Source organism: Macaca nemestrina, chromosome 15 (assembly GCF_043159975.1).
Source record: "Macaca nemestrina isolate mMacNem1 chromosome 15, mMacNem.hap1, whole genome shotgun sequence".
In the NCBI taxonomy this organism is placed as follows: domain Eukaryota; kingdom Metazoa; phylum Chordata; class Mammalia; order Primates; family Cercopithecidae; genus Macaca; species Macaca nemestrina.
Window position 1 is genome coordinate 38,340,658 of NC_092139.1, and position 72,089 is coordinate 38,412,746.

Sequence of the window (72,089 nt, forward strand, 5' to 3'; positions counted from 1 at the left end):
CTCTTATTCTTTTATAATTTTATACTGGAATTTCTAGAACACTATCAAAGTATAAAAATGATAGAAGGCCTCTGTCCTATTTCTCACTTTAATTGGAATGCCTGTAGTATTTTTATTATTAAATATCAGTTTGGCTGTTTGAGATGATAATGATGTCTGAGGAGACTTTTCTTCAGTATACTAAATAAAGATCCTTCCTGTTAGTGTATTCAGAAATGACCGTTCAATTTTTTCAAATGTTGTTTTGTATCTGTGAAGATAATCGTATGCTTTTCTCCTTTTCTATTCTGACATGATGAACCATACTAATGGATTTCCTATTATTCAAATATCCTTGCACTTTCGGAATGCCAATTTGAATTATTCCTGAATGAGCATCTGAGTCTGAAGTACTGCATCTATTCACAAGTGAGATTGGTTTCTAAATTTTGTGATGTCATCTTGGCTGTGTTTTAGCATCAGTGCTCCTCTAGTTTCACAAAACAAATTGGGAGATTCACAGCATTTTTATGCATCTGGAAACAAGTTACGCAGAATAAGAATTGCCTATCCCTTTAGAACAACACTGACCCATAGAACTTTCTGAGGTGACAGAAATGCTCTACATCTGTCTTCTCCAATATGGCAACCACTAGCCATATGTGATTACTGAGCACTTCAAAAGTGGCTAGTGAAATTGAAGAAGAGAATTTTACATTTTCTTTAATTTTAGTTAATGCAATAACCTATGAAACCATGTCTCCGACACCTTTCTTGTAATTTCCTAACAACTGTTTCCATTTCTCCTATGGTTATTATTCTTTCTTTTCTTTTCTTTCTTTTCTTTTTCAGACAAGGTCTTGCTCTGTTGCCCAGGCTGGAGTGCAGTGGCATGATCTTGGATCACTGCAACCTCCACCTCCCAGGCTCAAGCAATCCTCCCACCTCAGCCTCCAGAGTAGCTGGGACTACAGGTGTGTACCACGCCTGGCTACTTTTTGTATTTTTAGTAAAATGAGGTTTCACCATGTTGCCCAGGCTGGTCTCAGACTCCTGGGCTCAAGTGATCTGCTCACCTTGGCCTCCCAAAGTGCTGAGATTATAGATGTGAGCCACCGTGACCGGCCTCTGTTTCTTTTGAAACAATTTTGGCAGTTGATAATTGTCTTAGAGAAAAAATGTCCTCTGAATTTTCAAATTCTTAAGCTTAGAGTTGTGTACCATTTTTCTTACATGGTTTTAATCTCATTCTCCATAATATCCTCTTTCTTATTATTAATGTTATATAATTGCATTTTCTCAAGTAAGCTTATCAGAGGCTTGTCTCTCTTGTGGAATTTCAAACTTAAATGCCTACATTGCCAGGCAACTAAGCATTTGATTTTGAGATCCTCAAAAAGTTCCCCTGCTCCTTCTGAAGGCCAATCCCTATACCTACCTACCCCTGGATCCCACCCCTACCCACCTTCTCAGGAGCCTCATGTGATTACAGAGCCCCTTCCCCTTGCTGTACCTCCAACCTTTCTCCTTGTCTATTGAATTCTTCCACTAGCATTTAAACATGACCTAATCTCTAGATTTCCCCTCTTTTTCCAGTTACTCCCTAGTCTCCCTTCTAGTTCCTTCTGCATCATGACTGTATTAGTTATCTATTGCTCCATAACAAATTACCTCAAAATTCAGCACTTTAAAGCAATAAATATTGATGATCTCTCCAGGAATCCAAGAGTGGCTTAGCTGAATGGGTCTGGCTCAGGGCATCTCACAATGTCAGCTGAGGCTAGAGTCATCTGAAGGCTTGCCATGGTGGGAGGTCAGAGGGCTCAGTTCCTCCACATATGGGCCTCTCCAAAGAGCTAGTCATGACATGGTGACTTCATTCCTCCAGAAAAAGTAATCCAAGAGAAAGAACCACCAAGACAAAGCTAGAGCATCTTTACAACCTAATCTCAAAAGTGATAGACTATTGCTTCTGCCATATGCTGTTAGTCACGCAGACCTACCCTGATCCAATGTGAATACCTGCAGGTGGGGACCTTGGGAGCCATCTTGGAGGGTGGGCACATTTTAAAAATTATTTTCCCTGGTGCTAGGTTTTTCTTCAGGTCAAGAAAAGTTTCTTCTATTTTACCCCCTGATTTCTCTGAATATTGCATCCCATTGCTATCACCAATTATCTGATGTTGGGCCTCCTTCCTCTCTTCTCAATGTCTACTATTTTTTCCTGTCTTGCATTTCATCCTGTACCTTTTTCTCTCTATTCTGGGAAGCTTTCTCAAGTTTTCTCTCCACATCACTAATTTAATTTTAAATAGGTTTTATTCAGCTTTATTATTTTTTGAAGATTTAAATTCTATGACTAAACTCTGCTTATTTTTTAACTGCTATTTAAGATAGCTCATCAGCCACCTACTTTGTCACTTCTGCTGTATTATCATTCACCATTAGTCTCATTTCAAGATCATATCTTAAAGATATTGAGAATACATCATAGACATTTTCTAAAACTTGCTCCTTCTTTATAAAAATCTTTTTTATATCAATAGCTTTAGGGGTATAAGTGGTTTGGGTTACATGGATGAATTTTATAACAGTGAAGTCTAGAATTTTAGTGCGCTTGTCATCTGAGTAGTGTACATTGTACCCAATAGGTAGTTTTTCATCCCTCACCCCCTGACCCTCCCTACTTCTGAGTCTCCAATGTCCATTATACCATTCTGCATGGCTTTGCATACCCAAAGCTTAGCGTCCACTTATCAGTGAAAACATGCAGTATTTGGTTTTCAATTCCTGAGTTACTTCATTTAGAATAATGGCTTCCAGTTCCATCCAAGTTGCTGCAAAAGACATTATTTTCTTCCTTTTTAAGGCTGAATTATATTCCATGGTGCGCATATATATATATATATTTTATATATATTACATATATGCACACACAAATATATATGTAACATTTTCTTTATCTGCTCATCAGTTGATGGGCACTTTGATTGATTCCATATCTTTGCAATTGTGAATTGTGCTGCCATAAACACATATGCAGATGTCTTTTTGACATAAGGACTTACTTTCCTTGGGTAGATACCCAGTGGTCGGATGGCTGGATCAAATGGTAGATCTACTTTTACTTGTTTGAGAAATATCCATACTGTTTTCCACAGAGGTTGTATTCATTTACATTCCCACCAGCAGCGTATAAGTTTTCTTTTCTCCCCACATCAACACCAACATCTTTTTTTGTTTGTTTGTTTGTTTGTTTTTACTTTTTAATAATGACCATACTGGCTGGGGTAAGGTAGTGTCTCATCGTGGTTTTAATTTGCATTTCCAACATGATTAGTGATGTAGGGCATTTTTTCTTATATTTTTTGGCCATTTTTATATTTTCTTTTGAGAAATATCTATTCATGTCCTTTGCCCACCTTTTAATGGGATTATCTGGTGAGGTTTTTGCTGATTTGTTTGATTCCTTGTAGACTTTGGATATTGGTACTTTGTCAGATGCATAATTTGCAAATGTTTTCTCCCATTTTATAGATTGTCTGTTTACTCTGATGATTATTTCTTTTGCTGTGCAGAAGTTTTGTAGTTTAATTAGGTCCCATTTATTTATTTTTGTTTTTGTTGTATTTACTTTTGGGGTCTTAGCCATAAATTCTTTACCTAGGCTAATCTTCTTCTTGAATAAACTTTTTTTCCAAATAATTCTGCCCTTCTATATCTCAATTCTCCATCTCTTAACTATAAATTATTTTCTTAGCTGCCATATCAGTATTTTCTTTTTACTAATTTTTGAACAAAGTCAATCTAATCCAGGTGTTTAGGATGCAGATAAGTAAAACGTTGTTCCTCACTGTGAGCCTCTCTGTTATTAGTATCTTCCTCTCACTTCTTAGGGCCAGTTGATATAAACTTGCAATTCTAGTTGTACAATCCAACAACAACCTGGCAAGGGAGAAGAGGGAAGAAGATTCATGCACTCCCCTGCAAGGGGGCTTTATTTTTGCTCTTCTCTGTTGGGCAAAACCACTATCCCATGAATTAACTGTTTCTAACTTACTGTGTAGCTTTGTAGTGAAGAGTTTGGTCCTGCCCCAATTGACATCTGGCCTTTGCCTTAGGCTTCTAGGAGGTAAGCTATGCCAAATCTAATAGGAGTGCCTTTGTTTAAGGATGGGGCTGGCCACACTGGGTTAAAGGCTTAGGATAGAAGCTGGCCATGACAGAAAGCCCAAACATGTAACTTAGAAAGGGGACTTTGGAGCATGAAGTATCAATTGACCTGAAGACGAAGTTCAACAAGGCAATCAATTGATCAATCATGAGCACATAACAAAACCCCAAATAAGAACTCTAAATACTGAAACTTTGGTGAGCTTCTCTGATTAGCAATACTTTTTGAGCATTGTCACATATCAATACCAGAAGGGTGACATGTCCTGATTCCATGGAGAAGGAACAGAAGCCTCATGTCTGGAGCACTCCCAGACTCTGCCCTATGTATCTCTTCCTTTGGCTGATTTTATTATTTATCTAGTTAGTTAGTTTACTTAATTAGTTGAACAGTCTTCCTCTGTCACCCAAGCTGGAGTGCAGTGGCACAATCATAGCTCACTGTAGCCTCAAATTCCTGGGCTCAAGTGACCGTCATGCCTCAGCCTCCCAAAGCAATGGGATTACAGGTGACAGTCACTGTACCTAGCTTTTTGGCTGATTTTAATCTGTATCCTTTCCCTTAATAAGCCATAACTGTGAGTGTAATAGCTTTCAGCGAGTCCTGTGAGACTTTCTAGTGAATTATCAAACCTAAAAGTGTTTTGGGGGAGCTCTCAAACTTATAGTTGGCATCACAACAGAGTGTTCTCGGGTGGAAACTGTGTCCTCAAAGTTTGCAGTTTGGCTAATGTCAGGTACTGAACTATGCCAAGGTCCAGCCAAGACCATACACTACCTCTTTCCTAAGGCTGCTGTTTTATGTTGGCTAAAGTCAACCCTGTAAATGCTGGGCAAAAGGCAATCTAAGTATTGAAATTCTCCCACGTGCCCCTAGCTCCCCTACCTCATACCTCATCACTTAAGTCAGAGGGTCCCAACTGGGTCCCATCTACTTACTAAGAGAGACTAGAAAGCCTACTATCAACTTCTTCTTCAGTGTCATCCTGTATATGCCACACATTCAGTGCACACTCCTTGAAATCCCTGACATGGATTATTTTTCTCCACTTATCATATTCAGTTGGTCTATTTTTTTTTTTTTTTTTTTTCGAGATGAAGTCTCATTCTATCACCCAGGCTAGAGTGCAATGGCACATCTTAGCTTGCTGCAACATCTGCTTCCTGGGTTCAAGTGATTCTTCTGCCTCAGCCTCCCAAGTAGCTGGGATTACAGGTGCGCCCCCATGCCTGGCTAATTTTTGTATTTTTAGTAGAGAGGGGGTTTTGCCATGTTGGCCAGGCTGTTCTTGAACTCCTGACCTCAGGTGATCCACCAGCTTCAGCTTCCCAAAGTGCTGGGATTACAGGCGTGAGCCACCACGCCCATCCCTGAGTTGGTCATTTTAAGAGGTGCCATGGATTGTGAGGTGGTGAGAAGGGAGTCAGTTGGTGGAGTAAGTTATATTGCTGTCTTAACAGGAATAGAGGAAATAGATCTAAAACAAGATTTGAGCTAACGTAACATGAATATTTTGTCGGGGAGGGAAACCATTGGAAAAGTATGTATTTATTTTAATCTTTACCCAATCTATCTCTCCTTGCCATACCTGCCTGATATGGTTTAAGTATATCCCTCAAGAAGTTCAGGTGTTGGGAACTTAATTCTGGAATGTAGCAGTGTTGGGAGGGGGTGCCTAATGGGAAGTGTTTGGGTCATGGGGTCCACCCTCATGAAGGGATTAATGCAGTTCTTAAGAGGCTGGGTTAGTTCTCCAGAGAGCAGGTTGTTATAAAGTGGGTCAGCCCACTTCATTTCTTTTCTTTTCACAGGCACTGGTTTCACCTTCCACTTTTCCACCATGCTGTGAAAGCCATGAGGTTCTCACCAGATGTGGCCACCCGATCTTGGACTTCCCAGCCTCTAGAACTGTAAACAAAATAAATCTCTTTTCTTTATAAATTATGCAGTCTTGAGTATTCTGTTCTAGAATCAGAAAACCAACTAAGACAGTGCCCTCCACCTTCATTGAAATATTAAGTTAGCCACTCCCAATCTTGTTTCTTGCCTTTATAAAGTTCTAGCTTTAATTGTGAGCTCACCATAGAGACCAGAGTTATGAACAATAGAAAATATCATATCCATGACAACCAGGAAGCCTAAGGCAGTGGCTGATTTCAACCATCTGGTTCTAACCTCCTTCTTTCTCTTTTCCTCGTGGGCTTCCCTTACTTATCTAAAGGGCAGACACTGCTACACAGACAGGCAGGAAAATGTCCACAGTGTCTGCTGGAAGAGGTAATCCAAGTATCTGCATGTGGTAGATACCATGTGAACAATTGAGAAGAGAGGAAACAACTACTGCTAAATATATTAGAAAGGCTTCCTGGTTTCCTCATTTAAGCTCAGCCTTCAGGATGGCAAGTGAGTTTTGTTGGAGGAGGTCATACAAGTAAGCATTCTAGGAAGAACATTACCAGTGTGCAAAAGGTGCAGAGAAGGGAGAAAGGAAAACTATGCTTATAAAATGATGATGGACTCACAATGGATTTGTTTAGGGGAGTGAGGGAGATAAGAACAAAAAATGGCTTAGCATCACATTGTGGAAATTTTTGAATGGCCAACTGAAGAGTCTAGACTTTTTTCAGAATCTTTTGCTTTTTAGTATAGTACTTGGAATACTTTGTCTCCTTGAATTACATGCTTACCTCTCCTGAATGGCACAGATGATCTTTTTTGTGCCACATCATTTAACACAGTGCCTTGCCTACTGATGGTCCAAAAACAGTTGTTGATTTCTATCGAAAGTGCTGACTAGGTAATGAGAAGTCGTTACTACCTAACTATATAAGAGAAGCCAGAACCTATAACAGATCCTACTGCCTTTTCACCATCTCTCCTTTCTCTACTTTTCAGGCTTAAATTTTGTGATTCACGTGTATAATCACTCACTTACATACACCCTCAACTCTCTAGTCCTCACTCACCTGGCTAAATCCCAACCCTGGTTTAACCCAACTCTTACCTGCTGATTAACATTTCAGTGCTTACATGAGAGGAGGCAGAAGACAGAGCCCTTGCCTAAACAAACAGGTTAGGGCTTGGGGACTAACTCACTCATCACCCATTGGGGTTCAACCTGAGGAGCAGACACACAAATTTCTCTAGTCTTATGGTAAACAGTTTTTCATCCATTCAAGCACCTTTACAAAAAACACACAAACAAGCTCCTAGATGTAAAGAGCCACTAAGTCATCATACCTGTGTATACCAGAAAAAGCTGGACAACTTGAAGATAATAAACTCTTCTTGGAACCATCAGAGACTGAGGTCACAGGGCAAACCACTATCTTGAGCTCTGGAGAGACAGATGCATCCACAGAGCTATTGCCCCTGAGATCTACTTACCTGGAATAAAAGCCATTAGAATCAGTAAGCTGGTGGGAACACTTAAATTACTACTCTGGTGAATTGCAGGAGGCTGAATGCAGATTTGTATGAGAGTGAGAAACTCTGGTGAGGGTCTGCAGCCATGAGAGGGGCTCAACACTCACATGGATTGTCACTCCAGAAACCCCACTAGGTTCCCATGGGGATAATCTGAGAAAGAACCCCTTCTAATCAAGATGGGCGAAGAGAAGAGTAGGCATCTTAAAACCTGCCCAGACTTTCATTCCTAGCACAGGCTTAGTCCCCGGGGATAAAGAACACATGGCCCGCAGAGAAACAGGATTACAGTGAACTTCTCATGAGAAACCATGCAAGCAAGAACAAAGTGCAGCAAAACCCTTAAAGGGTTAAAAGAAATTACCAATCTAAAATTTTATATCCAGAGAAATTATCCTTCAGAAAAGGAGAAGAAATAAACACTTTCTCAGACAAAAACTGAGGGAATTCATTATCAGCATGGAATGTTAAAGTTCTTCAGGCAGAAAGAAAATTATTTAGGTCAGAAACCTTGATCTACATAAAGAAAGGAACACCATCAAAGGCTAAACAAAGATAATACACAATTGTTTAAAATTCTTAATTGTTCTAAAGGAAAACTTGAAAATGGTAATTAACAGTATATTGCATGCTTGGACTTCCCAGCCTCCAGAACTGCAAGCTATTAGATATTTAAAAATACCTAATGTGGATAAGTGAAATAAATGATAGTAATGTCACAAGAAATGGGAAAAAGAAATTGGGGATGCTGTATTATGAGGTACATATACTAGATATGAAGTGGTATAGTAAGTATTATTTGAATGTGGGCTTAGGTTATTTTTAAGTGCATATTGTAAAAACTCGAAAACAACCACTAAAAAGTTTTTAATAGTATAAGTGATACTCCAAGATAAAAGATAAAATGGAATCATACAAAATAATTAAAACAAGAGAACACAGACGGAGTGAAAAGAAACAAAAAACAAATGAAAACAAAAATAGTTATGAAGATGGTAGCTTTTCATCCAACTATATCCATAATCACTTTAAATACGATGTAAATACTCCAGTTAAAACACAGAGATAATCAAGCTGAATTAAATTTAAAAAAGAAAAAAACAAGACCTAACCATATTATAGAAACCACTTTAGACATAAAGGCCCAGGTAGAAAGTGAGGAGATGTACCACTAACATAAAGATAAATATATAGGTCAATGGAATAGAATTGAGAGTCCAGAAATAAACCCTCATATTTATGGTCAATCAGTTTTCAAAAAAAAAGTAAAACAATTCGGTGGGGAAAATTGGCTTTTTAATAAGTGGTACGTACTTGGGCAACTGGATATACACATGCTAAAGAATGATTTGGACCCCTACATCAAACCATACACGAAAAAATAACTGAAAATGGATCATAGGCCTAACCTCAAGAGCTAAATTATATAAAATTTCTAGAAGAATATATTGGAGAAATCTTTGTGACATCGGGTTAGGCACTGGTTGTCTGGATACAACACAAAATACACACACACACACACACACAGAAAAAATAGGTAAGTTGACTTCATCAAAATTTAAAACTTTTGTGCTTTAAAGGACATCATCAAAAAAGTAAAAAGACAACCCACAGAGTGTGAGAAAATATTTGAAAATCATATATCTGATAAGGGGCTGGTATTCAGAATATATAAATAAATCTTACAACTCAACAACAAAAATATAAAAAACTCAATCAAAAGTGGGCAAAGCATTTGAATAGACATTTCTCCAAAGAAGAAATACAAATGGCCAACAAAGGAAAAGACACTCAACATCATAAGTCACTAGGGAAATACAAATGAAAACTACAATGATTGTCACTTCACATCCACTAGGAGTACTGAAATTAAAAAGACAGACAATAACAAGTGCTTGTGAGGCCATGGATAAATTGAATCCTCACACATTGCTGATCCTAATGTGAAATGGTACAGTCACTGTGGAAAACAGTCCTGCAGTTCCTCAAAATGTTAAACATGGAGTTATACGATCCAGCACTCGCACTTTGAAGTATAATGAAAGAGAAATAAAAACACATGCCTACACAAAAACTTGTACATGAATATTCATAACAGCATTATTAATATTAGCCAAAAAGTGAAAACATGTCCATGAGCTGGAGAATAAATAAGATGTGGGTATCCATACAATGGAATATTATCCAGCAATAATAAAGAACGAAGTGGGCCAGGCACAGTGGCTCATGCCTGTAATAACAGCACTTTGGGAGGCCGAGGTTGAGCCCAGGAGTTTGAGACCAGCCTAGGCAATATGGTGAAAACTTGTCTCTACAAAAATACACAAGCTAACTGGGCATGGTGACACATGCCTTTATTTCCAGCTACTCAGGAGGCTGAGGCTGGAGGATCACCTGAGCCTGGGAGGCAGAGGCTGCAGTGAGCCAAGATCATGCCACTGCACTCCACGCTAGGCGACAGAACAAGATCCTATTTCAAAAAAAAAAAAAAAAAAATGGGAAGTGCTGAGACATGCTAACTAAAACCTGCCCAGAATATCATTCGCCTGCAGTGATGCCTAGTAGAGATGGGGTTTCACTGTGGTCTCGATCTCCTGACCTCATGATCCGCTTGCCTTGGCCTCCCAAAGTGCTGGGATTACAGGCGTGAGCCACCGCACCTGGCCCAAGTTTCTTTTGAAGTCTTATAGTGACTACTGTTGGAGACAATAGATGAGAAATGTTTCCTAATCAGATCTTTAAAAGGCACTAGACTCTTAATTAATCTCTTTAGGATTGGGAGGGCCTGGAAGAAAAAGATCTAGCTTTGCAAATAGAGATTCTTTACAGATACACATTTTCCCCCACAAAGGACAGCTTTGCAGGGCCATTTCAAGAAACATGTTTTGGGATAAAATATTTTTATTTTCTTTCTTGCCTCATAATGTTATGCCAGAGTCAGTTTGGAAAGTAAGTCACGATATATAGGGTTAAATAAACCCCATCTGATGAAAATTTATAGTTTGTAGGGCATGACACCCCAGACCTCTTAGATAGAAACTTGGGCAAGATAAAAAATCAAAGCTTAGTCCTCACCCGTCACAAAAGACTACACAGTGGATGATTTGATTTCTATTAAATGTCTATAATAGGCAAATCCACAGAGACAGAGGCAGGTTAGCGGTTGCCTGGGGATGGGGTGGAGCAAGCGACAGCATGAATAAGGAATGGCTGTTCATGTGCAAGGGGTTTCTTCCTGGGGTGGTGAAGTGTTCTCAAATTAAATGTGGTGATAGCTTCACAACTCTATGAATATACTAAAGCCACTGAGATAGACACTGTAAAGGGGCAAATCTTATAGTGCGTGAAATATACCTCAGTAAAACTGTGTTTAAAAGTGAGGGGTAACTATATTAATAAAACCATGGGTGTCCAATTTCTGACTTCCCTGGGCCACATTGGAAGAAGAATTGCCTTGAGCCACACATAAAATACACTAACACTAACAATAACTGAGGAGCTAAAAGAAAACTACACACACAAAAAGTTTCATAATGTTTTAAGAATGTTTATGAATTTGTGTTGAGCCTCATTCAAAGCCATCCTGGGCTGGTCTCGAACTCCTGAGCTCAAGCAATCCTCCAGCCTCGTCCTCCCAAGGTGCTGGGATGACAGGTGTGAGCCACTGCGTCTGGCCACCTGGACTTCTATGGAGTGCAGGAGTCCATGGTAATGACCCGAACTTAGCATTTCATCAGACTTGGTGATGAAGCCAGGAGACAGGGCAAGCACTGGGCCCTGAGAGACAGCTCCCCATGGTGAGGGCAGAGCAGGAATGTACTCAGCAGGAGGGTGCATGCTGCAGGGAGCAGTGACTCCTGTCACTGTGAGGCTATGCCGGGAAAGCCTCTGCAAATCAGCCCCATGGGGCACCACACACCCTGGGGGAGAGATCCATGTTGTAAAACCAAAGGGTTGTATCCCCAAGGCCCAAATCTCACAGTGCTCCAGGAAAGCTGGCTAGTACAACCAAAATAATGGAATCAGTAGAGGCCCAGGTGGCTCTGATGGGGGACCAATTTTGGTGACAAAAAGAAAATAACATTTAAAAAAATATTTATAGATGTAGTGCATTTTTGTTACGTGGATAAGTTGCATAGCGATGAAACCTGGACTTTTAGTGTAACCATCACCCAAATAATGTAAATGGTACCCAATATGTACTTTTTCATCCCTCATCCCCCTTCCACCCTCCCACCTTGTGGAATCTCCAGTGTCTATTATTCCACTCTGTATGTCCATGTGTGCACATTGTTTAGCTCCCACTTACAAGTGAGAATGTGGTATTTGACTCTCTCTTTCTGAGTTATTTTAGGTAAGATCATGGCCTCCAGTTCCATCCATGTTGGTGCAAAAGACATTATTTCATTCTTTTTTATGGCTGAGTAGTATTCCATGGTTACGTATGCCACATTTTCTTTACCCAATCATCAGTTGATGGACACTTAGATTAATTCCATGACTTTGTTGTAAATAATGCTGCAATAAACATACGAGTGCAGATATCTTTGTAACATAATGATTTATTTTCCTTTGGGTAGATACCCAGTAGTGGGAATGCTAGGTCAAATGGTAGCTCTAGTTTTAGTTCTTTGGGAAATCTCCATACTGTTTTCCATGGAGGCTGTACCAATTTACATTTCCACCAATAGCGTATGTGTTCCCTTTTCTCTGCATCCTCACCAACACCTGTTGCTTTTTGACTTTTTAATAATACATTGACCTAGGAAAAGAATTTATGACAAAGACCTCAAAAGCAATGCAACAGACAGGGTGCAGAGGCTTATGCCTGTAATCTCAGCACTTTGGGAGGCAGAGGTGGGTGGATCACTTGAGGCCAGGAGTTCAAGACCAGCCTGGTCAATGTGGTGAAACCTCGTCTCTACTAAAAATACAAAAATTAGCCGGGCATGGTGGCACGCATCTGTAGTCCCAGCTACTTGGGAGGCTGAGGCATTGAGGTGAAATTTTTCCCTTGACCCCCTTCATGGGCAGGAACTGGAGTGGCTCATCTCACCCTGCAGTCCACGGATGGCTGTGTTAACAACTCAGTGAAGGGTCAGGGTGACAGCCTCCTGCACTTGCCCTTTTTGACAATCAAGTTCTTGTTTGGTGTCCAGGAATAATCAGGTCATATGAACTATTTGACAGGTAGTATGTGAAGGATTTTATTGGGCAGTAAAAGTGGCTGTCAGCGGGATGGGGAATTGGAAGGGGGATGGTGCAGGAAGGTGATCTTTCCCTGAAGCCACACTGTCTGAAGTTAGCTGTGTCTATCCATAGTCACCGACGCTCAGCCGCATGTATCCCTGATACTCAGCAGCTTGCATCCCCGACCACTTGCATCAGCCACTTATGTTGTTCTTTCAGCTGAAGTCTTTTTATGGGTACAGCATAGGGGTGTGGCAGGCTAAAAAGGCAATCATTTGGGCAGAAAAATGGGGTCAGCTGTTTTCACTTAGGGCTGAGGTTCCAGGCTTGAGGGTGGAGTTTAGCTGGGAACCCAGACCTGCAGGGTCAGCTGCTTTCACTCAGGGCCAAGGTTCCAGGCTTGAGCGTGGGGTTTAGCTGGGAACCCAGCCATTCTGTATCAGCAGGAGAATCACTTGAACCTAGGAGGCGGAGGCTGCAGTAAGCCAAGATGAAGCCACTGCACTCCAGCCTGGGCAACAGAACAAGACTCTTTCTCAAAAAAGAGCTCCTCCTGGAGGGAGGAGCTGCGGTGCTGGAACTCTGGAAACAACTCTTTCCATGTGTATTAGCATCTGTGTATCAGGGCTGGTCCCAGCAGATCTGTCCTGTGACTCTCTTTCCCCTGTGGCCTCCCCTCCCTAGGAGGCAGATGGGGTTCCCAGCCAGCTCCTGGGCCCTCGTGTTCGCCTGTGCTGCCACGCTATCCTAACTGGTCAGGCCTGTGGTTTGAGCTCAAGCAGCCACATGCTCCCAGGGTTCTTGGATGTCGCTAAAACCCCTCACTTCTTTTACATCATTCAATTGGGCTGCATTCACAGACTGTTTCCCAATTTCTCCTCTAAACAGATATGAGTTTCTTATAATACCATTTCCAGAATGAGAGAGGCTCTCCCTTGGGCACTGACATGGAGGATCAACTTGCAAAGTTCTCCCAGATAAAGAGAAAAATGATGAAGTGATGAAAAAATGGGAGAGAAGATGACAGATATAAAAGTATAGAGACCAGAGATCAAAACCCAAGAACAGAGGGTGTTCCTGAGTAAGAAGCAAGAACCATTAGACTAGAACAAATAACCAAAGGCATAATTAAGAAAAACCGAAACTGCCGTTGCAAAATTATAACTGAAACAGTGGCAGAGATCTGAGCTAACCCACTCCATCTTGCTTCTAACCTCCAAGCTGTCCTTGCTCATTCCTGGGTATAGGCTGAGCTAACTTTCGGAGGAATTTTAGTTTATAGTTTATTGTTTGAAACAAAGATAACAGCCCTTTGAAAACAAACCCCCTTCTTGCCTGGGGACTAGACTGCCACGTATTGCAGGACTAACAAATTAGTCAAAAAAATAGAAATTATGGTTTAAGAGTCATGCAGCTGGAGACAGATTCTGACCCTCCCCAAACTGCTCCTGGGGATAATATCACTATTGTAAAACCTAAGATCGGTGCTTAGGATATTTTGCAGTTCCTGCGCTTGGTGAATCAGCTGGCACCACCCAGACTGATAACTGGCTCATCTGATCTTGTGGTAGGAACTGACTCAGTGCAAGAAGACATCTTCGACTTCCTATGATTTTATCTCTGACCCAACCAAGGAGCACTCCTAACTCATTGCCCCCCACCACCAAATTATCCTTAAAAACTCTGACCCTGGAATACTTGAGGAGACTGATTTGAGAAATAATAAAACTCGGGTCTCCCACACAGCCAGTTCTGCGTGAATTACTCTTTCCCTATCGCAATTCCCCTATCATGATGAATCATCTCTGTCTAGGCAGTGAGCAAGGTGAACCCTGCTGGGCAGTTACAAAACTGTCTCAAGAATGAAAAGATTAAATCTGAATGTTTAAATTCAAAGAACTCTTTATGTTGCAGGAAACGTCTGTGAAAAAAAGAGCTCCGTACCCAGGACATCCTGGCAGAATTCTACTTACTTTATTAAAAAGAAAATCAACTTTTCCATTATGAAAAGAATAAAGAATATACAAATATATTCTAAGAAAATACAGATTAGCAAAAGGAAGGAATAAAAATCATCCATTGCCCTACCACCCAGGAAAATGCTCTGTTAATGTTTTGGTACATTTCTTTTAGTCCTATTAATATACATATTATTTTTTACATAATTGCAATTTATACAATATACAAAAATTTAAATTTTCTATCATTTAAAAACACTTGTAAAATTATGAAATTAATACATGCTAATGAAGAAAAGGTTTAAAATTGGAGGCAAAATATGAAGAAAAAAGTTACCCGGAATCCACTTACCCAGAATTAACCACAGTTAATAGTGGGGTACATTTCTTCATAGCCTTTCTATCTACACTTTTGTACATAATCTAATCTAATTCTTTTTTTTTTTTTTTTTTTTTGAGACAGAGTTTCACTCTTGTTGTGTAGGCTGGAGTGCAATGGCACAATCTCAGCTCACTACAACCTCTGCCTCCCCGGTTCAAGCAATTCTCCTGCCTCAGCCTGCCCAGTAGCTGGGATTACAGGCATGTGCCAACACTCCCGGCTAATTTTTGTATTTTTAGTAGAGACAGGGTTTTACCATGTTGGCCAGGCTGGTCTCGAACTCCTGACATCAGGTGATCCACTGCCTCGGCCTCCCAAAGTGCTGGGATTACAGGCATGAGCCACTGCGCCCAGCTAATCTGATCTAATTCTTAAACATTGTTAACATGGAACATTTCAGAGACTCCAGACAGTAAATGATATGAAGGCTTATGGAGGGGATAAAAGGTTAGCCACAAGGTGATTTAAGTCTTTCATATTAAATAAAGCCTAAATACTCAGATAATTCAAATGAGTTTCAAACATGCAAAAACCCATACAAAGCATGTAGTAACTCTTCTATTAATCCCTGAGGTTTAAATGGCTTAGCCACGATAAGCAGCACTGGAATGTGACAGCACACACTTGTTTAAGTTCCGTGAAGTAGTGAAACTTTCGTGACAAGCCTGTCTTCTGGTTCTAGGAGAGCCATACAAGTAGGAAAGCAGGAAGCAGAAGGGCCAGGCCTCATTACTACCACAGACCCCACATCATCCCATTAGAATTTGGACTTTGGGGTCCAAGCTGAATAAGTTCTTTTGTACCGCAACAGTTTCATGGGAGAAGAGAGGCAAGAGCGGTACTCAAAGGGAAATGCATCGCCTTAAATGCTCTCATTGTGACATGAGAAGAAATGGAAAAATTAACCCAGCACTCAACACAATAACATAAAGAAGACTGAAAGAAGAATGTAATAAAAATAGCAACTAATGATGGAGAAAATGAAAAATCTGTAAATTGATCAATCCACCCAAGAGTCGGTTTCTGGGCTGTGGGTCAATTCACCAGAAAACTATTTGCTGACAGTCAAATGCTCCCTCTGCCTTTGCACACTAGGGCCATCTTCTCATTGTGTCCTCAACATGGCCTTTCCTGGGTGCACACATGTGGAAAGAGAGTTCTCTGTCTTCCTGCTCTTTTTTTTTTTCTTTTTTTTTGAGATGGAGTTTCCCTCTTGTCGCCCAGGCTGGAGTGCAGTGGCGCCATCTCAGCTCACTGCGACCTCCGCCTCCTGGGTTCAAGCAATTCTCCAGCCTCTGCCTCCCAAGTAGCTGGGATTACAGGCACCTGCCACCACACCCAGCTAATTTTTGTATTTTTAGTAGAGACGGGCTTTGGCCCTGTTGGCCAGGCTGATCTTGGATTCCTGACCTCGTGATCCGCCCACCTCAGCCTCCCAAAGTGCTATGATTACAGGCGTGAGCCACCACACCTGGCCTATCTTCCTCTTCTTATAAGGGCACTAATCCCATCAGGGATTCTAGTTACTTCCCAAAGTCCCCACCTCCAAATACCATCATATCGGGGGTTAGGGCTTCAACATATGAAGGGGCGGCGATCGGGGGCAGTGGAGGGAGAACACAAACATTTGGTCCATAGAAGATACAATTCTAAAAGACTGAATTTATCATTTGATGAATTGACCGGGCCTGCATGGGTGCATTTTTAAAATAAGCTAGGAAGGGGGAAAGCCTTCTTAAGCCTGAACATGAAACCTGGAAGCCACAAAGGACATGATAAATGAAGGTGACTAACAATTTTAAATGTATTAATTTTTTTTTTCTTTGGGACAGTCTCGCTCTGTCACCCAGGCTGGAGTGTAGTGGCACAATCTCGGCTCACTGCAACCTCTCCCTCTGGGGTTCAAGCAATTATCCCACCTCAGCCTCCTGAGTAGCTGGTACTAAGGGTGCGTGCCACCACACCCAGTTAACTTTTTTTTTATTTGTAGTAGGGAGGGGTTTTGCCATGTTGCCCAGGCTAGTCTGAAACTCCTGATCTCAAGTGATCTGCCCTCCTCGGCCTCCCAAAGTGCTGGGATTTACAGGCATTAAGCGCCTGGCCACAATTTTAAATTTCTACATTGTAAAGGTATGTTTGTGCTTGTGTGTGTGTGTGTCTTAAACGAAATCAAAAGAAAATATCTGTAATACATGAAAAAGACCAAAATTAATTTCCCACTTATCAAAAAATTTGCATAAATCAGTAATGAGAAAAACCACCTTATTAAAAAATTAGAGAAGTATGTGAACAGACTTATTACAGGGCAAAAAATACAAATGACCAATACACCTGAAAAGATGTCCAACCATCCAATAATGTAAATTTGAATCACTAAATATAACTTTTTAATGTATCCAAGTGCCAAAATGTAAAAGATTGATAATAAGTTATGTTGGCAACAGCATGGAGAACACATGTGTTCCAATACCAGGAATGCAAATGGGTGTCCTTTTTTGTTGGGAAATCTGGCAATATCTGTGAAAATTTTAAGTGTGCCCACTTATGGAATGTGTCTTACAGAAATCACTTGCACAGGCCGGGCGCGGTGGCTCAAGCCTGTAATCCCAGCACTTTGGGAGGCCGAGACGGGCGGATCACGAGGTCAGGAGATCGAGACCATCCTGGCTAACACGGTGAAACCCCGTCTCTACTAAAAAATACAAAAAACTAGCCGGGCGAGGTGGCGGGCGCCTCTACTCCCAGCTACTCGGGAGGCTGAGGCAGGAGAATGGCGTGAACCCGGGAGGCGGAGCTTGCAGTGAGCTGAGATCCAGCCACTGCACTCCAGCCTGGGCGACAGAGCGAGACTCCATCTCAAAAAAAAAAAAAAAAAAAAAAAGAAAGAAATCACTTGCACAAGGAGGCAAAGATAACGTACAAATATAATGTATATAGAAGCATAAATTCTTGATGTTGGAAAGGAACCTGTGGGGTACCCAGTCCAAGCTTTGAGGTCCACTCCAGTGCCAGGATGCCCTGGGCTACATCCCTGATACTCTCTGCCTGGGTGTCCCTTAGATCTCCCTGGTCGGTGACTATATAATCTAGTAACATACAGGCCTTTCAAACCAGGAGCAGAACATCTTCAGGAACTTGTGTGAGCATCAGACACCTACTCTCCTCCGAGTGCCCAGTGGTCCTTCACTGGGAACGCTTAAGGCAGCGTTTCTCAAACTTCAATGTATAAACGAATTATCTGAGGATCTTGCCAAAATGCAAATACTGATTTTGTCTGGGATGGGCCTGAGATTCCGCCTTTCTAACCAGCTCCCAGGTGATGCGGATGCTGCTGGTCCAGGGACCACAGTCTGAGTAGCAAGGTCATAAGACGTACTCTATTTTCTACCTTTGGTCTTCTTGTTTTCAGACATGGCTTTTCCATCAAATGTGTAGGCATCAGTCCTGTGACACTCATGTCCTACAGATAGGCCCCATGACTTGGTCATGCCCCTAGCATTGACCTCATACACTCATACTCCACTCCACTGTTTTCACCATCTGTTCTCCTGTAGAGCAGGCTAGTAGGTGATGGCTGTGGCTACTGCAGACTCCTAACTCAGACACCAGACCATATGTCCTTCCTACTCAAGGTCAGTCCAGCTGCTCCTCAACATGCCAGGCAGACCCCGTCTCTGGCACCAGCACCTGTTGCTCCCTGTGCCCAGAATTCCACTCTCTCAGACATCCATGGGGCTTGCCTCTCATTTCCTTCTAGCATCTACTCAAATAGGAGAAAGTAGGGCTAGAGATGCAAATCTGGACATCACCAGCAAACAGATATTGCTTAAAACCATGAGATCAGATGAGATCACTTGGAGAGTATAGACAGAGGCAAATGGGAGCCTTGGCCGAAGTCTTGGGGCAGTGACCATGTATAGGATGAGGAGGAGGAGGAGGGAAAGGGGGAGGCAACAACAAGAGGAGTGCCAGTGGGAGACAAGGCAACCAGGAATGGGGCGCTCAAGAAGCCAAGAGAAGAGCATGGCTGGAGAAGGATGGCGTGATCAGCACTCTTGTGTAAAAGCAGCAGCTTGAACACTCATGAAAGTACCGTGGGCTGTGAGCACAGGGAGAATGGGGGAGGAGATGCAGCAAGGGCAATTTGGAGAGGTCACTAAGGTCACTGATCCCTGGAGTCGAATGCTGGGCTAGCAGTGGGGAAGCCAAAGGCCTGCCCTATTTTTGCCATTGAATCCCCAAAAGGCTGATTAATTGGTGATACCTGGTCCCTCTGGACATGAAGATGGAGGAAAAGGCTGAAGTAAGGAGTAATGGGAAAAAAAAAAACTGTTTAAGAAATTGTCAGATCCCCAGATCTCCCCAACTCTGTTTAGCCAGATCACTGACTTCCTGCCCTCCCCTGCAGAAAGCCAGAGATTCATTTCAAGAGGGTGAATACAGGATCTGGTTAGGAGATACTGAACTCAGTGGAAAGCAGGGTGTCACACTGAGAACAGGAGAACCACATGAGTGTGGGCATTGTGGATGCTGGGGCAGCCCTATCCCCTCCCCCGGCCTCGTTCTTCACGCAGTTCCCAGAACGCTAGCCACCATCCCAACAGGAAGCGGAGAGTTTTCCAGTGAAAAGGGCCCAGACGTTTGAAACTGCCAAGCCCCACCTGTGCACTCGGAGCATCCAATCAGCTGTGAAGGGCTCACCCTTCCGCGTGAGCAGATTGCCAGATGGCTGAGGAAAAAAACATACATGAAAGATAAATCCCGACAGACACAAAATAATCAACTGGAAGACACTGAAACTATACAAGGAGACGAAAATTTCAAAAAAAAAAAAAAAATCATGAACACTTTTGAGCGAAGAAATACTATCCAGGAAATGAGATAATGGAGCAATGCCTACTGAACTCTGAGTTACATTGTATGACACTTAGTTAATGTCTACCAGAGAATTGGGTTTTGGTGGGAAGAAATCCCCACACATGTTGGTGACCAGAGGTGAAGTATTGTGTAGTGAGTGTGAGTAGAAAATCTGTTTAAAGTTTGGGTGCTTTTCAAAAAATATCTCTTACAACTATATTTAGAAGGTAGAAGAAAACAAATCCAGGAAGATTGTATAGCAGATGTGATATTTGAATGTGGAGCTGGAAGTATACCAAGGATTTCACCCAGGTGGACAAAGATAAGGAGAATATTCAAAGCAGAGACAACAATTTATACAAAAAAAAAAAAAGATGAAAGGGGCCAGGCGTGGTGGCTCACACCTATAATCCCAGCACTTTGGGAGGCTGAGGTGGGCAGATAACCTGAGGTCAGGAGTTTGAGACCAGCCTGGCCAATGTGGCGAAACCCCATCTCTACTAAAAATACAAAAATTATCCCGGTGTGGTGGTGGGTGCCTGTAACCCTAGCTACTCCTCAGGAGGCTGAGGCATGAGAATTGTTTGAACCCAGGAGGTGAAGGTTGCAGTTAGCTGAGATTGTGCCACGGCCACTCCGTCCTGGGCCACAGAGTGAGACTCTGTCTCAAAAAAAAAGATGAAAGGGTAAGTGTGGTATGAGATAGCACATCAACCCAAAATTCACTGGCATTCAACACCAAATAATTGATTTTCACTCCTGCATCCTCAGGTTGCCTGGGATTGGACCAATATAAACTGAGTTTGGCAGGCTTGGATCTCAACTGCAGGTTGGATCCAGGAGTGTTTCATCCTCTTTGGACCAATAGCTATCTAAGGCAGGCTCTTTTCATGATGGAGGCAGAAGAACAAGAAGACAAGCACATTTCAAGCCTCTGGACACACTGCGTCCACTAACATGCCATTGGCCAGCATAATTTATATGGACAGGCTCAACACTAATGAGTTGGAAAAGTATATTCCTCACTCACAAAAGTTTAGACTTCATTCCTGAACAGTAAACTCTAGCCAGGTGGGGTGGTGAGCACCTGTAGTTACAGCCACTCAGGAAGCTGAGGCAGAAGGATTGCTGGACCCCAGGAGTTTGAGACCAGCTGGGCAACACAGTGAGACTACATTTCAATAAATAAATAAATAAATAAAAATAAATAATAAAAGCCAACTCTTTAAAGTGTGTTTGGGGAATAACATGAACATATGCAACTTCTGTTTTTCAGTTACTTTCTGTGTGCATTTCCCTTGTTTCCTTCTGTCCTTCCTTCCTTCCTTCCTTCCCTCCTTCCTTCTTTCCTCTCTCTTGCTCTCCCTCTTTCTCTCTTTTTCCGTTTCTCTCTTTCTCTCTTTTTGAGATGGAGTCTCACTCTGTTGCCCAGGCTGGAGTACAGTGGTGTGATCTTGGCTCACTGCAACCTCCGCCTCTTGGGTTCAAGCAATTCTCCCACCTCAGCCTCCCCAGTAGCTGGGATTACAGGCAGTCACCACCATGCCCAGCTAATTTTTGTATTTTTAGTAGAGACTGAGTTTCACCACATTGGCCAGGCTGGTCTCGAAGTCCTCCCAAAGTGCTGGGATTACAAGCATGAGCCTCCACGTCTGGCCCCCTTGTTTCTTGTATGAGATGAGCATGTGCAGCTACAAAAGGCAACACAGGAGAGGCTCAGGAAAAAAACCAAGTCTCTTGGACTCACAGGTCCTAGAGACAGGAGGCACGGCAAGCCATGAAGGGCCACATGGGAAAGACACCAGAGTGGTCAGGAGGCAAACGACAGGAGGAGAGAGCCGAGGCTAGAGCCTTCATTGGAGCTTCAGTGGGAAAAGCAGAATGGGGCAGCGTAAACAGCTTAGCATTGGTTCATTTGCATAATTTTGTTGATCTTTGGCCTACAGTAGTGATTGCTAGTTGCCCAGGACCTGGCCCTGGGATGATTATGGCAGAGGAATATTGTTTCCTGGGCTGCATGGGCCAGATAGGGGAGGTCTGGTTTAGGACTGGTTTGTTTTCATATCAGAGGCACGTTCCTGGCAGGGTCCTTTGCTATCTCTAAAACTGGCTGGCCCAGGGAGGAGCAGTCTCTCTCCAGCTAAAAAGGTTTTTCAAGATCAAAATATACAGACAACTTAAAAATACATACAGTACATCCCTTAGAAACAAGAGTGAAAGTTATTCGACCAACATCAGCCATGTGTGGCTAATGAACACTTAAAATGTGACAGGTGTGATTAAGGAATTAAATTTTAGTTTTATTTAAAATTTTTAAGGTAAATTTAAAGAGCACATATGGCTTATAGCTATGGAACATGCAGCTGTGAACACCATAGTTAAAACCACATTTTGATCTCAGGATTCCTTTTATTTAATCAGTTCTGAAACTGTAGTTTTCTACATTTATATATTTGCTCTATTGTGAATTTTAGGATTTATTTTGATGATGTACTTTTCCTCTGTGAAGTTTAGAAGTGGCCATGGGGGTCATGTGGGCCAAATTAACTCAATTCCTGGACAAAAACTACTTCCCCGACCACCCCAAGCTTCTTGCCAATGTGTGCCCTTGGGACAAGAAAAGCTAGGAGAAGCTGTGGACAAATTAAGATAAATCTAGCAATATCATTAGAAAAATAACCCAAAGTGAATCCCTCTTGTGATGGTCAACATCAGATGGTCACACAGAAATGTTATTTTCCTACGAGTAATCTTGCATTATTGTTATGTGTAATTTCCACTTACAAATTCCACAAATATTAAGCAAGTACCTCTCTACTGGGAAGGAATATAACAATTCCAACAAATAAACATAAAAGCAGTGTATACATAAGAATGCCTCTATACAATTTTTTGAGCACTAAAATCTTAGAAAGTTGAAAAATACCAAGGAAATATAGCATTCTTATTCTTTCTCATTTCTTTTGTCTGTTCTTTAGAGAAAAAAAGATGGAGCAGAAAGCAAGAAAATTGTTCAACAGAATTATTGCAACTGACATAGTTTCTTATAAACAAAGAATGCATTGAAAGAGAAAACCTTGCCTCAGCAAAGTATATTACACAATAAGAAAGAAGAATTTCAAAGATAATAAAGATAATTTCTCACAGATGTCTGATCAGAAAAAAATTCTCAACTTTCTAAACTTTTCTATCATAATTTCACATATTTCTCTGGTTCATGTATAAAGGGAACATAACTTGAGAATATTCCAAGATGAATACATCAGCATTCACATAGGTAACCAGAAACATGGGTGTTAAATCAATCACAGGAGTAGCTGGGTTCCTTATCCAGATAAGACAGTGAAAAAAGACCAAGAAACCAATAGCCAGTGACTTTAAAAATTGTTCAAATACGCTTCCTCGTCACTTTGTCTCTTGAGGTTCTTTGTAAAAGCCAGAGTTTCACAATTAACTTTACAGCAATCAAAAAACTTTAATCATTCACTAAAACAAATGCCATTTTCACTCATCAAATTGGCAATAATTAGGAAAAAAGTGATAATATCATGCTGGGAGATTCACAGCACGCTTTTGTGGGAATCTAAATTGGTACAACCACTTTGGCTGCATGCCTCAAAAGCTTAAAAACATGCCCATTTTTTCTGCACCTTCTACTCCTGACAACTTATTTAACTACAGGGATGTTCTTCCCAGCTATGTGATATACAGCCATTAAATGGCTGAATGCTATGCAACCATTCAAGTATTATTGCAGAATATATCGTGATATGGGGTGGAGGCAGAGTCTAGCTCAAAAATTATGATTGTATTTGGGTAAGGAAAAATTATATGTACACATAAAAGTAATATGAAGGGTAATAAAAGTAATATGAATATTTTATAAATATTTTAGATATTTTCTTCATTTTCTTTTATTCTTGTTTTCTTTAGTCTTATCTATATTTGCTAATATGTCTATTTGATATGTATTGCTTTCACAAGAAAAAATAACTTCAATGATCATATAAAAGGAGGGAGGGGGAGCAAGTGTTTTAAATACTGCGACATGAGGCTGTGAAAGCTCTCAGAATCAAAATAAAGTCACCTATGTTAAAAATCCCAACAAACAGAGCCAGATGAGGCCTTGAAGAGAGGGTTGTCAGGTACAAAAACTATCACAAAAGACTGCAAAAATCACAACCTTGCACAAAGTCCATCTCAACCTTACACAAAAAAATACCTCTACAAGGACATCTGCCCAGCAACTGCCTGTCCAACCTCAGACTGGTGCAACCCTTGTTATTGAAACTTGTAGTCAAGGATAATGATCCCAAAGCAGTTATGTAACCCTCCTTATTTTTCCTCTAAAAACCCTTGTCTTCCTTTACCTCCCTGAATAGGCACACAGCGTACATGCATTTCCATCGCAATGCCTATTCCCAAATAAATATCATTTTCTTTTCAAAATGTTTGTAATTTAGGTTGACGAGGCCTGGCTGCCCACTCTGTGGTAGTTGCCATCTGTTGCTTTATTATAACAAACTGCATTTAACTCAAGCCAGGCTGAGTGGCTTTCTTTATCTTGCCATTGATGCTCCCTAATACTCTAACCCAAACTTCGTATCATCTGGAATCTGGAGATCGTTTTTAGCCAAAGAAGAAACCCACGTGTTGATTTGTAACATTTCAGCACCACCACCTGCATCACCAAATAATTTAAGACTTGTGGAAATAAATTCAAATCCTCAACATCTGGAATGGTTGAGACGCACGTATAAAGAACAGACATTTATTTCTCACAGTCCTGGAGGTTGGGAAGTCCAAAATCCAGATGCTAGCATGTTTGGTGTCTGGTGAGGGCTGCTCTTTGCTTCCAAGGTGGCACCTTGATGCTGCATCTTCTAGAGGGGAGAAACAGTGTGTCCTTACATGTTAGGAGGCAGAAGGGCAAGAGGGCCAAACGCTGCTGTGTGAAGCCTCTTTTAAAAGGGCCTGAATCGCATTCACAAGGAAAGAATCCTCGTGACTGAATCACCTCTTAAGGCCTCCAATTCCTAATTCTATGACATGGGCCATTAAGTTTCAATACCTGGGCCGGGTGCAGTGGCTCACGCCTGTAATCCCAACACTTTGGGAGGCCGAGGCGGGCAGATCACCTGAGGTCAGGAGTTCAAGACAAGCCTGGACAACATAGCAAAAACACTGTCTCTACAAAAAATACAAAAATTAGCCGGGTGTGTTGGCACATGTCTATAATCCCAGCTACTTGGCTGGCCGAGGCAGGAGAGTCACTTAAACCTGGGAGGCAGAGGCTGCAGTGAGCCATGATCATGCCACTGCATTCCAGCCTGGGGAACAGAGCAAAACTCTGTATTAAAAAAAAAAAGTTTCGATGCCTGGATTTTGGAGGGGACACATTCAAACCGTAGCACCATTTTATATTATTTGTATATTAGGGTTAATACCTTGTCATCTCTGACAAACCATTTCTAAGAAGGTAGAGGTTTGCATGTGAGGCTTGAGCCATTATCCTGCACAAATTGTTACTTCCTTAAGATATGATCTAATAGACCTGGAGACCTGAATGCACTTAACACAAATGAAAGTTTCTGCCTCCTCCCTCAGCCCATTTGAGCTTCCATTTCCCTCTGACCCAGTGCTCCGTCTACCCTTTGCAGTCTCAAGATGCTTCTCCCTGGCAGAAAAATCAAAAGCAAAATATGAAAAAGTATAAGCCGGAATTTTCAGAGTAACTGTCCAGAGTGCTTCAAATGGCAGCATTTCCAATCCTGGTTTGTCTCATTTGCCTTATTCAATAAAAGAACAAGAACAAGAACAAAAGAATACTACTCCGTATGAGCTTTGACATCACCTCTGACCATTTTTACTTTCATGTTGTTAATTTTGCCATTTGACTGTTTCCATTATATGCTATTAACTTCTGTTCAGATGTCACTCACTTAAAAATCTGGGGGCATTTTCCATTGTTGTCCCAGTCAGGCAATTATAACTTAACCTAAAGCCAACCCTGCTCTCAGGTCAGCCTTGGCATAAAATCCCATTCAGAGAAATAACAATCCATCAGAAAAATGAAAACCATTAAAATCTTTGTGTGTCTCTCAAGAAAATACCACAGAATGAGTAAGCAAAGCTGAAAACAAGATAGAGAATAGAAGTTGATACTGAGTTAGAATTTTCCCTCCAAACACTTACTATTGACATGTCAATAGTAAATGTTTTGAACGCCAAGGGTTTGGAGGGAAAGAATGGCGTGGTCAGGACCGCAGGCCTGGAAGCTGACGCTGGCTGGCAACACTCAAAGTAACAAGACAAGGATCTAGCTGAGGGAGGAGGCTCAGAGGGCCTCAGGATGCTGCCATCCTAATGAAGAACAATCACACAGAGGGTGAAGGCAGTGTTCTAAGAGGATGCACTGCCCTCCTCATAGAACACTGTGTGAGGAATCCCAGCCACCCAAGGTCAGGAGTCACATGAAAGCTGCTTGAAGATGTTCCTTGCAAACCTAGCATCTGAGAATATGGACCCACAAAATACATTCATTAAGGAGAGGCCCATTTTACATAATGTACATTTACAAAGCTAATACACTTTTGACATATTTTCACACTTTTATTTCAAAAACATCTTGAATTACATGCAAACTTTCAGGAACTCGTCACCAACAAGGTCCATTCATGATGTAGTGGGAAATAACCACTGTGTAATGATAGCATAAGCAAATCAAGTTTTGATGAGAGGAAATAGGGGAAGAAAGCTGAAGAGAAAACATGCTTCCTTTATAATGCTTCTTTATTTTATTGTCCCCATCCCCAACCCACCCCCAAGGCCAAGTAAAGAACTGGGAGTAAAAAGTTAGAGCACTGAAGATAGATTTGGGACACATCTGGGTTTCTCACCTGCTAATGCAGGATCTAGTTTCTCACGAAGCAGCGTCTGCCTGTCCAAGGATTGTGGAAATACAGGTGTATGTTCCTGCATGTGTATCCATGAAGAACAAGTCCCTTTCTCCGGCTCAAGGCCCCTGGAGCCAGGCCCTCCTTCATAGGCCACCACAGTCACCACCATGCAGGTTCTGGAAGCCTCAGGATGCCCCAGGGACTTCCCACTCCCAAGCCAGGTAGTGCCCCAAGTGGAAGTGATAAAACCCTTTTTTCGCTCCTTTGTTTCCCTAGAAATCCGGCAGCTTCTAAGGTTCATGTGCTACAACTCTTTCTATTTTCAATATCCACACACATGCAGGTGTGGTAATGGATCAACTACTGCGTGCAACTGGGGCTTCACCCCACCCAGAACATTCTAGGGGACAGAGGGTGGTAGCACATTTCAGGTCATCCAGCCACAAGAGTGGGGAGTTGGAGCATTTATCCACAGACTCCATCTACCACTGGAGAGAACTGCCCTGGGACCCCTGACAGCACACACTTTGGGGGTGCTCCTGGGGGGAGTACAGCAAGTTCAGAAAAGTCCTCAGGCAGAGAAGAGAGAGGCAGGCATCAGGGTGGGAAGGTGTCAGCATTCTGGAAGCCTTAGTTACATGTGAACTCAGATGGGCCAAAGGGACACAGGACAAGGTATTGACAGCATCTGCCACAACTCTCTTGGGAGGTACACAAAACCACCTGAGTAAACATTTGTATTATTTCCTGGATATAGGAGCAATACATTTTACATAAAGATGACAATTCTTCACAAATTTGTTCTTAAGTGCAATGCCATTTCAATAAAAAATCCCAACCATAGGTATCATGGAATTTGACAAGATTACAAAATTAATCTGGAAAGAAATAAACAAGAATATCGGGCTGGGCACAGTGGCTCGTGCCTGTAATCCTAGCTCTTTCGGAGGCCGGGGAAGGTAGATCATTTGAGGTCAGGGGTTCGAGACCAGCCTGGGCAATATGGTGAAACCCAGTTTCTACTAAAACTACAAAAATTAGCTGGGCATAGTGGTGCATGCCTGCAGTCCCAGCTACTTGGGAGACTAAGGCAGAAGAATCACTTGAACCCAGAAGGTGGAGGTTGCAGTGAGATTGTGCCACTGCACTCCAGCCTGGGTGACAGAGCAAGACTCCATCTAAGAAAACAAAAAAGTCAGAAAATATTCTGAAACAAAGAGAAAGTAATGGGCGATATGAGTCCTACCAGGCATTGAAGTGCATTATAAAGCTTTTACCTACCTCATGGGTCTAATAAAGCATGAAAGGAAAAGCCTCTCCCCACGTGGTGTCCCCTCCCTTGGTTGTATCAATTTGAATCACACTGATATGCCTTATGCAGAATCTACATAAAAAGAAACCTTTTAGGCACACACCGAGGAAGGGGCTGAATGAGGGTAGCTGCTGATCGTTCACTGGTATTGGGGACAAGAAAATTACCATTGCCTCAGGAACTGCCAGTAAAGACATAGGAAGGTTCTGGCTCCCAGAAAAACAAAGTCAGAAGCCAAGCCCAGGGTGGAAACAAAGAAGATCAGAAAAAAATTAGACTATTTCATAAAAGCTATGATGCAGAGGAAGTCCAGCGGAGGAGGGCCCAAGTGTAGCACAAGTTTCCAGGTGACACTGAAATTGTATCAGGTAACTGAGACACCTCACACCTGCCTAGACAGTTAGACATGGCTAGAAAGAGAAAAGGAAATTTTTTTAGATACCAAGGAGAAAATAGGAAGAAGAGCAATATGAGTGGATGGGAGAGGTAGCCCCACATACCATTTAACTGATTTTCCGGGCAAAGCACTCAGGGTCATCTCCCAAGGAATTTATAGTCTAGTTAAAGACCAACAGGGCTCTAAATAATAATATTTTTTTTGAGATGGAGTCTTGCTCTGTCACCCAGGCTGGAGTGCAGTGGCACAGTGTTGGCTCACTGCAACCTCTGCCTCCTGGGTTCAAGTGATTCTCCTGCCTCAGCCTCCCAAGCAGCTGGGATTACAGGTGCGTACCACCATGCCCAGCTAATTTTTGTATTTTTAGTAGAGACGGGGTTTCACCATGTTGGCCAGACTGGTCTCGAACTCTTGACCTCAGGTGATCCACCAGCTTCAGCCTCCCAATGTGCTGGGATTATAGGCGTGAGCCACTGCACCCGGCCAATAATAGATTTTTAAATAATAAAGCAGTTTAGAATGGGACTGGATGATACAAGCCAGTTGCTACTGGAGCTAGAAGGAAGGCAGCTGACTTCTGATGAGAATATATGGAAGGATTTCAGAGAAAAGGACGCATCAGAGCCAGAACTCCACAGAAGAGAAGTAGGGTCAAGAAATTCAGGGCTGAGAGAACTACTTAAGTGGACCTTCAGCAAGGCAATTAAAGGAGGACAAGCGGTCCTGCAGCACTTCCGCCAGGGAAGATGCAAAGAGAAAGAGAGAGAAAGAGGCATCGTTAGAAATGTTTCGCAGAGACCTTGACGGTACACTTGAACTGCAGACATTGAAATCTAACCATTAAGGAAGCACTGAATGCTTTTAAGGGAGGAGTGACAGGAACCGCTCTGTGCAGCAACAGTGCAATCGCTTCTCCTTAAATTCATGATTCACATCTTTAGAGAAAACATTCCTCACGCCTAAGAGAAGACCACACAAACAGCCTAGCTGTTTTCTTCCTCTGTCTGAAGTGCTATGCCATGTGATGCCTCAAATTGCTACAGCCGTCATCAACAGCTTGGGTAGGGCAGAGTGGAAAGAGGGAAGAAACGAGGTCTGTGAGGACATAAATATGCCACTGAATGTACTCCGACCCGAAAAGGACCCTCCAGTATTGGAGTTCAAAACACCCTCTCTAACATCCACCTTCTCCTCCAGCTCCTGCCCACTCCTCTGCTCCCACAAGGTAAAACTCAGAAGTGTCGTCGCTACTCGCTCACCTTCCATTCCCTCTTCAATTTGCTTCTGCTCCCACCAGTCCATTGAAACTGCTCTCCTCAAGTCCCCAAAAACCTCTCTGTCACCAAATCCAGTGAGCACTCCCCTGTCTTCACATGACTTGGCCTCTCAATAGCTGGCTCTGCCTTCTCAAAACACCCTCCTCTCAGCTTCCAGGACCCTCCTACTTCACTGGCTGTCCCTTCTCAGTCTCTTCCTCTGGTTCAAAGTGTGGTCTCTGGACCAGCAGCATCAGCATCACCTAAGAACTTATTAGAAACGCAGGTTCTTGGACCCCATCCCAGACCTGCTGAATCAAATCTCTGGGCGGGGAGGGGCGAGGCAGCAATCTGTTTCAGCCAAGCCTTCCAGGTGATGCACACTAGAGATTGAGAAGGACTAATCCGAAACTGTCGGCATTCCTCATGATGAAGTCCTGATTCCTTTCTTTTCTCTGGCTACATTTTCTCCCATGATGATGTCATCTAAGCCCGTGACTGGAAATCATCTATATGCTGACAACTTCTAAATGTGTATCTTCAGCACCCATCTGGGGATTACACAGCCATCTCAAATTCAACATGTCCAAATGGAAGGAAGGAACTCCAGATGTTCCCTCTAAAATCTGGTCGCCATCCATTTTTTTCCATTTAAGAAAATAGCTCCACCATTCCCCCAGTTGTTTATTAAAAAACTTAAGTCATCCATGAGTCTTCCTTTTCCCCAACTCCTTATCTCATTAGCAATAGTACATCTAGTGGGTCTATCTCTAAATTGTCATGAATCTGTCCTCTATTACCATTATAGGCCAAGCCACAATTTCTCTCCCCAGTCCACTGCAAAAGTCTCCACCCAGGTACTGCTCACGCCCACAAAACAACCAGAGTGGACTTTTAAGAAGGTAAATCAGGCTAAGCATAGTGGCTCACGCCTGTGATCCCAGCACTTTGAGAGGCTGAGATAAGTGGATTGCTTGAGCTCAGGAGTTTGAGACCAACCTGGACAACATAGCAGGACCCTGTCTCTAAAACAAACACAAAAATTAGCCAGGCATAGTGGCTTACGCCTGTGGTCCCAGCTACTCGGGAGACCGAGGTAAGAGGATAGCTTAAGCCCAGGAGGCAGAGGTTGTAGTGAGCTGAGATCATCCCACGGCACTCCAGCCTGGGCAACAGAGTAAGACCCTGTCTAAAAAAAAACAAAAAAGAAGAAGGTAAATCATGTCGCATCATTCCCCTTCTTAAATCTTCAAGGGCTTCCTATCATATTTAATTATTAAAACCCAAACATCTGTCATGGGCTGTCAGGCCCTATGGTCACTTTCTGTATGGCTTCCTATATCCTCTCTGAGGTCTGAGGTCAGAGACTATAACTATTTAATTCACACTAGGTGCTCAATAAAGTAGAGGAAATAATTCTTCTGTTGTGATAAGATGAATTCAGAGTCTAACTTCTTTAGCTTCTCCTTACTTGCTGAGGAGGATCTACATGATGTGGACAAATCACTTTCCGCCAGGACACAGGAGATGGGAAAGGAGACTTCCAAAGAATGATTTGATGGTGCTGTGAACCTCAGCACAATCGGGCTCCGTGGGCAAACACAATAGGGTTTGACCTCCAAAGACAAACCCTACATCCCACTCCCCACTCAGTCCGGAAAATGACCTTCACTGTTTATAGTGAGATATGGGTGGTTGTGGTCATGGGAGAGGCAATGGGAGTGAGTCTGGAATGAAGAATTATGCAGGGCCATTTGAATAGCCACTTCCTGTGGGTTGTCCACTCTTGGAGTGGTTCATGAGGTCAATGAAAACTCCTAAGAATCCATAGGCCAGACCATTAACCCCATTGTGGCAGCTTTTAAAAATAGCAACAAGGTCTCTGATATTCCTCCTGTTGAGGAGTGGGCTCTGTGTCCTCTGTCCTTGAATCTGGGGGCTATAAGACTTCTTCGTTTTTTTTTTTTTTTTTTTTTTTTTTTTTGAGATAGTCTCACTCTATTGCCCAGGCTGAAGTGCAATGGTGCCATCTTGGCTCACTGCAACCTCCGCCTCCCAGGTTCTAGCGATTCTCCTGCCTCAGCCTCCTGAGTAGCTGGGATTACAGGCGCACACCACCATGCTTGGCTAATTTTTGTATTTTTAATAGAGGCAGGGTTTCACCATGTTGCCCAGGCTGATCTTGAACTCCTGACGTCAGGTGATCCACCAACCTTGGCCTCCCAAAGTGCTGGGATTACAGGCATGAGCCACTGCGCCCGGCAAGGGGGCTATATAACTATTATGTCAACAGCATACAGTGGAAGTGACGCTACATGACTTCCGAGCCCAGATGGGAAGTGGCATTGCAGCTTCTTGTTTGCTGAAACTCTCACACTTGGAGTCCTGAGCCACCATATAAGAAGTCCATCCAAGCCAAGACCACCAGGCCATGAGGAAATCAGGCCACACAGAGAAGCCACAGGTAGGCACCGCAGTCAGCACATCTGATCTTCAAGTCCTCCCAGCCCAGGTGCCACTCAGGCAAGTGCATAGGCTTCAGATGACTGCAACTCCCAGCTATCTAGGCACCCCTAGACTTAAAGTCTTCTCAACTGACACCCCAAACATAATGGGGCAGAATCAAGTTCCCGCTGTGCCTGTCCAGCTCCCTGGCTTAAACAATCTGTTGGCATAATAAAATGGTAGTTGGTTTAAACCACCTAAGTTGTGGGGTATTTGCAGCACATCAGTAATAACCAGAATAGGTCATAAGGCAATCCCCTTAGGTTCCCTAATTCTTCCCCTCCAAGAAATCCCAGGCTATTTGAGCCCTTTCCTGATGGGAGGAAAGCAGTCCACCAGAACATACGATTCTTTTGAGGAAAAGATGGGTTTTAGCGTCTTGGAATCAAGCTTCACAGAGCGCCTTCTACCAGTGGGCAGCCAGCCCCTTGCCTAGGCTGATCTGGTCACCCACTTCCAGCCCCACCCCAGCTCCATCCTCCCACCCGGTTCTGTCCTCCCTGCAGCCCCTGAGCCTCTAGGCGACTCAGAGATGCTGTGCTGCCTGCCAAGTTCATCTCCCAGTGAGCCATCTCTGAGGAAAGGAGGTAAGGCTCTGAATGCGATGTCAACCTAAGTATTACATAAGACTGATAGGTTGTAAAATGGCCTCGCTGCCTAGTGCTCATTCTAACTGGCCACAATCCAGTCCTCCCTGTTGCACTGAGTCAGCTCCCTCCAAAGGCAGCACTTTCCAGGCCTCCCGTTGCCCTTTCCCAGCAGACCTTTCAAGTGCTCACCCACACTCACATAAACATGGCCCAGGCACTGTTTACAGCAGCTCTCCTCTGTGCATTCTCCTGGCTTCTCCTGTCTCTCGCCATTTGTCCCTCCTCCCCTGCAACTTGAGTGACAGTGATTGGTCCTGAGATGCAAATACTTAATGCAAATATGTTTACAATGGAGCAATGGAGCCTCAGCTTTTTTTTTTTTCTTTCTTTTTAAGAGAGAGAGAGTGAGACAGGGTCTTGGTCTGTAGCCCTGTGGCCCAGGCTGGAGTGCAGTGGCACGATTACAGCTCACTGCAGCCTCTACCTCCTGGGCTCAAGCAACCCTCCCACCTCAGCCTCCCCAGTAGCTGAGACTACAGGCCTGTGTCACTGTTCAGAGCTAATTTTTTAAATTTTTTTTGTAGAAATGGCGTCTCACTATGTTGCCCACTTTGGTCTCAAACTCCTGAGCTCAAGCGATCTTCCTGCCTTGGCCTCTCAAAGTGCTGGGATTACAGGCCTGAGCCACTGCACCTGGCTGTCAACATTCTTAAATCTCTTTCCTTACATGCTTCCTAAACCTCTCACCCAAAACGAGGAGACTAGATGTCCTATTTTCCCCAGGGCAGGCCTGGTTTATGCCCATTCCACTCTTAAAAGTGTCCAATTTGGGTTATAATTTATAAAATCCCCCTCCCTCTAACTCCTGCCCTTCTATCACTTCATCCCTCGCCGTCCTTTAAAATGAGACAAACCTTTCTCTAAATTGTCAGCAGGAATCCTGGGCAAGAACACACCACCCTGTTTCATAGAAGATATCTCAGGTAATGTGCAAAGAGGGGTTTTTAAACGGAGTGCATTCTTCTCATTTGTTAATATCACCACCTAAATAACCTCTTGCCTAGAATAAGGAGTAGAAAGTGAATGAACGAAGGAACAGGTGATGGTCAGTATCCTTTCTACGCCTCAAAAATTAAAGAGTTTATGTGAAAATTCATAAATATTAATCTCAATCCAGAATAAGCAAAATTTTTGTTTTCCTCTTTAGAAATTTCTGGTTGCAAAAGTTCCAGAAATTTCTTCCTCATTCCCGAGACTTTCATTTTCTCGAGTTCTCTATTATGTAACGGGGAGCTGAAGCTTTGGGCCGAATTTCCAATTAAAGATGATTTTTACAGTCAATGAGCCACGTCAGGGAGCAATGGCACCCGCAGGCGGTATCAACTGATGCAAGTGTTCAAGCGAATCTCAACTCGTTTTTTCTGGTGACTCATTCCCGGCCCTGCTTGGCAGCGCTGCACCCTATTTAACTTAAACCTCGGCCGGCCGCCCGCCGTGGGCACCGAGTGTGCGCCGGGCCGCGCTACAATTGGTCCCCGCGCCGACCTCCGCCCGCGAGCGCCGCCGCCTCCCTTCCCCGCCCTGCGTCCCTCCCCCTCGGCTCCGCGCGTCGCCTGCCCTCCGCGCCAGTCGCTGACAGCCGCGGCGCCGCGAGCTTCTCCTCTCCTCACGACCGACGCAGGTAAACACCCGGGGTGGCGGAAACTCGGGCGGGGACAGGGGAGCTGCGGGGGCCGAGTGAGGACCCCGGGCCTCGGGTCCCAGGCACAAGGATGCCCGGCCGGGCAGGGTCCGAACCCCAGTGAGGAGGGGCCGGGGGCTGCCCCGCGGGCGCGTGACGCGTCTCGGGCCTGCCCGGGTGCGCTGGTCTCGGCTCGGGTGAGGCGGCTCGGCTTCACTTTTCAGGTAGGAAAGCTCCCTTTACTCCGCGTGGGGGCTGGGGGAGCTGGCGGAGCCCCGGTAGGGAAGTCGGTGGCGCCGGGGTGTCCCAGCCCCCTTGTACCCCGCGTGGGTCCGGCCCAGCGGGCGATCGCCGGCGGCCAGGGAACGCCGGAAGGGCCGCCAGCGGGCTCCGCAGGGCGCGGGGCGAGGAGGGGCGCCTGGGGGCCGCGGGGCTCGCGCTCTCCGCCCGTTGGCCGCCCCTCGGAGGCCGGGATCGGGGCCCGGGACGCCCCTCGGCAAGGCCTGGCGCTTCCGCGATGCCCAGAGGGTGCTTGGGGGGGATGGAAAGAGGGACGCCCGCCGGGGGAGTTCCGGGGCGCCTCGGTCCCTCCCGCCGCAGCCGCAGCGCTCCTCCCGGGAGGCAGCCCCGCCCTTCATCCTCGCGACCGGAGCTTCTCCGAGGGAGGCCGCAGCCGTGCAGCCGTCGCCACCGCCGCCACCGCCTGAGGAAGGGGCCCACGAGGGCGGGCGGGGGCGGGGCCTCAGGCCTCGGCGGGGGCGGGGTCCAGGGAGGCTCCACCCTCTGTTCGCCAGTGGCGGGGAGAGAGTAGCTGCAGGTCTGCGGCCTGGCCCCAGGTGCGACGGCGGACCTCAGCTTGACCAGTAGTATTCCTCCCAGACCCCTGGAGGGAGAACACTGGCCATGGGGGGCTCCAAGGAACAACCAGCCTCGAATGACTACCCTTGGGTCACTGGCCTCCCCACCTGTGCAGCAGGCGCCTTCGCGTTTCGTTATTAAACAATGGGGAGAAATCCATGTTTACTGTACTTTTTAAGGAATTTTTTGCTCTTCTCTTTGTAGTGGCTGTAGGAAATAGATTTTTTTTTAACCTCGTAATTCCACCACCGTCACATCCATCTTCTCCATCGCAAAGCCACAGCTCCCTGTTTTTGTTTCCTAGCCTCCAGATTCTCACACAACACAGTGCAGTTTCACTGCCATAATGCTGAGAGTCTTCATGGCTGCGTTATTTTCTTGTTCTTAGATCATCACGGTTTAATTAGTAGTTCCCCATAGGCAGAACATTTGAGATGTTTCCCGTTTCCTTAGGAAAAACTCCTGGTAGAAAAGGATTAAGGATTTTTACAAATATAATTGTCAAAAACATAGGAACAGGAAATTGGGTGAATATGTTAAACCTCTGAAAAAATCAACAACGCTCTTAGATCTGTAGAAGAGAGGAAAAAATCACCAGTGGGAAGAAGCAATTTTACTTACACAAGCACTGAGAAGGTCTTACAGTGAAAAAAAGCTAACCAGTAAGGGGAAAAGCAGGCAGAGAGGTAGGATGTGATTTGTATGTTATTTGTATCTAACACAAATCTTCCACACTGAAAGGAAAATATTAAGATTATAATAGATAAATGACAAAATGATGAATAATTTACACAATAAAATGCAAATTAAGCATGTTTGGGTTATCATTTTACATTTATTAAAATAACAAAAATAATTAATAGTAACAGCAACCCTTGCTGGAAGGTTGCCCAAAACTTGACATTTTCAAGTATCCGGGGAGGTGGCAGGGCTTTGAGATCACAAAGATGGTTCTACAGTCAATTTTGTGACTTTGGACAGGCTACCTAATTTCCTGATCCTCCTTTTGTCCATTCATAGAATGGAGGAAATGATAGCTACTTTCTGCATCTGTATGTATGTGTTATTTGGGGCATTTTGAACCAGTACAAACCTTTTGTAAAGCAATCTGGTGATGCATTAAGAAGTTGGAAGCTGTGACCTAGAAACCCCACTCCTGAGAATTTACCTGCAATGGAAGAAACAAACAAACAAAAAAAACAGGCACATATTCCCAGCAGAATGATCTAAAATTAGAACAGCTGGAAAACAGTCTAAATGTATAACACCAGGGCAGTAGCTAAGAAAATTATGACAGATAAACTGAAATAAACATTACATAACCATAAAAAAATCATGATTTTGGAGCCTGTGATATGTGGGGAAAAACTGGTAAGTAAAAAAGTGGGTTACTAAACTGCACCTGCTTGCTCTAACATGAACGCATATGTGAAAAATCTGAAAGAAAAAAGCACAGAAAATGGACGTTTTCATTGAAATTATAGGTGATCTTAATTTTCTTTTGATGAATATATTGCTGTCACTAAATAAGGACATTTAAAAAATAGTTCAACAGGTTTTAATTTTTTAAATGAAATGGACCCACAGTTTTCTGTGTGTAAGAGAAAGGAGAGATTGTTATATTTGCTACTTAGAATAAAAGATTTTTAGCCAACCTTGTTTCTTTTTTCAAATATTGTTCCTTTTTTTTTGTTGATTAATGATTTAGTAATTTGTATATTGGGTTTTTTTAAAGAATCAGTTCTTAGATTCATTTATCAATTCTAGTTTTTTGCTGTCGTTGTTTTTAAGGACTCCTGAATATTTTTCAAAACTGAACAATTTCAGCCATGTCTAAGCTTTCTGTCTTCCTGGAGGCACAAATCTAGTTTAGCTGAGCCACAACAGATTGTACATATCCTGCAGAACCTCTGTGGTCTTAGGAAGGTTGAAAGTCACCAACTGTCACAGAAAATGAGGGTCAGGAAAGGCTGTGATCACAAGCTCTTGATCCAGAGGCCACTTGGGTCCATCTGTGTAACTCACACCTCACTGCATCATCATTTCTTGTAAAATCAGTTTAATTTTGCAGAGAAATGGCCACAGATTTTTAGAATTATTCTGAATTATGTAAGGGAGCAGCCATTTTAAAAATAATGTAATGAAATAACAATAATAACAGTAGTTTCTGCACCACATTGACCCTGAACATGGCTCTCAACCAACCGGCCAAACCAAGGTAAAAGATTCTCTAAACTTCAGTTTTAACTTACTTTGTCCATTCTCCCTTTTCAGATCTTATTTCTTCTTCCAAGGCAACTATATCCGCTGTGAACTGCTGCATATTAAACATTCAAAACATGTCTGTGTCTAACCCAGTGATGGCTACAGCATTATAAAATAACTCCTAAGTGAATTGTGTGTGCAGCAATTCTCACGGCTGGGAGAATTTTTTTTCTCAATGTGTTAACTAGTCCTTTTTCTCCAACTGCATTCTACTTAAACTGTTACAGTATTGTGTGATCACTTTAAAGGAAGTAACCCTTCAATGAAAAGCATTATAAATGTTGAAGATTAGACCCCTGAGACCTAGCACTGAAGCCTGATCGCGGGTGCCAATTCCCTGAGAAGCTTTTCTAGATTCCCAAAGCCTGTCTCCCATCGCTAGGCACTCTCTGACTGGCTTGGGATGGGTTCCAGCAATGTTGTTTTTTAAAAGCTCCTCAGGTAATTTTGATGATGGACCAGGTTGGGAACCCCTTGCTCTATTCAGTTTGTGGCTTCTGGGTGCCAGTGAGAAACCGCTACCCCCAATATTTGTGCAAAAGTTTTTTTCAGCTTACATCAAGTTCTTTATGGACCTCAAAAAAATTAAAATATAACAAGGGAATTTACTTAGCTCAGAAAAGACAAGGGACACTATGGGTTGAAGGTGGGGGACTGTTTGACATTTGCCCCTTCCCAATGTAACTAATTAAGCTTCAAGTTGTAATGTGTTATATGGGCTGGAAGGCTTTGGTGGCTATATTTGGATCTCAGCTCCAACACCTTGGGCTGTTACAACCTTGGGATAAGTTCGTACCAGCTCTGACTCTCACTCCCCATCTATAAATGGGAATAAGATGAATGGGGTAATTTATGGATTTTTTTGTACCCTCTCTCTAGTTCCATTGTTTTGCCATTCTGCTCATGCACCAATGCCATGTGATCTTATTGTAGCTTTGCACTCTGACACCTGGCAGGTCAAGTGCACCCTGGATTATCTTCTCATTAAAAGTTTTCTTCAGTCTTTTAAGTTTGGAGTATAATTTCATAATGTCTTTTAAAATCCCTTTTGAATTCTTTTTCAAATTTATTTATTTTTTAATTTGACAGATAAGATTATATGTATTGTGTACAAAATTAGAAAGAGAGCTTTTCCTCTAAGATCCGAAACAAGATAAGAATGCTCACACACACCAGTTCTATTCAACATATAGTACTGGAAGTTCTAGCCAGGACGGTTAGACAAGAGAAAGAAATAAAGAACATCCAAATTTGAAAGGAAAAAGTTAAATTGCTCCTATTTGGAGATCACATGATTTTATACTTATAAAACCATAAAGACTCCACCAGAAAACCATTAGAACTAATAAATTTAGTAAAGTTGCAGGATACAAAATTAACATACAAAATTCAGTAGTGTTTCTATATGCCAATAGTGAACTCTCTGGAAAGAAATAAAAATAAAGTTCCATTTACAACAGCTACAAAATAAAATATTTCAGAATAAATTTAGCCAAGAAGGTGAAAGATCTCTACACTGAAAACTATAAAACACCGATGAAAGAAATTGAAGGAGACACAAATAGAAAGATAGAATGTGCTCATGGGGGAATAATTAATATTGTTAAAATGTCCATACTACCCAAAGTGGTCTACAGATTCAATAGAATCCCTATCAGAATACCAATGACATTCTTCACAGAAATAGAAAAAACAATCCTAAAATTCAGTGAAGGTGGCATCCTTGTCTCATTTCAGATCTAAGAGGAAAAGCTCTCAATTTTTCACCATTAAGTATGATGTTAGCTGTGACCTTGTCATATGTGGCCTTTATTGTGTTGAGGTACAATCCTTCTATACCTAATTCATTGAGAGTTTTTATCATGAAAGAATGTTGAATTTTGTCATATGCTTTTTCTGCGTCTATTGAAATGATAGTATGGTTATTGTCTCATTCTGTTACTGTGATGTATCACACTTATTGATTTGTGTATGTTGAACCATCCTTGCATCCCTGGGATGAGTCCCACTTTATCGTAGTAAATGATCTTTTTAATGAGCTGTTGAATTTACTTTGCTAGAATTTTGTTAAGAATTTTTGCACCTATGTTCATCAGGGATATTGGCCTATACTGCCATTTTCTTGTATATTTTTGTGGGACTTTGACATCAGGATAATGCTGGTTTCTCCTGTTATTAATTTCTAGTTTTATACCATCATGCTTAGAAAAGAAACTTGATATGATTTCAGTCTAATTAAGTTTGTTAAGACTTGTTTTATGACCTAACATATGATCTATCCTGGAGAATGTTCCATGTGCTGTTGAGAAGAATGTGTGTTCTGCAGCTGTTGGATGGAATGTCCTGTATTTGTCTGTTTAGATCCATTTGGTTTAAGTGAAGTGTAAGTCTGATGCTTCGTTATTTATTTTCTTTCTAAATCACGTGTCCAAAAATCTAAGAGATCCAAAGCAAACAAGGGGTTATAAAATTACCTTTGAATGCTGACTGAAATTATGTTTACTTTATGGATTATTTGCTGGTGACTTGGTATCTTTCAATACTGGTTTCCAGAACAAAAAAAGTTGTATGTCTTTCTCTTTTTCCAGTCTTCTTTTATGTCTCAGTAAAATTTTGTAGCTTTCCTACTATTTATTTTCAGGTTAAATCCTAGATATTTTCAATTTTTACTGCCATTGTGGATGAATGTTTTTCCCCATGAAATGTTTAACTACAACTGATTTAGGGACTCACTGAGTTTTGATTTGTTGATTTGAAAAACTACCACCCTGTTAAGCTCACATATTTATTCTAAGACATTTTTTGAGATTTTCCTGAATTTTCCAAGTAAAAAAATTATACCTAGATGAATTTATAGAACAACCTAATAGCATAAAAGCAATAGATTATTGTTCACCACATTAATGGGAATGCCTTTCCTCTTAAAATTACGATATTTTGGGCTTTGTGATTGTGACAGCATTTCTTTATGATGGAAAGAGACTATCCTTCCAGTTCTATAGAAATGTTTTAAAAATAGCTTAAATTTTCAAAAATTTAGGAATGATACTGATTTTCATTGAAAACTTTTCAACATCTGAAGAAAATCTTTTTTTCTTCCTAACCTATTAATAGAGTTCCTGATTTTCAACCAGTCTTGTATTCCTAAAATAATCCATAGTGGTCATAATGTATTCTTTTACTAAACTGTTAAAATAAGTTGGGTGCTATTTTTTTGGATTTTGGCACCTGTGTGAGAGGAGGGTGCCATAGCAGGGTGGCTAAGTGTGCCCACCTGCATACTAGCATTTGAATCTTGGCCCTTTATCCCATTGGCTCTAAATACTGCATCTCAGGTGAAGATGCCCAAATGTTTATCTCTACTGAGTTACAGATTCTTATAACAATTGCCTGAATTGATACTCCCACTTGGATGTCTCATATGTGTGGCAAAGTTTACATGTCCATACTGAAACTCTTGGTTTTCTTTCCCAAGCATGACCCTCCACCAGTTTGTCCTATTTCAGTAGATGGCATCACCGCCATCTCCCTGGTTATGGAAGCCCCAGACCCGGGCAACTCTCACTCCTCCATCCACTCAACCAGAAAGTCTTACTGGCTCTTTCTGTAAAATATGTCTCATTTATTCACAGCCTGCCAGCTGCATGGACTCCATCCCAGGCCACGCCACCATCTTCCTGCAGTAGTTTCTTAACTGGCCTCTCCATTCCCTTTCTTGTCCCACTAAATTTTCTTCTATTTAAGAAAAAATATTTTGTAGACATGGGTTTTCGCCATGTTGCCCAGGCTGGTCTCGAACTCCTGGCTCAAGCAATCCTCCTGTCTGAGCTTCCCAAAGTGCTAGGATTACAGGCTTGAGCTGAGCTTTAAAAAAAACAATTTTATGATGTTACTTCCTACTAAGACCCTTTAATGGCTCCCCACTGCTTTCAGAAGAAGATAGGTATTTCTCTCTGTGGCCCATGAGGCCCTCATGATCTGACCCTCACCACCTCCCTAGTCTCAGCAGTCCACCTGCCGCTGTCTCATAGGGCTCCACAGATTTGATCTCCTTTTTGGTTCTTAAGCCCACCAAGCTAAGTATCTTATTCCAAACTGTGTCCCCTGCCCCTAGCACAATTCTTGACCCTTAGAATTCTGACACTTAAAGTATGTATTAAGCTAATCAATAAATTATTGTGCCAGGCATGGTGGCACAATAATGTGTTGTGGGTCACCTATATATAGCTGTGGCTCACACTTATAATCCCAGCACTTTGGGAGGCTGAGGCATGCAGACTAGTTGAACCCAGGAGTTCGAGACCAGCCTGGGCAACATGGCGAGACCCCATCACTACTAAATATACAAAATAATAACCGGGCTTTGTGGTACATACCCGTGGTCCCAGCTACTCAGGAGGATCACTTAAGCCCATTGGGTGGAGGTTGCAGAGAGCTGAGATCATGCCACTATACTTTGGCCTGGGTGAGCCCCTGTCTTAAAAAAAAAAAAAAAAGGTTATGGTACTGTAAGTGTTATATTACAGTGTATAATTTTTGACAGCTTTTTTTCTCCATTTCTTCTATGGTTATTGGTCAGTTTAGTCTTCTTTTTTTTTTTTTTAAGCTGACACATACTGGTTGGGCATGGTGGCTCACACCTGTAATCTCAGCACTTTGGGAGGCCAAGGCGGGAAGATCTCTTGAGCCCAGAAGTTTGAGACAAGCCTGGGCAACATAGCAAGATCCCATCTCTACCAGAAAAGAAACAACAACAACAAAAAGAAACTGGCACATACTAGTTATTCCATAAATATTTGTTAAATGAATTAATTCTAAAGTTGATTTTTATAATTTATATCTTAACAGAAAGACAATCCATTTCGGAAATATTTTTATTCATTAAGGAAAGTTGTATATAGTAATTTATTATCCTTTTAAAGCATTCTCTAAGGCTATTTCCCCTTATAGAGATGTTTTCTTTTTTTTTTTTTTTTTTTTTTTTTGAGACGGAGTCTCGCTCTGTAGCCCAGGCTGGAGTGCAGTGGCCGGATCTCAGCTCACTGCAAGCTCCGCCTCCCGGGTTCACGCCATTCTCTGGCCTCAGCCTCCCGAGTAGCTGGGACTACAGGCGCCCGCCACCTCGCCCAGCTAGTTTTTTGTATTTCTTAGTAGAGACGGGGTTTCACCGTGTTATCCAGGATGGTCTCGATCTCCTGACCTCGTGATCCACCCGTCTCGGCCTCCCAAAGTGCTGGGATTACAGGCTTGAGCCACCGCGCCCGGCTATAGAGATGTTTTCTAGTGATGTGTGTGTGTGTGTGTTGTATTTTCAAATAACTCTTAATTTTATTTAGAAATTCCACATTTTTCTGGGTTTTATTTATTAAATTTGATTTTCATCTCTATTATTAATTTATAACTATGACAGTTTATTTTGAAGTTTTCTGTTTTCTTCTTTTTGAGTTGAATAATCATTTACTTTATTTCACTTCTTGTATTCAGTTGTATTATCCATGTTCCTCTGATAGCCATGTAGGTTCCAAATCCTCACATTTTCAACTTCCTTAAAAAAATTTTTTTTGTGCTATCCTGATAAGCGTGAATGTTATATCATTTTTGTTTCAGTTTTATTATATTCTTAATGATTTTGATTATCTTTTTCTATCCTTTTGGGTTTCTCTCTTAGGTAAATTATCGGTTATATCTTTTGGCCATTTTTTCTGTTGGAATTACTGTCTCTTACTGCTCTGTTAGAATTCCTTGCAAGTTCTAGAAATGAATCCTCTGTTGATTTTAAGTCCCTTTTACCATTGTGTATTCTTTCTATTAACTTTGTCCAGAGTCAGCTTTATCGTGTTGAATAAGAATCTTTAAATTTTAATTTTTTTTAATTTTTAAGTTCAAGGGCACAAGTGCAGGTTTGTTACATAGGTAAACTTGTGTCACGGGGGTTTGTCCTACAGATAATTTCATCACTCAGGTACTAAGCCTAGTACCCATTAGTTATTTTTCCTGATCCTCTCCGTCCTCCAACCCTCCGATAGGCCTTGGTGTGTGTTGTTCCTCTCCATGTGTCCATGTGTTCTCATCATTTAGCTCCCACTTATAAATGAGAACATGTAGAATTTGGTTTTCTGTTCCTGTGTCAGTTTGCTAAGGATAATGGCTTCCAGTTCCATCCACATCCCTGCAAAGAACATGATCTCATTCTTTTCTGGAGCTGCATAGTATTCAATGGCATATATGTACCACATTTTCATTATCCAGTCTATCATTGATGGGCATTTAGGTTGATTCCACGTCTTTGCTACTGTGGATAGTGTTGGCAATGAACATATACGTGTATGTGTCTTTGTAATAGAATGATTTATATTCCTTTGGATATATACCTAGTAATGAGATTGCTGGGTCAAATGGTATTTCCGTCTTTAGGTTTTTGAGGATGTAATCAAATTCATCAATTATTAGACTTATGGTTTGTGCTTTTTGTTTTAAAAGTTCTTCCCCCATTCCTCCTTCAGGTCACAAAGATATTTGCCAATATTTTCCTCTTCTAGCGCCATTCTTGTACCTTTCACATGTAAGTCTTGGATCCATCTAGAGTTCACTTTTGTATGTAGTTAGGGATCTAGTTTTTTTTTTCTTGTTTCCCAGAAGCATGAAACCTTCCTTCTGTATTGATTTGTGGTGCCCACGTCAGCACACATCAAGTCCCTGCTAAAGTGTATCTACGTGGGTTTCTCTCTCAACTTGCTTTTCTGTTTCCTTTGGTCTCTCCATCTATTCCTTAGTTTTACCGTCCAGTCTTCATCACTGTGGTTTTGTAGTGATTTCGTGTCTGCTTTGGCAGATTCCCTCCTCTTTACACTTTTTTTTTTTATAAGTTGACCTTGTTATTCATGGGCATTTTCTTCCCCATATAAGTTTACTGAACTTCTCAAAAAATCCACCTGGAATTTTAACTGGAATTTTATTGAAACTACCAGTACAGGCCGGGCATGGTGGCTCACGCCTGTAATCCCAGCACTTTGGGAGGCCGAGGCGGGCGGATCACCTGAGGTTGGGAGTTCAAGACCAGCCTGACCAACATGGAGAAACCCTGTCTGTACTAAAAATACAAAATGAGCCGGGTGTGGTGGTGCATGCCTGTAATCCCAGCTACTAGGGAGGCTGAGGCAGGAGAATCACTTGAACCCAGGAGGCGGAGGTTGCGGTGAGCCGAGATCATGCCATTGCACTCCAGCCTGCGCAACAAGAGCAAAACTCCATCTCAAAAAAAAAAAAAAACGAAACTACCAGTACATTTGAGGATAATGGACATCTTTATATAATACTGAGTTATTGTAATCAAGACCATGGAATGCCTCTCCATTTTTTCAGATCATCTTCTATGTTCTCTGTATTAGAGTTAAAATTTTCACCCATCGGAAGTCTTTTCTTAGTTAAATCAGTTCCTAGACACTTTACAGTTTGGTTGTTACTTTGAATATCTGTATTTTCTTCTGGTCAGTTATTAATAGTATAGAGGAATGCTGTTGATTTTAGTAGGCTGACCTTCAGTCCCATAACCTTGCACTCTAGCGTTGGTTCTCATGTTACTCCTGTTATTCTGTTGGATTTTCTATGTGCATGATCACACTAATTGCAAATACTGTCAGCCAGAGCACTTTTCTTGCCATTCTTACACCTGTTACTTCTTTGCATATGGCCTTGGACAGCACCTTGAGTCCCATGACAATGGATGTCCCTGTTGTGTTTCTGAGTGTATTCTTAGTGCTCTTCTTAGTAATAAACAGGTATTGACCATTACCATATACTTAATAGGATATCTTGAAATATGCCAGAGGACTAGGCCACTACCTGACTCATGACAGAGAGTATCTTAGATGAATAGGCCTCCAGACATGCCAGTGTCCTTTCTCATCACCCATCTCCACTCCAGAGTTGTCTGGCCCCACCCACCTTCTGTGCCTGGTTCTTCTCCTCTGAGCTTCTCTCACTATGCCATGTCCTCGCCTGTTCAGGTGTATCTAAGAGCTCATAGATCCTTAACTCTTACAGCTTTAAATAAGGCACGTTCAAAGCCCGACTCAGTGTCATTCCCTGCAGTCTCCTCTTCCTCCCATCTTGCCCATTTCAGGTAATATCTCCAGCCAGCCAGAGTCTACTGCAGGAGCTGGCACATAAAATAAATACTTATTTAACTGAATTGAAAATGTTAGCTGGCCATTGTCAAAAATACTATTTTGTACATTTATAAATATGGTTCTCTTTGCGTATCTATTATAAATATTTAATATTTAGTTTGATTATTCCTTATGCTTTATAACATGTGTTTTCCCACTCATTCATTTGTCCAGCATTTATTTTGCAAGTCTATGGGTCAAGCACTGTGTCTAGGAACACTGCTGTGAACAAAACCAAACCCCTGCCCTCAAGGAGCCTACACTCCCGTGGAGAATATGAACAATAAGCACACAATAAATAACATATATCTCAAGTAGCTGTAACTGCTCCAGAGAATAATGAAACTGGGAAAGGGGGTGGGCTAGGGGTGCTATTTTAGGTAGAGTGATGGGAAGACCCCCACTGAGCAAACTTGAGCCACATGAGTAGCTGGAAGAAAAGCCTTCTAGGCCCAGAGAACAACAAGGGCAACAGCCCTGAGACAGGACGTGCTTGTCAGGTTTGAGGGGCAGTGGGAGGCCTGAACCAGGTCACATGGGGCCCAGCCAGCATGGCCACGACCTTGTGTTTTATCCAGAGTACAAAGGAGCCTCACTGAGGGACAAGGGAAGTGGCACGATGTGACCCGCATATTAAGAGGAGAGCACTCAAAGGCAGCCAGGGGAGGAGCAGGTAGGCTGGTTGGGAGGCTGCTGAAGGAATCAGATGAGAAGTGATGGAGGCACCGAATAAGATGGTCATGTTGGAAAATGTGAGAAGCTGAGGTGCTTAGGATTGATTTTCAAGGTAGAGCTGCTGAGATTTGCTGATAGATCCAGTGTATGCTGTGAGAGAGAAAATTCAGTCACTCTAGAGCTTTGGCTGGATTTGTCACCCATTGGAGTGAATGGAGAAGGTGCTGACATAAAAGCCCCTTAGATTGAACGTTACTGACTGAGGGGATGGTGCCCTAGTTTGATTTCCTGGGGTGTGTGAGTAGCAGGGAAGCCAAGAGCTGGGCCTCATGAGATCATGGGACCTACATCAAGGAAGCAGGCCTGCAAAGAACCTGCCCCACAGACCCCCACCTAAAAGAGCCTCCAAAAACCCTAACTGGCATGACCAACTCTGCTTGTAACTTTCAAATATATTTTGATTTGCTTATGACCACCAAGGCAAAACTTCCCATTTCAATAATGTTAGTAGAAACATAAACAGAATGTTAATTTATTTATTTGATAATTCTTTTTGTGAATATTATCCAATTCAGTCATTAGCTCTGAAGGAGATGAAAAATAATTTTCTAATTTTTAAAAGAATTTGCAGCTAATTGGGTGATAGTTAAAGGTAAGGGGTTTCTGAGTTCACAAAAATGTTCTAAAATTGACAACAGTTATGGTTGCACATTTCATTAAATGTTCTAAAAACCATTGAACTGTACATGGTACATGGTGGATTATATGGTATGTGAATTATATCTGAACAAGCTAGGTATTGTTTTTTTAAAAAATAAAAATAAAAAAGGAGAAAGAGGGAAAAATATTGCAGATCATCCCAGCACTGAGGACAAGACTAACTTCAGTGTTACAGTATATGCCATTTACAGTATATGCCATTTACAGTATATGCCATTTTAGGTTTTATGGTACACAGTGATGATTTGGAGCCTATGATTTGACCTAGGGTACAGCAGGTACTATTTAGCAATCATTTTACTATTGTCATAGGTCTCTGCTCTGGGAGCTAAGTATCCAGGGTAAATGAGATCTTTAATTTGAAAAGAGATTTTTAATTTGATGAATATACATTCTCCAAAGGGTCATAAACTGTCATTCTGGATGTTTGATTTGTTTGTTGTTTTAGTACAAAAATTAGAAGAAAATAAATCACTCATAAAATATTAAATAATGAACTAAAACTCATTCATCAAGTCCATAACTTAGGGTCAGATTTGTCCTTGGAGCAGGAGAAAGAGTTGTGTTCACGCTTTTCTTACCTTTGCTTTTGTCCTAAGTGCTTCAGAGAAGTACAGGGCGGGAACAGCGTTTCACTTGAGCTGCTGATGCCATTGCTATGCACTCATTCATTATGCACCAAACATTTAGTAGTTTCAACATAAATATGGGACTCTGATATTCTCCTCTTCATTTTACAGAACAGTCATCATGGCGAACCTTGGCTGCTGGATGCTGGTTCTCTTTGTGGCCACATGGAGTGACCTGGGCCTCTGCAAGAAGCGCCCAAAGCCTGGAGGATGGAACACTGGAGGCAGCCGATACCCGGGGCAGGGCAGCCCTGGAGGCAACCGCTACCCACCCCAGGGTGGTGGTGGCTGGGGGCAGCCTCATGGTGGTGGCTGGGGGCAACCCCATGGTGGCGGCTGGGGACAGCCTCATGGTGGCGGCTGGGGACAGCCTCATGGTGGTGGCTGGGGTCAAGGAGGTGGCACCCACAATCAGTGGCACAAGCCCAGTAAGCCAAAAACCAGCATGAAGCACATGGCTGGTGCTGCAGCAGCTGGGGCAGTGGTGGGGGGCCTTGGCGGCTACATGCTGGGAAGTGCCATGAGCAGGCCCCTCATACATTTTGGCAATGACTATGAGGACCGTTACTATCGTGAAAACATGTACCGTTACCCCAACCAAGTGTACTACAGGCCTGTGGATCAGTACAGCAACCAGAACAACTTTGTGCACGACTGCGTCAATATCACAATTAAGCAGCACACAGTCACCACCACCACCAAAGGGGAGAACTTCACCGAGACCGACGTTAAGATGATGGAGCGCGTGGTTGAGCAGATGTGTATCACCCAGTACGAGAAGGAATCACAGGCCTATTATCAGAGAGGATCGAGCATGGTCCTCTTCTCCTCCCCACCTGTGATCCTCCTGATTTCTTTCCTCATCTTCCTGATAGTGGGATGAGGAAGGTCTTCCTGTTTTCACCATCTTTCTAATCTTTTTCCAGGTTGAGGGAGGGAGTATCCATCTGCAGCCCTTTTAGTGGTGGTGTCTCATTCTTGCTTCTCTCTTTGTCCCTGATAGGCTAATCAATACCCTTGGCACTGATGGGCACTGGAAAATATAGAGTAGACCTGAGATGCTAGTCAAGCCCCCTTTGATTGAGTTCATCATGGGCCGTTGCTAATGCCGGGCCAGTAAAAGTGTAACAGCAAATAACCATTGGTTAATCTGGACTTATTTTTGGACTTAGTGCAGCAGGTTGAGGCTAAAACAAATCTCAGAACAGTCTCAAATACCTTTGCCTGGATACCTCTGGCTCCTTCAGTGGCTAGAGCTCAGTATACTAATGCCCTGTCTTAGCAGAGATTTCATAGCTATTTAGAGATATTTTCCATTTTAAGAAAACCCAGCAACATTTCTGCCAAGTTTGTTAGGAGGCCGCATGATACTCATTCAAAAAAAAATCCTAGAAATTGTTAGCTCTCGGGACACTGGCTTGGCCCACTGGAGCATGAGCTCTGTATCTACGGAGAACTGGGGCAATGTTTTACTTTTCACAGTAAGGGCTACACAGCAGCTGTTCATCAAGAGTAAATATCGGTACAACACTAAACCTCTGGCTAGAGGACATATTCACAGTGAACATAACTGTAACATATTTGAAAGGCTTCTGGGACTTAAAATCTAATGTTTGGGAATGGTGCCGTTGGAGGCAACCTCCCGTTTTTGTTTAAAGGACCTATGCGTGGCATTCCTTTCTTTAAACTATAGGTAATTAAGGCAGCAGAAAAGTAAATTGCCTTCTAGACACTGAAGGCAAATCTCCTTTGTCCATTTACCTAGAAACCAGAATGATTTTGACATACCGGAGAGCTGCAGTTGTGAAAGCACCATCATCATAGAGGATGATGTAATTAAGAAAATGGTCAGTGTGCAAAGAAAAGAACTGCTTGCATTTCTTTATTTCTGTCTCATAATTGTCAAAAACCAGAATTAGGTCAAGTTCATAGCTTCTGTAATTGGCTTTTGAATCAAAGAATAGGGAGACAATCTAAAAAATATCTTACGTTGGAGATGACAGAAATATGATTGATTTGAAGTGGAAAAAGAAATTCTGTTAACATTAATTAAAGTAAAATTATTCCCTGAATTGTTTGATATTGTCACCTAGCAGATATGTATTACTTTTCTGCAATGTTATTATTGGCTTGCACTTTGTGAGTATTCTATGTAAAAATATATATGTATATAAAATATATATTGCATATGACAGATTTAGGAGTTTTGTTTAGAGCAGTTAACATCTGAACATCTGAAGTGTCTAATGCATTAACTTTTGTAAGGTACTGAATACTTAATATGTGGGAAACCCTTTTGCGTGGTCCTTAGGCTTACAATGTGCACTGAATCGTTTTGTATAAGAATCCAAAGTGGACAGCATTAACAGGTCTTTGAAATATGCATGTAATTTATATTTTCTATATTTGTAACTTTGCATGTTCTTGTTTTGTTGTATAAAAAATTTATAAATGTTTAATATCTGACTGAAATTAAAAAGGAGCGAAGATGAGCACCACCTCCCATGTCTGCAGTTGTATTTCCTGGTGCTTTCCCTGTGCTGGGAACCATTTTGGGGGTTAATCTGAGCCAAGTGGCACTTTCAGTTCTCCCTTCTCAAGTGATGGCTGATGGTTCATGCACCTCCCCCTGCTCCTGCCCTTGTCCTCACTTCCCTGTCACCTACTAGTTCATCCCTGCTGCTTTTGCATTTTCTCCACAAGTATCTATGTGGGCTTAGCCCTGGTAAACAGCAAAGGCGCTATTGCAGCAGGAGGAACAGTCTAGGAGCTTTTATCAGTCCTGGATTTAGAAATAGATTTTCTTGATTAAAATGAAAATTAACAAGCTCTAAAGAACTGTTGACCCTTGAACAACACAGGGATTAGAGTCACTTACCTGCTGCACAATCAAAAATCTGCATAGAAGTTTTTTTGGGTTTTTTTTGTTTCTTTTTTTTTTTTTTTTTTTTTTTTGTTTTTGAGAGGAGTCTTGCTCTGTCGCCCAGGCTGGAGTACAGTGGCGCAATCTTGGCTCACCGCAACCTCCGCCTCCCAGGTTCAGGCGATTCTCCTGCCTCAGCCTCCTGAGTAGCTGGGACTACAGGCACCTGCCACCATGCCTGGCTAATTTTTGTGTTTTTAGTAGAGACGGGGTTTCACCATGTTGGCCAGGCTGGTATCAAACTAGGCCTCAAGTGATCCGCTCACCTCAGCCACCCAAAGTGCTAGGATTACCAGCATGAGCCACCGCACCCGGCCTGCATAGAACGTTTAACTCCCCTAAAACTTAATTGCTAATAGACTAATTGCCTGCTGTTGGCCGGAAGCCTTACCAATAACGTAAAGAGTTGGTTAACACATATTTCGTATGTCACATATACTGTATTCTCACAATAGAGTAAGTCAGAGAAAATGTTATTGAAACAATGAGGAAGGAAAAATATTTTTACTATTCACTGACTGGAGGTGGTTCATCATAAAGGTCTTCATCCTTATCATCCTCACATTGAGGAAGGCTGAGGAGGAAGGGGAGGGGTTGGTCTTGTTGTCGTATGGGTGGCAGAGGCAGAAGAAAATCTGTGTCTCGTGGACTCAGTTCCAACCCATGGTGTTCAAGGGTCACCTGAACCTGCTTTATACACCCCAAATCAGGCCCTAAAATAGTCTCAGGTCCTGTGAGCCCTAGTGACACAGTCTCTTCAGATTCAACACCTTTGATCTGACAGGTGACTTTGATTGGTCATAATCTTCCAACTCATTTTCTACACGTTTTGACGCACCAGCGCTGTGGTGCTCTTGGTTATCCTTGGCTAAAGTTTTCTTCTGCAACTAATTTGCTAAAGGCAGGGGGTAATCAGAAGTGACAGTGGTTGAAATCACAGGCCAATATCTTAGCAAATGTTTGTGTTGTAAATGGGGGAGTGCCTCTGGTGGGGTCTTCAAGGATCACTCCAGCCTGGCTAGGGAAACTCTAGGGGAAGGGCACTTGAAATTATTGTACTCACAGGTCCTAGAGAGGGAGGCATGCCATGCCAAGCAGGGGGCTGGATTGGAGGAGTGCCCAGGGATTGGGAGCAACTCAGCATGTATGAGAGAGAAAGAGAGACAACCGCTGGGTAAGTGCCTTTACTGGAAGCCAGTGTGGAGGACACAAGCACAAGGTGGAGGGGGATCTCACTGGTGTGCTTGAATGTCACTAAGTCACAGTCAGGAGAAGACAAGAAGTGGAACTTGTGGTAGGGACCAGCCTTATTACACTGGCACTTGGTTACCTGGACAGGGTGCCCACTGCTTGTTTGTAGGATGTCAAGGCATCAGGAAAATATGAAGTTTTTAAAAATTTACAGTGCAATGTTAACCTCCTGCAGTGATCAGAGGATCAGCTTTGTATTAAAGATGAAAAGATACCAATCAACTCCTTGAAACCTCATCACCCACAAAACTACTAAAACAGAATGACAAATACAATTCTCGGCCAGGCACAGTTGCTCACGCCTGTAATCCCTGCACTTTGGGAGGCCAAGGCAGGCAGATCACTTGAGGTCAGGAGTTCAAGACCAGCCCGGTCAACATAGTAAAACTCCCGTCCCTGCTAAAGATACAAAAAATTAGCTGGGAGTGGTGGCACACACCTGTAATCCCAGCTATTCAGGAGGCTGAGGCAGGAGAATCGCTTGAAACCGGGAGACAGAAGCTGCAGTGAGCCGAGATCACGCCACTGCACTCCAGCCTGGCAATAAGAGCGAAACTCTGTCTAAAAAAAATAAAATAAAATAAACTTTTCTTTACCCCTGTCTATAATAATTTCTCAAAAAGAGTCAACTGAGGAGACTTAAAATGTTCAAAGCATAGCTATTTGTAGGACCAAAGGGAATAATATCCACCTGTATCTTTCCCAGGCCTCATGTTTTCTTTCCGTTATTTCAAACTTGTGTGAGTTATGCAAAAGGAATTTTTACTAAAAGAGAAGAGAAAAAAATTTTTAAATGACCACATAAGCATAATTGAGTTCAATCCCCCAGAAAGCGTTCTTCGGAGAAAAGCCAGGCACTGCCTTTGTTTTTCCCCCTCCCCATCTGGGGTTAAGACCAAAAGCCGTCTGTCTTTGGAGGGAAATCTGGGGCTGTACAGCTTCTCACTCTAAGGGGAGCTTTAATCCCGGCCAGAACCTGAGCTTCCCCAGGCAAAGCCTGACCTTGCTTACTGATCTAAGCATTCTGTGCTTCATTTTCACCCAAGAAAGGTGACTTCCTCCCAGCCAGGGAACTCCTCCCCTAGGACTCAGCTCATCCTGAGCTAATAACCACGTATGTCCATAATTTGTTCCATCCTTTGAGTCCCACCCATGTTCTTCAGGAAAGCTGCAGCTGGTCCACGTGCCTTGCCTGTGCTTCTGCAGAACTGCCCCTCCCTTCTCTGCCTGCAGCAGGGCTCCTGGAACTTGAATGTGCACTTGAATCTGCAGGTCGTGACTGGAGGTCTGTGTTTGCAACATGCTGCTGGGTGACGCTGTGCCGGTCCTGTGCTTGGCATTGTAGCAAGGCTCTGGGGTTTCCCCCACTGGAGTCTGCATCAGAAACCTCTGGAGGCCTTGTTAAACACAGATGGCTGAACCCTATCCCCAGAGTTTCTGGTTCCCTAGTACGAGGGTGGGGCCTGAGAATTTGCATTTCTAACAAATTCCCAGGTGATACTGATGCTGCTGGTGCAGAGAGGACACATGGAAACCACTGCTCAGCAGGAAGATGCGAAAGAAGCAGAAGCCGCCCCAACCTTGAAATACTCACAAAGCTGCTGTGGAGACCAAAAGACACCTGCCGGGGGAATAAGAGCCTGGGGATCCTGCCTGGGAGGAGGAGAGAGCTAGGAGCTCTAGGGGTGAATGCCAATGGAGGTGCAAGGAGGTGACTGACTCCTGCTGTCTGAAAATGGTGAAGCACAGCCGAGGCCTGAAGCCCACCCTTAGTGACAGATTTAGTTAAACTTGGAAATGGTGCCCAGTCAGTTGAGAACGGCACTTCTCAGACTCAGATGTACACAGGAACCACCTGAGGAGCATATGAAAATGTGGGTTCTGAGGCCATAGCTCTGAGGTGGGCTTGGAGATACTGCAGCTTTAGAAGCTTCCAGGTGATGCAATGCTGCTGGTGCAAGGACCGCTCTCTGAGAAACAAGGACCTAGAGGTCCAGGTCATCTTGGAGAGCTCTTCTAACCCTGGCCAAGAGCTTCGGGAAGCGCTGGGGCTCAGGCACCCGGCAGGGGAGTCTTCCCTTTCCTTGTTTGAACTCTCAGTGCTGCCTCTCACACACAATTCTGGACCCAGACAACAGGATTAGCGCAGGAGCTTATTTCAGAACTAAAGATAGTTGACTGCTCCTGGGGGAGGAAGGGCTCTCAGGAAGTCTCAGACGCCCTGCTGCTAAATTTTCACCCTCAGGATCCCCAATTTCCCTGAACCTTAACAGACTCGCTTGTTCTGTAGAAATTGCCTATAATTTCAAAGATAAAAGGACTAGAAAGGTAGCCTTTTCACCTATGTGGCTTCTCTTTTCTTTTGAGAGAGGATCTCGCTATATTGCCCAGGCTGGTCTCAAATTCCTGAGCTCAAGCAATCCTCCCATCTCAGCCTCCCAAGTGGCTGAGACGACAGGCACGTGCCACTGTGTCTTGCCCTATGTGGCTTCTCCAAGGTGAATATGGGCCTTGTGGGGCTCCAGGTGGCACATGTAAGGTGTGTATAGTAGTTTCATGTTCAGACTTAAAAGAAACTCAAAATTATGCTGGGGAATTCTCAGGGGCAGCCCCCTCCAAAATCAAAGACCTGTGGGGAGAAGCCCCAGCATCCTGCCCCAGTGAGCTGGGGCTGGCTCCAACAGCTGCTGCTCCTTGGTCTCTCATCTCCTGAAGCTTTGACAGGCCAGCTGGGGTAGGGGGTTAGCCTCTGAGGAATGTCCTGTCCTATGCGGCCCCAGGCAGCGCTGCTCCCTGTGCCTGAGACACTGGCTTCTCCACATAGACCCCAGACCCAGGACTGGGGCCACCGCCCTCACTGTGCACTTTACAGGGTCCTCCTCCAGGCCTCCACTCAGAGCCTACCATCCTGCTCTTCCTAAACCACATTCCAGGTGCCCAGAGTGTTGGAATTATCTGCCTCAGGGCCCCGGTTGTCCTCCTATGTGTCCGTTCTCCTACAAGTGGACCACACCGCCAGAATACACAGCTCAATGTCCAAGAGGCAGCCACGGCATCACTGTTTGGCTCTGGGGCTAAAAAGAAACTTGGACACGTAGGCTGGGAGTTCACTTCTACGAACGCGAGGCCCGCAGGAGGCACAGGATGAATTCAAGCGGGAAGAGAAGGGGCTGGGCCACGGGACAGAGACCTCCCTCTGGAGTCTTCCTCTAGGCCCTGTAAATGTTAGAGGCAGTTCTGCTCCCTAAGCTTCCAGGGGAAAAGAGTGAAGGATTTGGCAATAAAGTCCTTAGTTTTTGCAAATGTCTGCAAGTCATAAAAGTGCTTCTAAGTTCTCCACAGGTCAGGACTGGTCACGTTAGGCTCTTACACCTCTCCCACGGTCCTTCCCCGACTAGACATTGAGAGACTCCCAGTCAATTCACCACCCTAGATGGCTGCCCCTCACCTTCTTCCCAGGGCCCCACATCCAATTAGTCCAAATACACCCATGTTTTCAAGCACCTTTCTGATGAACCTCCAGAAAGTAGCCAGCACTGCAGAAGTTTCTTGTAGCACGTACTCAAATGTCTAGGATCCTACCAGCCAAAGGACAACAGTCTCCTTGCTTCCACCAGGGAATTTGCTAACACTTGCTTCTAAGATCTGACCCCTCAGAGCCACTGTGATCCATCAATCAATTCAAAAATTATAGTGGCCTGGGGCTGTGTGGGTGAGGTGGCTGCTTGGGAGGCTGAGGTGGGAGGATGGCTTAAGCCCAGGAGCTCAAGGCTGTAGCAAGCTGTGATTGCACCACTGCATTCCAGCCTGTGCAACACAGCAAGATACCATCTTTATAAAACCAAACCAGTGGCCAGGCACAGTGGCTCATGCCTGTAATCCCAGCACTTTAGGAGGCCGAGGCGGGTGGATCACGAGGTCAGGAGTTTGAGACCAACCTGGCCAATATGGTGAAACCCATCTCTACTAAAAATACAAAAATTAGCTGGGCGTGGTGGTGTGTGCCTGTAGTCCCAGCCACTCGGGAGGCTGAGGCAGAAGAATCACTTGAAGCCAGGAGGTGGAGGCTGCAGTGAGCCAGGATCGCGCCACTGCACTCCAGCCTAGGTGACAGAGTGAGACTCTGTCTCAAGAAAAAACAAAACAAAACAAAAAAAACACCAGAAAACATAGTGAACTACATTTAAATTTATTTAATCACAGTACTAAATGCTACACAGCAACTGTGTAGAATGCTACATAGCAATGAAAAGCCATGCTTTAAAAGAGCTGTGCATTACATGAGGAAGTGTGCATAATATAATTTTAATGGAAAATTAGATTGGCAGTATACTCATTTTTTATAAAACAAAAAAAAAGACAATGGCCGGGTGCAGTGGCTCATGCCTGTAATCCCAGCACTTTGGGAGGCCGAGGTGGGCAGATCACGAGGTCAGGAGATTGAGACCATCCTGGCTAACATGGTGAAACCCCGTCTCTACTAAAAATACAAAAAATTAGCTAGGTGTGGTGGCGGGCACCTGTAGTCCCAGCTACTCGGGAGGCTGAGGCAGGAGAATGGTGTGAACCCGGGAGGCAAAGCTTGCAGTGAGCCGAGATCGTACCACTGCACTCCAACCTGGGCAACAGAGCAAGACTCAGTCTCAAAAAAAAAAAAAAAAAAAAAAAAATATATATATATATATATATAGAGAGAGAGAGAGAGAGAAAGAAAGAGAGAGAGGGAGAGAGAGAGTACAAATACACAGGAAAAAAAATACCAGAAATCTGCAGGCCTTAATGTTAACAGTGGTTATTGCTGGGTGGTGGATAACAGGTGATTTTTTTATTTCCTTCTCTATTGTTTTTATATTTTCCAAAACATTTACAGTGTATCAAATTGACTGGATCAAGGGGTGTGTGTCTGAGTGTATGTCTATTCTGAGTGTGTCTATGAGGATGTTTCCGGATAAGATTGGCATTTGAATCAGTAACCTGAGTGAAGAAAATTGTTCTCACCCATGTGGATGGGCGCCACCCGATCTGCTGAGGACCTGAGTAGAACACAAAGGCAGAGGAAGGAGGAGTCCACCCCTTTTTGCCTCCTGCGTGCCTGCTTCAGCTGAGGCATCCATCTCCTCCTGCCTTTGGGCTGGGATTTACGCTACCACTCCCCTGGTTCTTAGGCCTGTGGACTCAGGCTGGAAACACACCCCCGGCTTTCCTGAGTCTCCAGCTCAAAGACAGCAGCAGGTCATGGTACTTCGCAGCCTCCATAATTGCATGAGTGAGTTCTTCCTGTATATATGTCCTTCTGGTTCTGTTTCTCTGAGAGGTCTGGCTGATACATACATGACCAAATCTTGCTTTTACAATGAGAAAAAGATTGGTAACTATTACTTTTAATTGGTAAATGGTATGCACCAAACCTAGCCAGCCTACCTTCAGGGGCGTCTCTGTAGCATTTTCTCAGACATAAGTACAGCTTTTGAGAGTGTAACATGCCAAGCTCTGTACCCAATATTTGGCATATATAACCTTATCTGATCTTCACAATGCTCTCCATTTTAGGAAGCTGACATTCAGAAACATTCATTCTGTCACTTACCCAGGGTACACAGCATGCTCCCCAAAACTATATTATGAAAACACATGACCATTGAGTTGTGATGATATTTAATAGTTTGGCATAGAGGTCCTGAGCCTGGAGTGCTATGGACACAACTCATGACCTATGTGAATGGTGCCTCCTGGACTTGTGCAGGGCACCAGCTTCAAGGGACTCTGCTGCCTCCAAGCAGTACCTGGGGGAATTGTCAGCAATCCTAAAAGCAAGCTCAACCTGCAAGGCTGCCTACCCCAGACAGACGATGCCCCCTCCAATTAAGCCATGATCCCATAGAGCTGTAGAAAATTGATCACCTCCTGCAGGAAGCCACGAGGGTGCTCGCATGGCTGGGAACTCTTTTTTCTCTAACTGTCCCAGACAATCTGCCACTTTCCTCCCTACTTCTAAAAAAAAAAGTCATTATCTAAATTTTTATCGTAGGCAAAGTTATCAGTTTTTAGTAGGCCCATCCCTTAGCTCCCTTACTTGATGCATCCTCTTCAGGAAACCTTCCAGGATCCCATCTTCATTGTCTTCCTTGCTGGTTACACCATCTGGATCAGTTTTCTAGGGCTGCCATAACCAAGTACCACAGATTGGGTGGTACAATAGAAATAGAAATAGAATTAGAATTCTATTTCTTCACAGTTCTGGAGGCTGGAAGTCCAACATCAAGGCGCCAGCAGGTGTGCTTTCTTCTGAGGCCTCTCTCCTGAGCATGTAGATGGCTCCTGCCTCTTTGTGTCTTCTCATGGTCTTCCCTCTGGGTATGTCTAAGCCCCTCTTCTTACAAGGACACGAGTCATATTGGATTAGGGCCCACCCCAATAACTTCACTTAGTGTAATTACCTCTTTAAAGACCCTATCTCCAAACACAGTCATAAGAGGTTAGGGCTTCAACATACACATTGGAGGGGTGGGGAGACACGATGCAGCCTATGACATCATCTTTCTAGAAGTGTCATAAGAGTATGTCTGTGTCACTCTCAATGCAGTTCAAAGGCACTCTCAGGACTGTGAGGGCCTTGTGAGGACCCCACATTCACACACTCCCCATGCTTCTCACAATGAAGATGCCATTGTCTGAGTTACTGTGTTCCCCTGCACAGACTGGGTCAGGGCCCACCATTCACCTTAGGATCGCCAGCAGTGCCTACCTCATAGTGCCCATGGCAGAGCAAATCGCAATGTTTCCATTCTGGATATAGCTCCTAAAGTCCAGCCACCACATCCCTAAGTCTGGCACAAAGTGAAGAGTTTCATGATCAACCAACTTGGTTTAGTTTGGCTCAGACCTAGGAAGATCCAAAACTTTACACCGGATCATGTTCCTCCCACACACAAATACACTGCAAACACACCTGGTTTGGAGTTATGCTGATTAGAAGTTAATTAACATAAAGCTGGGAGTGTTGGCTGTAATTCAGTGGGTGCTACAGGAAGACTGGCAAGGTCCCCTTCCTGCATGTTGCCCAATTCCAAATGCTGGGCGTGCCCACCACCCTGCATACAGCAGCTACCCACACATGGAATGTGTCCACTCAGGTTTCTTCATGGCCGAGACTCACCTTCCTGAGGCCCCAAGTCCAAGGTCAGGTGAAGCACCGCAGAGAGTATCAGAGGATCTCAAAGGCCCAAGTCATTCCAGCTGGGTGCCCACTGGCCTCGCCCACTGTCCGGACTCACAGACTGGAGAATCCAATGAGAAGCCTATAATTTTGATTTTCTTCTTTTCCCTGAATGACTCTGAATCTCCTTTTACCCCAATCCCTGGAAGAGGCCTTTTCTCACCAGCCAATCTGAAGACCCCTTTCTCTACACCACCTTTCAGTGAAGGAATGACAAGTGCTGGGGTTGCTATTTCTGTCACACAGATAGCAAGACATTTATTGCGGACCAGACTCATCCCAAAGGAAGGTTTCCAGTCTCCAATGAGGGTCATCCAGCACAGCTGTTTCTTGAAGAAACAGCTCTGGACCTTTGATGAACAGAAAAAAGAACGAAGGAATGATTCCACGTGTGATCAGGCCCAGATCCCCCACATAAAGTCTGTCGAAGGCCATTCTTAGCTTGAGAATTTTAAGAGTAAGATTTTACTCTGCCTCCCAAGGAAAAGGTCCATTGTGGTTCTGCTACACATTTGATTTCTTTTTTTTGAGACAGGGTCTCACTCAGTCACTCCAGCCGGGGTGCAGTGGCACAATCATAGCTCGCTGCAGCCTTGACCTCCCCCTTTTCAAGCGATCCTCCCACCTCAGCCTTCCAAGTAGCTGGGACCACAAGCATGTGTCACCATGCCAGGCTATTTTTTAAACTTTCTTTGTAGAGATGGGTCTCACCACGTTTCCCAGGTCTCGAACTCCTGGGCTCAAGTAGTCCTCCCACCTTGGCCTCCCAAAGTGCTGGGATTACAGGCAGAAGCCACCACGCCCGGCCCACATTTGATTTTGACCAGCCACATTCGAGCTGCCACATTCCCCCAGGCTGCCAGGAGGTGGAGATGAATCCAACAAACAAACCAGGATGGGCTGTTTGGCTCTGTCCCGCCAAGTTATGGAAAATGCGAGGAAAAAAACCCACCATCTTGCTCCTGACGTAATCACCCTAAAGAGTAAGTAATTGGACAACAAAAACGTTGTTTAAGTAGGCTTCTCCCAGTTCCCAAAAGTAAAACCACAACATAAAATGGCAGAGTATTTGCATCCTCCAAGGTGAGGGGCAACCTTCATTATAAAACCACACAGACCAGACAATATTATTCAGTAATAAAAAGGTATAAAGGACCGTTACATGCTACAACATGGATGAACCCTGAAAACATTACGCTGAGTGAAAGAAACCAGTCACAAAAGACCACACATGAGGAGGTTTCATTTATATAAAATGTCCAGAAAGGGCAAATCTGTAGAAGCAAACCGTGGATTAGTGGTTTCTAGGGGTAGGAGGGAGGTGGAGGATGGGAACTGACTCCTAATGGGTACAGGGTTTCTGTCTGGTGTGAGTCTGGTGTGATAAAATGTGCTGGAATTAAATGGTAGCAATCAGTGAATAACTTTCTGTCTGTACCAAATATCCCTGAGTGTACACCTTGAAGTGGTGAATCTCATGTTACGCGAATTACCCCAATGGGGCTACTTTTTTATTTTAATTTTTGTTTTTGTTTATTCATTTATTTTGAGACAGAGTCTCACCCAGGCTTGAGTGCAGTGGCGTGATCTTGGCTCACTGCAACCTCTGCCTCCCAGGTTCAAGCAATTCTTCTGTCTAAGCCTCCTGAGTAGTTCGGATTACAGGCTCGCGCCACCACCCCTGGCTAATTTTTGTATTTTTAGTAGAGATGGGTTTTCACCATGTTGGTCAGGCTGGTCTCAAACTCCTGACCTCCAGGGATCCACCAGCCTCGGCCTCCCAAAGTGTTAGGATTATAGGTGTGAGCCCCGCCTGGCTGATGATGCTTTTTTTTTTTTTTTTAAGCACAGAATTACCTACCCAAGCACAGAGGTGACGAGAGGGTAGGGGGAGGGTTAGGCAGTTGATTGAGGTTTAATCTGTTGTAATAACATTTCTGCCCGCTTGCTTTTCTCACGAGTGTTCCAGAAAACGGTATATAGAGAAGAACAAATAGCTTTAGGTCTAGCACATTTCTAGACACTTGGTCCTAAGCCTTTTTTGGTTACAAAATCGAAGTTTAAATCAATGAAGGCTGAAAAATGAAATATGAGATTCTTGACCTTTAAGAAGGTAAGAAAAGTGAAAAGGAACACAGTAATGTTTAATTATGGAGCAGCTGAGTTTAAAACCTGCTTGCCCCTGCTGTGATATGTAATACTTACAAGGCCTGCTGGTATCAAGAGCTGATGGGATCGTTACCACGAGAATAGGCCCTTTGCCCATATGCGGCAGAAATGTGGTCCACTTTATTCTATCTAAAGTACTAAAATTTCCTCAAGAAAAAACTCTGGACCATTGGTGAACTAATAAATGCTCGGGGGTCTGGGAAGTGGCTTCATGCACCTGTTTTTGTGACAAGTTTAATACTGCCTTTTCTACTAGGTTATAAAATACCTCTCATATAGACTATTCTTTTTTTTATTTTTTGTTATTTCACTTTAAGTTCTGGGATACATGTGCAGAATGTGCAGGTTTTACATAACCTACATGACAAAACCTGTCATCTAGCTTTTAAGCCCCACATGTATTTGGTATTTGTCCTAATGCTCTCCCTCCCCTTGCCCCCCATCCACAAATAGGCCCTGGTGTGTGATGTCCCCCTCCCTGTGTCCATGTGTTCTCATTGTTCAACTCCCACGTATGAATGAGAACATGTAGTGTTTGGTTTTCTGTTCCTGTGTTAGTTTGCTGAGACTGATGGCTTCCAGCTTCATTCATGTCCCTGCAAAGGACATGATCTCATTCTTTTTTATGGCTGCATAGTATTCCATGGTGTATATATGCCACATTTTCTTTATCCAGTCTACTTCTCATGTAGACTATTTCCACGCCTTTCATTCACCTGGTGGAAAGTCTATCCTTTTTCCTAAAGACGGCATTTCTCCTGACATCTCCATCTGCCCAGCTGTTCCTTCTCCACCTCACAGGAAAGTTATGCTGATGAGTAAGGACACACCCTTGTCACACACTGAGCTGTTTTGGCAAGACTAGGTGGTGTGAATACCAGGCCTTGTGACGGGGCGGGGGGCCTTGCTGGAGCATCAGTTTCTTCACTGCCCACGTTGCCTCTCTGCCTTACTCACTTGACCTACTTGCTATGTTCAGAGGCCTTGCTCGATCCTGTAAGACCCAGATGTCCCTTCTGAGTCACCGTGTGGCATTTGGCCTTGTCTTCCCTGACCTGCATTTACACCCAGTCCTCCTTCCCTGTGTGTCATCACATACCTGTGTGGCACTTCCAGATGGAGTCGGGAGAGCCGAGAAGATGGAAGCGAGGCATTGGTTCGTGTCCAGTTGGAAAACCAGCAATGTTTCCATGTGGCAGCTACCGTGGAGGGAAGAGAACACCCAGTCAACCCTTCAAATCAAGGGCCTCCATGGTGGAGGTGGGCGTGGTCTACGAAGATGCTTGCCCCTGTGCTGAAGGGATCACTCCCCTCCGGCCCCACAGTAATTACCATTATCCAGAGATGGAAAGGAGAATGCATGGTTGAGCAAATGTTAGCTCTTTTCCTCCTTTTCCTGGACCACAAAGCTAAGCTGGATAGAAAAGCTTGCAGGGCAGAAACAGTTGTAAAACAAATCCATTGGGACACCCTAGATGTCCGCTGTTCCCATTCTGTTCCTTCCTCCCCACCCCACTCTCTTTGGCAAGCCAGTCCTCCACGGGGGCACCTGCAATGAGTTACTCCCCACTGCACAGCCTCACTTGTCTCCAAGAACTAACCTCATCATTCAGACTCATCATGAATCCATACCTTAGAGTCTCTTGAGCCACCTCTAGGGTGCTTACAATCCTCTGCTTATGTTGTTCCCTCCACCTAGAATGTCTTTCCCGATCCCTATCTCCAGCTGGCAAACTCTTAATGTATACATCAAGACCCAGCTGAGGCCAGTCATAGTAGCTCACATCTGTAATCCCAGCACTTTGGGATGCTGAGGCTGGTGGATCACCTGAGGTCGGGAGTTCGAGACCAGCCTGGCCAACATGGTGAAACCCTCTCTCTACTAAAAATACAAAAATTAGTCAGGTGTGGTGGCACATGCCTGTAATCCCAGCTACTTGGGAGGTTGAGACAGGAGAATTGCTTGAACCCGGGAGACAGAGGTTGCAATGAACCGAGATTGTGCCACTGCACTCCAGGCTGGGCGACATCGCAAAAAAAAAAAAAGACCCAACTGAAATCTGAAATGTCAGCCTGATGAAGCCTATGAATCCTGCTCAGTATAATGTTTTAAATGCATAAAAGAAGATACATAGGTTATAACATAAACTGATTAAACTAAAATATAGTTATCAAAATATGTTAATGCTCACTAAACTTAAATATTTTAAAACTCACTAAATAAGATATACTGAGGTGAGCCTAATAACAAACATAATGTAACAGTGATATGTGTAAAGGATATTTTGAGATTTGTTACGCCTGGAATTAGGTTGACCAACTTGTCCTGGCTTGTACCATACTTTCCCAGTTTAGCACTGAAAATCCTGTGTCCTGGAAACTCCCTCCACCTCTGGCAAACTGGCACTTGAGAACCCTGTGTCCTGGAGAATCCCTCAGTCCCTGGCGAACTGGGACCGTTGGTCACTCTCCCTGTAATGTGGCATGAAAGCATCTGTGATTGTTAGTGGTGTTATAATCACGGGTACGGCTAATGCTACTGTGAGTTGCTACCTGCATTCTTCATGGAGGAAAAGCTCTATTTCAGGTAGAGGTGAGTGAAAATAAAGATGTGATTGGTTTTTCCCATCCAAGTTCATGTATTTTCCAATTTCTGTCCATGGACAGCCCCCTTCCAGTTAAGAACCCCTGCAATTGGTAAGATGGAGTTAGGTCTACTCTCCTCTAATATTTATACTTTGTTCTTATACAATAATTTACCAAACTGTTGTAATTGTTTGTTTAAACAACACAACAAAAATTCTCCATTAAGCACCTTTCTTACAGGGTTGTAGGGGAATTAAAAGAAATGTATACAGGAGAAGCTGGCATGAAACAGGTCATTGTGGTACAACCAGAGCCCTCTTGCATGGTTGAATCTAAATTGGTTGAAAAATTTTGGAACACTGTTTGGCAGGTTCTACTAAAGTTGAACACACCCCATCCTATGACCCAGCCTTCTGACTCCTGAGTATTTCCCCAACAGAAATGAGAGCTTATAGTCATCAAGAGACATGCCTAAGAATTTTCTGGCAACTGTATTCACAATAGCCCCAAATGAAGAATAACCCAAGAAGAACAGATCAAGAAGTTATGACCTTTTTAAACAACCATATACCACACAGGAATGAGAATTCACATATAATATCTCAGCCAGGTTTGATGGCACACACCTGTAAGCCAGCACCTTGGGAGGCTGAGGCTGGAGGATCCCTTGAGGCTAGAAGTTCAAGACCAGCCTAGGCAGCATGACAAGACCTCACTTCTACCAAATGAAAAAAAAAAAATATTGGCCGGGTGCGGTGGCTCACGCCTGTAATCCCAGCACTTTGGGAGGCCGAGGCGGGCGGATCACAAGGTCAGGAGATCGAGACCACGGTGAAACCCCGTCTCTACTAAAAATACAAAAAATTAGCCGGGTGCGGTTGTGGGCGCCTGTAGTCCCAGCTACTCGGGAGGCTGAGGCAGGAGAATGGCGTGAACCCGGGAGGCGGAGCTTGCAGTGAGCCGAGATCGCGCCACTGCACTCCAGCCTGGGCTGGGCGACAGAGCGAGACTCCGTCTCAAAAAAAAAAAAAAAAAAAAAAAAAAAAAAAAAAATAGCCACTATGACTACATGTGCCTGTAGTCAATAGCTACTTGGGAGGCTGAGGCAAGAGGATCACTTGAGCCCAGGAATTTGAGACTACAGTGAGCCATGATGGCACCACTGCACTCCAGTCTGGGTAAGAGAGCGAGACCCTGTCTCTAAAAATTAAAAATTAAAAGGCAATTTAAAAAAAAACAATAATAACATCACTAGGGAATAATATTAATAAATCTCACAAGCATAATTTTGAACAAAAGAAACCAGCTACAAAACAATGCATATTATGCATATTGCTTGATTCCATTTGTATAAAAGAAGGGTGAAACACCAGCCTGGAAGCTAGAAGTCAGACAGTGGTTATTACCATTGAGGGGGGTGGGAATATTCTGCTGGTTACCTAAGGGTACTGAGTTTGTGAAAATCTACTGAATTTTGTACTATGGCACGTGCATTTTTCTATATTATGTTATATTTCAATAAAAGCATTCAATACATTGGGTCCCCATTCCCGCCTCTTGCCAGATCTCACCTGTAGCCACCAGCACCAAGAAGTGACGTCTCCCTGCATTTTCCACTTGGGTTAGCTCTGCGGCTTGGCAAAGACTTTCCCCTGCTGAATCCATCCCTTTCTCCACAGTGCTTTGGACGTCCCCCTGGCCAAGGGCAACCACAGCCTCTGGCACGAACCTCTTTGGTTACCTTCACAACCATCAGTGCTTCATTAATATTTCTGACAGGCCACTAATTAACATGTTAGCACATACCTGTGTATTCAAAGCAGCTTTTAGGCCTGAGCTTACTACCCTTTACACTATTTCAGGGAAGGATTTGTATTGTATTCTGTGGTTTCAACTGTGCCAAGCAGCAATTGATAAGCAGCAACCATAACAATGATGGGAGCAGCAGGCATGATACCCCCTGCATAGATGAGAAAACTGATTCTCAGTATAAACTTACGCCACCCCAAAGATGCCCAGCAAATTTACCATTTATTGTCTGAGGTGGAAATCACCTTCCATGAGAGTGAAGGCCAAAGCTCCCCTGTAACTGACGATGACCAAGCCCTGCAAAGCCAAGAGTGGCAGGCTGGGGATTAGAACTCATGTCTTTGGCTCATGTTCACTCTCTGTGCAGCACCCTGGGACCTGCCCCCCTGAGAATGAACACCAACCTGAGCAACCCAGGTGTCCCCACTCTGACACAATAAGAACTGGACCCTCATCTGGTCCAGGTAGCCTCATCCTGGGGGATGCCTTTCTCCATTTGGACATTTTACTATGTATTTAGGGAGAGATGACAAACTGCAGAACAACTTATCAGGTTAATTATGCTTTTAAAAACATCACAGACAAGGAGCAAAGTGATGGGGAGGCTAAATGAGGAACTCGGTGGTGGCTGAGTCTGGCATTCTTTGCCCTTCTTCGAGTCTGCAGGTGGGCGTTTCTGCCCTTTCCTGGGCCTCTCCCTTCTGGACAACACGAGAGACAGATCACCTTAAAACACAGCCTTCATCCTGTACATGCCGAAGCCTTCAGTGGCTCCCCATCTTCTATCTTCTCACCTACAAACATCCTGTTCCACATACACTGGGTGATTCCCGCATGAGAGGAAGAAATGCTTCAGTGGTCTCGGCTGAGCCAGAAGGACTATTGCTCTTCCTCACCTCCCATCCTTCCTCACCTCCCTCCCATCCTCCCCTGTCTCCACCCTACTCCCTGCCCTGAGTCAATTCCTCACAGCCAAGTTCCAAACACTGACTGCACTCTGACCAGGAAGGGCAGAAAACTGCAGAGGAAATGATCCATGAATATGCACGGCATTTGCCTCTCCAACCTGCGGTCGCCCTCTGGGCTCCTGTTTTGCTTCTAAAACAACTCTATGCCACAGAACTTCAACTATCACCAGGTCTTCAACATGCTGCGCTTAAGAAAACAACAGTAACAACTGTAAAACTGTCTCCCTTATCCCTGTAAAATGTTCTCTCGCTGCTTTTGTATATTCCAACCAACTGCGATTTGGACCATTGAGCCTGCCCTCTGGTATGCGTCACCGACCAACAAGGGATAAAGGGAATCTAGATGCATCTAGATCCCAGGCACTGTGCTAGGTGCCAAGCAAACACATGTGAATGAAACACAGTCTTTCAACTTCTATGAGCTCAGCAGAATGTGTGAATGGGAGGCTCCGGTGACTACAGTAATAGGCTCTGTGCCAAGTGACAAGGGAACCACATGGAGACTCCTGGCTGGGTTTGGGAGTAGAATAGTGGTCAAACCATAAAGGAGGGTGAATTTAAGATTTTTGAAAAGCTATAGTCCAAATTCTAAGACCGTAAAAGCTGAAAAATAGGCATATTCTACGACCCAGTAAATCTACTCCTAAGAGTATATATTCAACAGAAATATGGGCACCAAGAAGAACATGCAAGAATATTCACGGCCACCCTATTCATAAGATCCCAAATGAGAAACCGCCCAAATGTCCATCAACAGGGAAATGGATAAGTAGGTTGTGGAATATTCTCACAATGGAATGAATGATCTATAACTACACACAATGTGGGTGAACCTCAAATATGTAATTTGAGCAAAAGACAGACACAGAAGATTATATTCTATATAATTCTATGTATATGAAATACAAAATCAGACAAAACTAACCTATGGCATAGGACTCAGGAGAGTGGTCAGTATAGGGGAGGGAATCATGACGTGAAGAAGCCATGAGGAGCTTTGTGCTGTCATGCTCAGTTTCCTAATCTGGGTTTAGGTTACAATGGTGTGTTTAGTTTGTAAAAATATATAATGCTGGGCTGGCGGTGGTGGCTCATGCCTGTAATCCCAGCACTTTGGGAGGCCGAGGCGGGCAGATCACAAGATCAGGAAATCCAGACCATCCTGGCTGACACGGTGAAAGCCCATCTCTACTAAAAATACAAAAAATTAGCCAAGTGTGGTGGCACGTGCCTGTAGTCTCAGCTACTCGGGAGGCTGAGGCAGGAGAATCACTTGAACCCAGGAGGTGGGGATTGCAGTGAACCAAAATGGCACCACCGCACTCCAGCCTGGGCGACAGAGTAAGACTCTATCAAAAAAACACCAAAAAACAAAAAAACAAAAAACAAAACAAAACAAAAAACATAATGCTGGACATTGCAAATATGTGCACCTTCTGTGTGGACCTCAGACTTGAATAAAAAGAAAAAATTAAGTATGTCTATTGCCTTAGTCCATTCAGATTGCTATAATAAAATATCATAAACTGGATGATTTATAAACACCACATACTTATTTCTCACAGTTCTAGGGGCTGGCAAATCCAAGATCAAGGCACCAACAGATTGGGTGTCTGATGAGAACCCACTTTGTGGTTCATAGATGGCCATCTTTCACTGTGTCACCACATGGCAGAAGGGACAGGGAGCACTCTCAGGCCTCTATTATAAGGGCACTAATCCCAATCATCAGGGCTTCACCCATATGACCTAATCGCCTCCCAAAGATCCACTTCCTAGTACCATTATCTTGGGAGTGAGAATTTCAACATATGAGTTGTTGAGTGGACACAACATTCGGACTGCACCAGCTGTTTAGGTAGCTACACAGCTAAATAAGTATTATTTTCCAAATCACATTTCAACTGTTTCTCTACCATTAAGCCATGGGCCAGCAACGGAACCTGGCTTATCCTTCTTGTGTTCTTCCTTTCTTGGCACAAATATGGTGGGTCATCTTCCCAAACAGTAACCTCCCTGGTATAGTTCATTTGGCCTGGTAGGTTGTAGTCAAACAATCACTGTATTCACTTATAAATGCTCTCAAACTGGTCCAAGGTCTAATCAAAGCTGGAAATTGATCAAATAATGACTCATTCATGCATTCTAGAATTCAGCCATTCCCTGCTGCTTTTTTAGAAATTAGCATAATTTTCTACTATTTACACGTTCTAGAGAACTGTATCATAGACCCCTGCATCACGGAACACCCAGATCCCTGGTCTCCATCTCATTCTCCCTGCTTTCTCAAAGATGATCCATACACAATTCTATTTCCCAGACTATATAATGTAATCCACTTTATGTAACATAGTATAATTCACTTGGCCCTGGTCTCTCAGTTCTTTTGAAGAAATGAATGTTCTCACACTAATTCCTTGGCCTGTTTGATCTTTACAGGCAGGAAAGGGGGATGCGAGGCAGGATTGGGTCAGCTCCACATTCTCCACATCTGCTTATTGTTTTCTTGCCTTGTTTCAGCTTCCAGAGCTCCTCCCTGCTTCTCCAGCAATTTCAGTCTTCCACACTCCTCTGTGCCTTTGTAAACGGCCTTTTGTTCACTAACAAGAGGAATCTGCAGCCACGTCAGCTCTAAACCAACCTCCCACCATTCTCTGGGTAAAGTCCTACTCAGAAAGAGAATAGGAGGAAGAGGGATGGAGGGGGCTGGAGATGATTCTGTCTGGTGGGAACAGGCAGGGGGACAGTACACAGAGTTCAGAATGGGACAACGAGCCCGCCAAGGCTGCTCTGCCAGCCTGGCTGGGTGACCTTGAGCCTATCTGGGCCCGTGACCTCACCATGCAAAGGAGCTGGACCAGAGAATTCTGAGTCCTTTCTAGCTCTAAACACTCTGGCCCTAAGCATCTATATGTTAAACAAAATTGTCCTAACGTTTGTCTCTGGGTACTGAAATATTAGGAGATTTTTATTTTTTCATCTCCATTTTGCAAACAGTCTGTTAAGATTACACTACTGTGTTTCTGTTTTGTGTGTATTCAGAAGCACAAAAAGGCTGTGGTTCTAGAAAGGAAATAGAAAAGTTCTTTAAAAACAAAGAGGTGGGGAAATGAAACAAATGTTAAAAGCAGAAGAGAAAGAAAGGCCCAACTGGAGGCCCCAAATCCACCCAGAGCCCTGAAGCCCGGGTTTCCCACCGACAGGCAGCAGTCTTTGTCCGCTCTCTGGCGCCCTCTGCTGGCCTTCTTGGTAACAACAGTTTAATTTGGTTTGCAAAAGTGCTCTGACTCGAAGCCACCGTGAACACTGACGGGATTCACGTTCAGCATAAAAATCGCTTTCTGTTTACAGGAAAATCTTGCCCCATACTTTCCTCCATAATTCACTTTTAACTTTGCCTTGCAGTACTAATTGTATTGACCTTTGGGATAATTCAGTCCTTCAAGCATTCCCGGTCCAACATGCCAGGAAGTCTTCTCACGTGTCTTCCACTCCATACCTACCAGTCCTGTTTCCCCATTATCCGATGAAAGTGTGATCCCCCACCCCGCGCCATACACACATACACACACCCTGTTGGTCCCACCGTCGGGGCGTGGTGGTCCAGGTGAACGCTTGCCTTCTTTTTGAGCTAAACCTCCCCCACAGAGGCTGTCAGCAAAGACTCCTTTGCTGTCCGAGGCTGGCCTTTAGGTGCAGGACACTATGCATGTCCAGCGAGGCTTGTTGAAGCCACATCTGTCATAGATATTGATGGGAAAAGCATTTTCCTTCTAACATGCCTAATTCCAATTCTAAAAGGCACCTCTCAAGTCTTGCTGAACTTCATCAAGATTTTCACATAGTTTCCTTAGTAAAGTGTGATGAGAAGGTCCACCCTTCTTAAGATGAAGGAGTGGTCCAGGAAGCCCTGATTGGTCCTGCCAGGGAGGGAAGGGCTGCCTTATTTGGAGACCTGCAGGAATGCAGCTCCTATATAGCCGGGCGGACCTGGCTGCCAAGAGGGTGTGCTGGGGGACTGTGCAGCTCGAGGCTCCAGAGGCACGCTCCAGAGAGAGCCAAGGTACGTGAGGGGCCACTTCTGTGGTCAGGGTTGCTGGTTGCTTATCAAGGCTTTACTCCGGACTGAAAATCATGCAAGGATTTCCTTACTCCCACATCGGGGATCGGTCCCAAGTTCAGGGGAGACTCGCGAGGATACTCAGTCATCACCGGGCTTGCCTTTCTATAAGCTGGTGCTATAATAAAATGCTACTTTAGGTTTGTTGGTTGGGATTTTTGTTTTGCCTTTAAGCCTCTGCCTATGAAAATTAATTTCTTTCTCAAGAATGCTGTGCTTTTATTTTTTTATTTGACTCACCTGAAATGATCTATTATATCATTATTCTTATTTAAGATTACTCCTTAAAAAAGGAATGAAATGGAGTATGGCCCGCTATTTAGGAGACTAATGAATGTTTGCTTCGTGCTTGGATCTCTTTGGAGAAAGCCAGTCTGAGCTGACTGTGCTCAGGGGGCAGAGAGAGTGGGGTGAGGGGGCCCAGGTGCTCATGAACACCCTGGGACAGAGACGAGGCGATGTCTCCGAGCAAGGAAGGGTCGGCGAGGCCTCTTCGCAGGCTTCTAGAGATGACTGGGTGTGCTTCTAGAGGTCACTTCAGCTGTGTTTTGCCTTTTTTTTTTTTTAATATAAGGACCAATGTGGCATCAGAGTTGAACATTTTAACAGAGGAACATTAGCCACTTTTAGGGATGCTGCAGGGGGGGCGGTGGAGGGTGTGTGAGGGGCTAAACAAGCTCCCCGTCCGCCTCCTCCAGCTCTGGGGCCCCGCAGCCTCACAGTAAATCTTCGCCTAGGAGACAGCTTAGGCAAGCTCCGCTCTGGGAACTCTTTCCGTTTCCCTGATCCACACAGACAAAGACCCAGGTGCTGGAATGCCCTGACAGTTGGCCTTGGGAAGTGGATTTCCCGGTGGCTATTGTAGTTTCAGGAGCCGAATGTGACAGGCAACCTCGAGGGGTGGGGTGAAGGGTTTTCCATGACATCAGTGGCAGCGTTCGGATGTCCCAGGGCCACCTTGACCCAGGACCCTCCTGGTGTTCCCCCAGGCCCTCCTGTCTTCCCTTTCATCTCGTTTTCTCCAAAATTCCTCAAGGGCTCTGCCCTTTGCCCTTTGCCCAGCTCAGGGGGCATCAGGCCCAGTGAGTGAAAAGCACAGTGTGTGAGCACTGTCTTCTCCCGAAAC

At 43.7% G+C, this 72,089-nt stretch overlaps 2 protein-coding genes across 3 annotated transcripts in view; both read left to right on the forward strand.

Annotated features, from left to right (window-relative positions):
• Positions 1–34,475: 34,475 nt before the first annotated feature.
• Positions 34,476–50,421, forward strand: PRN (prion protein (Kanno blood group)). 2 transcript variants are annotated; one of them, XM_011741222.2, is made up of 2 exons: positions 34,476–34,606; positions 48,033–50,421. In XM_011741222.2, exon 2 carries the CDS (start codon positions 48,043–48,045, stop codon positions 48,802–48,804), a length of 762 nt encoding a protein of 253 aa, XP_011739524.2. In that variant the 5' UTR covers positions 34,476–34,606; positions 48,033–48,042; the 3' UTR covers positions 48,805–50,421. The 2 variants fall into 2 exon arrangements, with proteins under 2 accessions (XP_011739524.2, XP_011739525.2); XM_011741223.3 differs by having other exon boundaries at positions 34,550–34,830.
• Positions 50,422–70,834: 20,413 nt separating this feature from the next.
• LOC105481567 (prion like protein doppel) overlaps positions 70,835–72,089 on the forward strand; it is a 6,578-nt gene continuing 5,323 nt past the window's right edge. The window contains exon 1 of the mRNA XM_011741221.2: positions 70,835–70,906. The gene's annotated coding sequence lies outside the window, so the exon portion shown is untranslated. The remainder of the gene's footprint in view (positions 70,907–72,089) is intronic.

What these genes read in the sequence shown, in the direction of transcription:
- PRN (XM_011741222.2), top strand. Translation starts at nt 48,043, where the DNA reads ATGGCGAACCTTGGCTGCTGGATGCTGGTTCTCTTTGTGGCCACATGG.